At 36.7% G+C, this 65251-nt stretch overlaps 1 protein-coding gene across 3 annotated transcripts; it reads right to left on the minus strand.

Moving 5' to 3' along the window:
- Nucleotides 1–1919: 1919 nt before the first annotated feature.
- On the minus strand, nucleotides 1920–49768 carry SULT1B1 (sulfotransferase family 1B member 1). Of its 3 annotated transcripts, XM_070791559.1 has the most exons (10): nucleotides 49527–49715; nucleotides 47192–47351; nucleotides 46992–47068; nucleotides 32271–32442; nucleotides 31866–31994; nucleotides 25427–25524; nucleotides 16520–16646; nucleotides 15796–15890; nucleotides 11594–11774; nucleotides 1920–7755 (listed from the first exon to the last, which is right to left on the minus strand). In XM_070791559.1, the coding sequence occupies exons 4-10, from the start codon at nucleotides 32416–32418 to the stop codon at nucleotides 7643–7645; spliced, it is 891 nt and encodes a 296-aa protein (XP_070647660.1). In that variant the 5' UTR covers nucleotides 32419–32442; nucleotides 46992–47068; nucleotides 47192–47351; nucleotides 49527–49715; the 3' UTR covers nucleotides 1920–7642. The 3 variants fall into 3 exon arrangements, with proteins under 3 accessions (XP_070647660.1, XP_070647659.1, XP_070647661.1); XM_070791558.1 differs by lacking the exons at nucleotides 46992–47068; nucleotides 47192–47351 and adding an exon at nucleotides 49752–49768 and having other exon boundaries at nucleotides 49527–49652; XM_070791560.1 differs by lacking the exon at nucleotides 47192–47351.
- Nucleotides 49769–65251: the final 15483 nt, after the last annotated feature.

The raw sequence follows: 65251 nt of genomic DNA on the forward strand, positions 1-65251 counted from the left end.
ACCAAGATGACTGTGATGGCATTACATTAAATACTAAATGGCATCCCACTCCAGTACTCTTGCCTGGAAAATTCCATGGATGGAGGAGCCTGGTGGGCTGCAGTCCATGGGGTCTCTAAGAGTCGGACATGACTGAGTGACTTCACTTTCACTTTTCACTTTCACGCCTTGGAGAAGGAAATGGCAACCCACTCCAGTGTTCTTGCCTGGAGAATCCCAGGGATGGGGGAGTCTGGTGGGCTGCCATCTATGGGGTCACACAGAGTCCGACACCACTGAAGCGACTTGGCAGATATGAAGAATATGGAACAAAATCTCTCATGCACTGCTATTGTAGTTATTAATCAGCACAACTAATTTAAAAAAAATTTTGGTGGTATGGCTTAAACCTGTGGATATTACATTTTCTAGCAATTTCATCCTTAGGTTGAACTCAAGGAAAATGCATTGGAAATGTTTATTTATACATACCAAAAATATGACCAAGAGTGTTCATAGCAGAAATATTTGTTAAAAGCCAAACACGAAACTCTTCAAATGCCCATCAACACCAAATAAATGTTTGTATATTTCCACTGCTGCCGCTGCTGCTGCTAAATCACTTCAGTTGTGTCCGACTCTGTGTGACCCCATAGACGGCAGCCCACCACGCTCCCCCATCCCTGGGATTCTCTAGTCAGGAACACTGGAGTGGGTTGCCATTTCCTTCTCCAATGCATGAAAGTGAAAAGTGAAAGGGAACACTATATAGAGATAAAAACATGAACTGATGCAACATGGGTAAATCTCCCAATTATAAGGTTGAGTAAAAAAGAAAGTTAAAGACTCTGTCTGCATCATTCCATTAATCGAAATATCAAAAAACAGAAATCAAATCTTTAATTTTATAAATCAGAATTGTGGTTTTCACTGTGGGAAATACTGATGGAAGAGAGTGCATGGGAGAGGAGAGCTTTTGCACTGATATTATTCTGTGTCTTGGAATATGAATATGGTTACCCAGATATGTTCACTTTGAAGACTTATCTCAATACTTAATGTATCTGTGTGTCTGTTGTACAGAAAAGTTAAACTGCAATGATGGTGGAAAATTCAGATATCAGGATAGATTTTTTTGACCACTCAAATACTATGCCTTGACCAAGAAGCTGCTATGAAAAGCTTTTATTTTTTATCTAGTTGCTATATATTTTTTACTTTTTCCGGTTTACTTCCTAATGAGGCCCAATGTTCTTTAAGCCTAAGAACCCCAAGCATGCCAATAAGAACAATTCAGGCCAAACAATGAGAGTACAGTTTTCACACATACTAATCTTTTAGAAATTTAGATCTTACATAATGGAAGGAATAATTATCCAGGAAATAAGCAAAAATGTTCTCAGTGAAACTGAATCTGCCTCAGTTGTTTAAGTTAGTGAATAGTTCACACATTGAGCAAACTGTACTTGAAAAGTTACCCATTTCTGTTATTTTGAGACACAGTGGACATTCGGCTAAAGGCCCAGTGCTGAGTTGTATAATTCAATTAACTTCCTTCTTCTTTTCAAATTATATTATACCACTGAGTTTAAGTTTGTTTTTTTTTTTAACATTTTCAAGTATGAATTTAATCAGTACAAAAGGAATGTCATTATCTCTCTACCTAGCTATCTAATTTATCTTACTTGAAAAAGAAAGCTAACTAATCTTTATCATATGAAAATATAATAGATAATACAACCATTAAATCTCCTTTGATATTTATGAAGACTGCATAATCTGGGGCCTTGTCCAGTCTATCTTATCAAAATCTCCAGTGAGAACCCTGAGAACTTTCCTTTCTTTACAAATAATTCGAATAAGTTCAGGAATTTTGGTACCTGTACCCCTAGCAGCAGCGGAAGGGAGGAGATACAGAAGATACAAGCTGTGAGGAAATATTTTGTTCTTTCTGCTCGGTCCTTTTCCTCTCATGTTCATTCAAGTTGCACGGGAAGTTTCTCCATAAGATTTACGACAGCTTGTTCTCTTCCTTCCTGAATAGGAAAGAACAGAACAGAGCACAGTCAGACCTTGCCTTATGAATAGGCAGCATTACAAAAACAATTAGTCATTCATTTAGACTGTATGCATTTTACCCATGACATTGCTTTTAATTTTATTATTTGAAATGTATGTTAAGCTAGATGAGCTTGAAAAAAGCTATTTCATCTTTATTTAAACAACAAGCAAGTACCAATTATGACATGGCTTATAAAGGAAAGACATTCACAAATCTAACCTTATAGGTTTGCAGTCAGTGTCCCTTCAACAGCTGGATTCTGAGACTGGATGAAGCGTGGAGCCTTTATATTGTCAGCTTGGGCATCATTATCTAATTATATTTATGAGAATATTTTGAGAGATAGTGAAGTATGTAATATCTGAAGATTATTTTTAAATTTTATGTAGTATCATATAGTGATTAAGAATGACATTTAAGAGTCAAGCAAACATAGCTTTGAATTTTAGTGCAAAGTTTCAGTTTCTTCACCTCAAAATGAGTACATTAATACTTCTGCAAGATTGTCTGACACTTAATAAGTGTACACGCTGCTAAACTTAAAATAGATAACGAACAAGGATCTACTGTATAGTATAAGGAATTCTACTCAGTTTTCTATAATAACCTAAATGGAATAAGAATTTTTAAAAGGAAACATATATATGTATAACTGATTCAATTTGCTGCACACCTGAAACTAATACAACTTTGTGAATCAACTATGTTATTGCTGCTGTTTAGTCACTCAGTCATGTCCAACTCTTTTGTGACTCCCATGGACTGTAGCCTGCTAGATTCCTCTGTTAATGAGATTTCCCAGGCAAGAATACTGGAGTGGGTTGCCATTTCCTTCTCCATAATCAACTATACTTCAATATAAATTTTTTAAAATAAATGATCAATAAAAATTGGAATAAAATATAATTTATGATCCCTAAAAGATTACTAAAGGATTACTGTTGGAGACATCAGTGTGAACTCTGTTTTACTTAATAATGGTACAGATAGCCACCTATAGAAATTTTTATAAATATATGCACATACACAGTATACACACATCAAACTCTTTGTTCTGTTAGCTGAGAGGGCTTAGGATCAATGACAACAGAGAAATAATAAACACATCTAGAACCAAAATCTTGATTTTTATTAATTCTCCAAAAAAGGGAACTAGAATTTCTTAGAGAAATGGCTGATTCTACAACTAAGACACAGAATATACAAGATGAGCCTGGAGCATTTCTCAGTGCCAGACAGTAATAAAAATGCTCAAAATAAGTAAGTAAATAAAAACAACTCTGCAATAATGGGAATATATCAAAAGTATTCAGAAGCCAACTAAAAGAGCTCCCAACAGACAAACTGGAACAATTTGAGCAAGGAAATATAGTATTAGCAACATAACCTAAAGTATAATAGGAGCTCATAATGATTTGAATAAATCATTAAGTAAATAAGTGGTTGAGAATTTAAAAACCCTTCACATAGATTGACTTTAATTTCTGTAGATACTTCACTTTTTAGTAGATAAAGTGTTACTTCCTGCTTATTAAGTGTGAGCTACAGACTGTGATTTATTCCAAAGTGTACAATATAGAAAGGGAGGAAAAAAAAAAAAAAAAGAGTAACTTTGCAGTGGAAAGTACTGATAAACATTACTTCAGTCAGGTGACCAACATTGATAAGTTGTATAGTTACTATACATTCTTGATGTGATGTGGTATGAATGGTAACATTAATAAATCTATGGTCTTTTCCCCAAAAATATTATCTCAGTATAATCATGGGGAAAATATTATATAAATCCCAATAGAGGAACATTCTACAAAATAGCTAATCAGTATTTCTCAAAACTATTAAGGTCATCAAATACAGAGAAACTCTAAGAAGCTTTTCATATCTAAGAGGAATCTAAGAAGACACAACAATTAAATGCAATGTGATGCCCTGAATAGTAGCCTGATAAAGAAAACTAATATTAGAGAATAATCAAGTAAATCTAAGCAATATTTGGATTTTAGTTAATAATATCAATATGTGTTCATTTATTGTGATAAGTATGTCATATTAATGTAAGATATTAATTATAGAGGAAACAATGTGAGGTGTCCAGGTGTGAGGCTGTCTGTACTATTTTAGCAGAAATTCTGTAAATCGAAAAGTGTTTTAAATGAAAAGTTTAAAAAAAGCACAGTTGTTATATTCGGAAAAAAAGAAGAGAGATATAGCTTGTGTTCTTGGATTGGAAGAATTAATATTACAAAGTCCATACTACCGAAAGCAATCTAGAGTTTTAATGCAATCCCTAACAAAATACTCAAAACATTTTTCATAGAAATAGAAGAAATAATCCTAAAATATGTATGGACCCACAAAAAACTGTGAATTGCCAAAGTAACCTTGAGAGAAAAAAAGAACAAACTGAAAATATCATGCTCCCTGATTTCAGGCTACCCTACAAAGTTACAGTGAAAGTCGCTCAGTTGTGTCCCACTCTTCGTGACCCCATGGACTAGTCCATGGAATTCTCCAGGCCAGAATACTGGAATAGGTAGCCTTTTCCTCCTCCAGGGGATCTTCCCAACCCAGGGATGGAACCCAGATCTCCTGCATTGCAGGCAGATTCTTTACCAGTTGAGCCACAAGGAAAGCCCAAGTGTACTGGAGTGAGTAGCCTATTCTTTCTCCAGGGGATCTTCCCGTAGACTCCAGTTCAATCCCTGGGTCAGGAAGATCGCCTGGAGAAGGAACTAGCAACCCACTCCAGTATCCTTGCCTGAAAAATTCCGTGGACAGAGGAGCCTGGTGGGCTGCAGTCCATGGGGTAGCGAAGAGTCTGACATGACTGAGTGACTAACACTTAACTTCACAAAGTTACGTAATTTAAACAGCATGGTACTCACACAGAATCAGGCACATGGTCCAATGAAACAGAATAAAGAGCTCATGAATAAATCCAGGCACTTATGGTCAATTAATATGTGTCAAAGGAAGCAAGAATATACAAGAGAAAAAGTAGTGTCTTCAATAACATATTCTGGGGAAACTGGACAATTATATGTAAAAGAGAAAAAATAGAACATTTTGCAACACCTTATACAAAAATAAAATTAAAATGGATTAAAGACTTAAATGTAAGATCTGAAACCATAAAACTACTAGAAGAAAATACAGGCAGAACCCTGTTTGACAGAACCCATAGAAGTTTTATATATATACTGATATGTTTGGTTCTGTCTCCTAAGGCAAAAGAAAAAAAAAGTAAATGGGACCTAATTAAACTTAAAAAAATTTTGTACAGCAAAGGAAAGCATAGATAAAATGAAAAGACAACCTACTAGGAGGGTGGGAGAAAACATTTCCAAATTATATGACCAATAAGTGATTAATATCCAAAATATACACACAGATACAATTCAATATAAAAAAAAAAAACTGAATCAAAAATGGCAGAAGACCTGAATAGACATTTTTCCAAAAAAGATATATTTATTTCCAAAAGGAAAAAAAAAAATCTCAACAGGTATGTCCTTGGTAATCCAGGGGCAAAGAATCTGCTTTCTAGTACAAGTTACTCAGGTTTGATCCTTGGTCAGAGAACTAATACCCCACGTGCCGGGAGGAAACAAAGCCCATGTACCACAACATGCACAAACAGACTTTCTAGTCTGCATGCTCTCTGTATGCTGTCACAAAAAGCACAGCCAAGCACAGCAATCAAGATTTAAAACCCAGAGCAGCCAAAATTTAAAAAAATAATGAATAAATAAATAATAAAAAGTTTGTTTTTTAAAGTTCAACATTGCTAATCATCAGAGAGAAACAAAAAACACAAGAAGATAGTATCTCACACTTGTCAGAAGGCTATCATTTAAAAGACTAGAAATAATGAGTTTTGATGAGTATGAGGAGAAAAGGGAACCTTAGTACACATTGTTGGTCAGAAAATAATCTGGCACAGACTCTACGGAAAACAGTATAGAGGTTCCTTAAAAAACTAAAGATAGAAGGCCCATGTGATCCAGCAATCCCACTGTTGGGTATAAATCCAAAGAAAATGAAAACGCTAATTTGAAAGATATATGCACCCCAATGGTCGTAGCAGCATTTATAATACATGAGATGTGGATACAACCTGTGTCCTTCCACTGATGAATGTGTAAATAAGATGATGAATGGATAAATATGCACATGGAATAGTACTGAGTCATAGAAAGAATGAAATTCTGACATTTGCAATAATGTAAATACACTTAGAGAGCATTATGCTTAGTGAAATGAGTTAGACAGAGAAAGACACATACTCTATGTTAACCTTCCTGAGTGGAATCTATAAAGTAGAACAAATGACTATAACATAACAGAAACAGATTCAGAGATATAGAGAACAAACTAGTGGTTACCAGGAGAGGGAGGTATGTGTTTAAGCTATACAAACTACGATGTGTAAAATAAATAGACAACAAGGTTGTATTGTACAGTGCAGAGAGACATAGTCTTTATTTTGTAATAGCTTTAAACAGGGTACAGTCTATAAAATAGTTGACTCACAATGCTATACATCCGAAACTAACATAATATTGTAAATCAACTATGTTCAATTAAAAATAAAAGAATGCTAATATATCTCTTAGATATAAGAGATCTCTTGTAATGAGACATCTCTTATAAAAGTTTACCTTAAAACTTATACACATTTACTAGAAGATTTATATTCCAAGGGAAAATCCATCAAAGAGACCAACAGATAGACCTAAGAGTAGAAAAATGGGTAGAAAAGACATTGGATTGGAAAGGTGTAGCGGAGATTCAGCCTAGAGAATCTCTTGTAGGCACCAGATTGTATATGAAATATTGAAACTATTATTAAGGGATCCACATCTATTCAGATACAAGATGAAGAATCTAAGATGCTCCCAAACGTAACCATATCATGGCAATAGGAAATTCTCAGGAATCACAGGAAGCTGTTGAATTCTGCAAGGACTCGCCATAGGAAGTAAGTTCCTGCCCTCAGCTTAGGTGCTCAGAGCAGAGCTCCTATTCCCAGGGAATAGCCATAGGGAGATTAATGGTGATCTTTCATCTTTGGAGACTTGAAAATTACATACTCAGAATTTAGGAATTTGGATAAACAGAAATTAGGATAGAAACAACATTTCCAAAACCTGAACCATACTATCTGAGGCATGAACCGTATAATTCCAAGAGAGGCAAGGCCAGATGAGCTATGACTCAGGGAACAACTTGAAATCCTGAAGACAGACAGTAATGGCACAAAGTGTTCTGGGTCAAATTTTAAGGAAAGGGAAATTGGAGCAGAGGTAGGAAACACAGTATCAGTGTTAAAGCAGCATTTCTTGAGTCATGTTAGTAGGAAGTAGAACTTAATTTTAAACCACAAGGAAAATGCAGGAATAGTTTATTAAAAGGTGACAGTTTGTCTTAGTTTTAGGGACTCTCAGAGTGAGTGATTAACCACATTGAAAAATCAAAGCTTAGAAGCACATTTTTTTTTCCTTTTTAAAACCATTCAATTGCCTAAATTAAATCCTAACTGTCCTTATTTCACCAAACTGCAGATCAGACTTCTTTCTTCAGATTTTCAGTTTAGGTTCCTCAAATCTCTGTACGGAACTGAAGTTCAGTCTCAGACATTTCCTTCTTATAAATGGCATCAAATTTCTCATTTTGGGCCACTGTGAAATAATTCTTCCAGTCACCTGCAATCCCTAAAAATTACAAATAAGAAAACATATGAAAGAATAAAATATTTTCTTTATGAAGGAAAAGCCATTGTATACCAAAAGAAAAGACTGAAAGAGTTTAAAGGAAGCCTTTCTTTGTATTTGGATACTTTAAAATTCATCTCTTTTTTTATTGGTAATTACTGCCATCTGTATATAAATAAACAGCAGGCTTCTCTGGTGACTCAGATGGTAAAGAATCTGCTTGCAATGCAGGAGACCCAGGCTTGATTCCTGGGTCAGGAAGACCCCCTGGAGAAGGGAATGGCTACCCATTCCAGTATTCTTGCCTGGAGAATTCCATGGACAGAGGTGGATTACAGTCCATGGGGTCACAAAGAGTTGGACACAATTGAACAACTAACTCTTTGACATGTTCATAATTAAATAGACCCTGGTTTTAAAGAAACATTATACAAAGGGTTAGTTTTGTTGTCTAAATTTGCAGCTGTACAATAATTTCCTGAAAGAAATTATTTTAGTGTTTCTAATTGTCCCAGATCGTGGGGTTACCACTGGTCACTGAATCGATGATCAGGGAATATTTTACAGTCTTTCATGAGTTGCTTTTGGAAACTGTACAAAGAACTGATCATGAGTATAGTCACACTGTGAAACAGAAAGTTGATAAATATCATTTCCAAGAAATAATAAATGAGGATGTTAGGATATTTGGATGATTCTTGTGTTCCCTGAACTCACTAGATACATCTTATTTTAATTTTAGAGAAGAAGAATAGCATTAAAATCAAACATATAAAATCACTGAACAATTTTTATAGAAGTGAAACTGTTGGGATATAAATTTACATTTAATCTTTTATTCTTGGATGCTTAAAAATATTTATTTGAAAATAAATGTTTAATGTACTGCTGGTGTGTTTGGAGGAAAACATTAATTTTGCAATTTATTTAACATTAAATTGAACTTCCCTGGTGGTCCAGTGGTTAAGAATCTGCCTGCCAATCAAGGGGCCATGGGTTCTGTCCCTGACCCAGGAAGATCCCCCACGCCATGGGGCAACTAAGCCCATGCACCACAACTACTGAGCTCATGCTCTAGAGCCCGTGAGCTGCAGCTACTGAGCTTGGATGCCACCACTGCTGAGCCTACATGCCCTAGAGCCTCTCGTCTGCAACAAGAAGCCACCACAAAGAGAAGCCTGTTCTGTGCAACCAGAGAGTAGCCCCCAGTTGCCAAAACTGGAGAAAGCCCATGTGCAGCAATGAGGACTCAGAGCAACCAAAAATAAGTAAAATTTAAAAATAAATAAATACATCATATTGAACTGCAAGTCTTATTAAACCATGATGGTTTCATGAAGATTTTAAATCATTTTAACAAGAGATGTCCCCATAGACAAAATTGTTTCCCTGGTTATTATACTTTATTCTATTTTCACCAGAAGTTGATAGTTCTTTGGAATGTATGTGAGGATAGTTCATAGTTGGGATAGTACACCTCTAAAGATGTCATTGAAAAGAGGAAGTGTAGATTTAAACAGTAAAGAGATATATAAAGCATTCTAATAATAAATTCTATTTTGAGTATAAATATTCTATACACAAAAACGTTTGCTTCACAAGAGTGAGGAAGTATAAAAATTTTTTGATAAAATAAATTCTGGCCAAATCCCAGGATTTTCTGTTTTGTTGCAGTTTGGGACATAAGCATTAACATTGGACTTTATCATCTCCCTATCGTCATTAATATTGTGTGACTAAACTATGACCTTGATTATCCAGGGTGGAATCCTTCAAAACTGTTCTTAGCCCTTTGTTCATACTTCACTTTTCAGAATTTTCCAATATCCATTCTCTTGTGTTACAATATGAGCTTCTTGAGCATATATGTGTTATTTACATTCTAGAAAATATGATCTGCATATAGTTATTCATGAAGACCTTTTCTTAAATATTAACTAACAAATAAAAGGTATCTTTTAAGTATTATTGAACGCATGAATAAATAAACAAATAGATGTTATATTAGATAAGAACATACTAAACTGCAAGATAATAGGACTTGCTACTTTTGTGTATATAATTTTTGGTCAGAAAAAAATACAGTGTAAGCTTACATATCTTCTATGAAAGTCCTCCCCCAAAGCTTGTGCTTCAGATGTTATTCTTTTCTCCATTTTATCAGTGATGGAACCAGAACTTTGGCAGATTTATTAGTGTATGCAGTGTCAAAGGTTCAGGGAATGGCACAGCCTGGATAAATCCCAGAGCAAACTGACCACAAAAGTTGTGTCCTTCACTACTCCCAGAGGGGTGGAAAGAGTGTCTTTCTTGTGTACTCTCTTCCTTTGAAGTTGTAGAAACCGTGGAATCCAGATACTGAGGTTATTTCTATACCCTAATGAGATATCATCTAATGGCATAAATTTTCATGACTGGGGGAAAGCTCTCTTGGAAGTTACATTCAATGATCTGGTATAATGAAAATTTGCCTTATTTAATTAATAAGGGTTTGGGTGTTTTTTTTTTTTTTTTTCGTCTCTGTTTCTTCCACCAGGAAAACACGTGTGTGTTGTTGTGTGTTGTGTTGTATCAGTCTTTGTTCAAACTTGTAATGCACCATTTACAATGAAAAATTAGCCTTGACCTCTTATACTAGAGCTTACTTTTTAAGTAGTGTTTTGAAAATTTAAAAAAAACATAATTTGAAAACACTAGGTGTACACTAAGGTACAGAGAAATATGTGTTAGAAAATTCTGTAATCATATAATACTTTCAGAGAAGGAAATGGCAACCCACTCCAGTATTCTTGCCTGGAGAATCCCAGGGACGAGGGAGCCTGGTGGGCTGCCGTCTATGGGGTCTCATAGAGTCGGGCACGACTGAGCGACTTCACTTTCACTTTTCACTTTCATGCATTGGAGAAGGAAATGGCAACCCACTCCGGTGTTCTTGCCTGGAGAATCCCAGGGACTGGGGAGCCTGGTGGGCTGCCATCTATGGGGTCACACAGAGTCGGACACGACTGAAGTGACTTAGCATCGAGGGTCTTAATCCACATGTTCATACATACAATATATTTCCAGGTTATGTTTACTTTCAGGCACACCAACTGAAATTTTATCTTTCTCTCCAGTTCAGTAAAGAATATTGAAAAGATAGGGTGACACGACTAGGTGGATAAATTCTCACATTTAAGATAATAACACATTTTTGACCCAAAACACATATGATAACCCACAATTTATAGTACTTGACAATTGAAATAGAGCTGTATTTTGACAGTAAATGTCGTATTTCTCTATTATCTTAAGTTAAATTTAGATTCCATGTTTACCATTAACATAATTCAGATAATATTTTTAGGGAACAAAAACTTCCCACATTCCCTTTCTTTTTGTGAATCCTTCTTAACAAAATAACCGCTGCTTTCTAATGATAATGAGTCTATAGAGAAGATGCTACTGCACTGACTGACATTAATTTATTACTGGGAGGAAGGAGGAGGCCTGTGCCAATTTAAATAAAGATTTAAGTTTTAGGAATAAAAAAATACAGAATGACTCACATCAGAAGTGACAAAACCACCCCCTTTTTGCAGGGTTGTAAAGAAAGGGAGAAAGATTATTAGGTACTCAAGGTGTTCAATAACAGGTCTACATGCATTAGTCCCTTTAATAATTTCCAATCTAACTCAGCGACTTTTATGGTAGGTATTTTTAGTGTCCTTATTTTACAGATGAAAAAATTGAGCCCCAAACTGGCTAAATAACTGGGTAGAGATTACAAAGCTCACCCTCATTTCAGAGCAATTCATAAGAAAGCAGAAAGGAAAAATAAACTGAAGAAAATAATTACCTTTGCGCATAAATGAGGACTTGCTGTGGTCCATCACTTCACTTGGTAGATGTGTATAATTCACTAGAGGGTTGTCCTTCATCATTTCAAATGATGTGTGATAGATTATCTTATCCAAGATCTCATCATCCAGGTTTTTCTCTAGAAATCGAACAACCTTCTTGATCTCTTGCTTTGGATTCTATCAATAGGGTAGAGATACACCCAAGAAAATGGTAAACAATAAATCATTAAAATAGTATGAAAAAAATCATGAAAATGAAAAAAGATCAATAATTTATGTTTAGTAAAGGTAGAGTGGAAATATTTTGTTTATTCTGTCTTATTTTTCATTCAAAGTACAATAATAATAAACTTTAACAATTATTAATAGCATTTAGTAAAACAGATTGTAGCAAAAATTTTCAGCTCAGTTTGCAGTTAAATTTGAAAACTGAATGTTTTAGGGACCCAGTATCTTTATTCCTTCTATCTTTATTTTTCTGTTACTCCTCCAAATTGGTTTCTTGTTTATAATAATAATATTTAATAAAAATAATGTAATAAATTCAGGCAAAACTGAAGATATTTTTAAAATTTATTAACACTGATGAAATCTTACTTGGATGTACATTATTAAAAACAAACCAGTGAAGTTGCAAAGATAGCAAATTATTCATTAGTCATTGAGAATAAGAAGAAAAAAATCTCAGAAATGAATAATTTTTTCAAATTCTAATGGCATTAACTTAATATCTGGAACCTTTTAGGAAGCTAAGCAAATATATATATATAGATATGTCTAGAAAGATTTTGAAGGGATTAACATCTAAGCTTAATTTAGAAAGATGTGTCAGAGTTTATCAAGATGCAGTCTCCTGAGCAGTTGGAGAGTAAATTTCCAGTAAAGAAAATATAACTCCTGGAAACATCAACTCACTGTGTTCAAGTGAAAAAAAAGAAAAGTGGTTGGAGTTGGGGTTGAGTTGTTCATAGGAGTGAGAGAGGCTACGAGGCAGTAAAGATGAATTGAGATAAAATTTAGAGCATCACTGGATGTCCTGTTGAAGGATTTGGATTGTATCTGTTATGTAGTAGGGACACAACTCTTTAATAATGTGTCTTATTCACTCTGTGTGTGTTGAGTGTGTGTGTGTGTGTGTGTGTGTGTATTGAATGTTTTTGCATGTTTATGTTTTGGTAAAGAGTTTCCTATAATGGAAGTTCTGACAATATTTTATGTATCAGGCCTTGACAAGACAACAGTGAGATGGCTACTAATGTGGTGCCAGGGGTTAGCATGACTTAAATGTCAGAAATGATGATAGTGGAGAAAAGACTAAGAGAAAAGTCAGTAGTGAAAACACAGAAAAAACATATGGACAGGCAAACAAATATAGAGCAATTTCTGTTACATATTTATAGTGTTTGAAGAATAATTTGGCCACAGCCAAAGTATCAATGATGATGCTAATTTACAGACAAGTAGAAGTTAAAGCAGAGAGTGCTAGCTTCTACTTCTTTTTCACCTCATTGATTGAGAGTTTGAGAATTGATGCAGACATTCATAAACCTGATGTAAATTACTAGACTTCTCTCTGAATTTTATGCTTGATCTATAGTTATAATTTTGTCATATTATTGTTTTTATATGAAAACCATTTCTGTAACATTGTCTAAAATATAACCATGATAGGAAAAAATGTTGTCTAAAAAGTTTAATGTATAGTAAGTTTGAGTGGGATTCAAAATATCAGGATATTCTTATAGAACTGATTAGGCCAGACCATAAATCAATATGCATAAATTGACCTGAAAAAGGCATTTTCAGTGAATAAGGAGAGAAATATTTGACACAAGAGTGTAATGTGGGGAGCAGCATGATGTCTGACTCAGAATTTGGATACCAGCTCAGCCTAGGAAATGTATTACTTTGTTTATCCTATGGAGAAAAAGAACTACATCCAGAAGTTAAATTTGCTCTCTTCATAAAGTGAATAAGTTTCACTTTGGTCTCCAGAAAGTAAAAATAAAATACTTGGCACAGAAAGACAATTTTCTGTCTTATGAAGAACTTATAACTTAATTCTGATTAATCAAGCACCCAAGGGAGAGCACCACTTTTTAAAAGTGGTTTCATAAAACCACTCTAGTTTTACAGCTGTGTATTGTGTTGCCAGCAAATTGTCATAAAAGGGCAATGGTAATGTTTAGATCACAGATTCTCTATGAGCTACAAGTAAGTGTTATAGAGAGTGGGAGCCTGAGCAGAGTAGAAAAGGACTCTTATTGATAAGATATGAGAAATGCCCTGAGAGTTTCTCAGAAATACATGCAACAAGAGAGATTTTACATAAGGTAAGGTTTCGGTGCTGAGTAGGATAAAAAAAAAAAAAAAAAAGGTGAAAGTGTTTCTCACTCAGTCCTGTCCAACTCTTTGCGACCCCATGGACTGTAACCCACCAGTCTCCTCTGTCCATGAAATTTTCCAGGCAAAAATACTGGGATGGGTTGCCATTCCCTTCTCCAGGAGATCTTCCCTATCTAAGGACTGAACCAGAGTCTCCCGTATTGCAGGCAGGTTCTTTATTGATGTCACTCAAATGTTTGTAAGGAGAAGGAAATGGCAACCCTCTCCAGTACTCTTGCCTGGAAAATTCCATGGATGGAGGAGCCTGGTAGGTTACAGCCATGGTAGGTTACAGTCCACAAAGAGTCAGACATGACTGAGCAACTTCACTTTCTTTCTATAGTTCTTTTTGGAGAAGGAAATGGCAACCTACTCCAGTGTTCTCGCCTGGAGAATCCCGTGGACAGAGGGGCCTGGTGGCCTACAGGCTATGAGGTTGCAGAGAGCCGGACACGACTAAGCAACTAACACACATACACACACACACACACAAATGTTTGCAACCACTACTCATTCATTCATTCAAGCAATCACTTATGCATACAATAAGTGGCCATGAGCACCTATATATATGGTAGGTGTTGTAAGTACTGTGGATGCTGTTACAAGAAAGGTAAATATGCCTTCCATCAAGAATCTGAAATTCCACAAGATATCCTTATTTGCATGTTCAGGCTTTTACAACTAGATAAGCTTGGTTTCCATGTGTGTGTGTGTGTGTGTGTGTGTGCATGTGTGTATTACCTAATGAAATAAAATAGCCTGAGGATAGGCCTGGAACTTTGCAATAGTATTTAGGCTAATACTAGTTCATATGGGAGACTAGAAAAATCTTTATGAATCCCTGAACTAACAGTTAAGAAGAATGTAAAAGAGAGGAGCACACTTAAGATATAATATGTAGGGCATGTGAACCAATGGGATGTTCAGGAGAAAATGGAACCATATTCACTACATGAAAGTCAATGAGGACAATTTACTTTCAAACTTTCAATACTGAATGAACAACCAAACATCATTAACCAAAAGACAGAATAAAAGAAAAGGATTACTTTTTGGAGAGAGAAAGAAGCAAGATGAGTTTAATTTTCAACATGTTAAATTTGAGGGTCGTTTAAATGGCAACCCACTCCAGTACTTTTGCCTGGAAAAATCCCATGGACGGAGGAGCCTGGAAGGCTGTAGTCTATGGGGTCGCTGAGGGTTGGACACAACTGAGCGACTTCACTTTCACTTTCATGCATTGGAGAAGGAAATGGCAACCCACTCCAGTGTTCTTGCCTGGAGACCCCCAGGGATGGGGGAGCCTGGTGGGCTGCCGTCTATGGGGTCACACAGAGTAGGACACAACTGAAGTGACTTAGCAGTAGCAGTTAAGAAAAACAAGGATCTGAAGTCAGGTTAGAAGTTAAAATGGAGTTTTTGGTGGGTAATTAGCACATAGTTTTGGCAACAGTGGGAATAGATATGATCATCAATCTGTAACAAAGAGTTCAACAAAAATGAGGACCAAATGATAGAGATTCACAGGAAAACCATGACAGAATGATAACCCATTAAATGAAGGAGACAAATTTGAAAAGAAAGGTGCTCAAGAGAAACACAATGATTGAAAAGGATAAGAGGATTAAAACATCACTGATTTCACAATTAGATTCATTAAAGATCTTAGCAAGATCTGGGTAAACAGACATGGAAAATAGGCAAAGCAATTATATCATTTGAACTCCATAGATTAATTGGAAAAACTATTAATCCTTTTGCTCCAGGATGTAGTTGAGGAATTTTCTATAATGTATTTCTACTATTTTACCTCTTTCATATCTTCATAGAATAAGAAAAGTATCGGGTATCCTTCCTTTTTCTTCCACCAACTTTTAACATGATTAAACCAGGAACCATAGGCCACTAAAACCAGAGAAATAGCTTATTTCCATAAACATTTATCAAATTGAAGATTTGTTTGTGAAAAATAAGTCAAATATTCCACAAATATTTTGTGGAATTTAGTAATCAAGGAACTGAAACTATAAAGTCTATGTAAACAAGTATATATAATCAGCTACTTATGGATGCACAAATTTCAGATTTTTAAATATATTAATTGCAAAAAAACATTTCAAATGGAAATACATTGTCCTCCAATAGGTTACACTTGGCCACATGCAGAAGAAAACTATTCTTTTATGAAATACTCATATCACTTATGTATCTAACTACTGTAAATGTATGTATAAAAGATTTAACTAATGATTTGGGCAAATAAATTTTTGTTGTGAGTAGGAACTGAGAATGGGTTTTTATTGACTGAAAAGAGATTTGAGAATATTTTCATTAAGCTGATGTTTAATAGCAGGATTATATATTGAATGTCAGCAAATATTAAATGTATTTGATTTAATTTGAAATGATTTTTGAATGTACTTGTTACTGATTTGGAAAAAGAAGTGTTTTGAAAGGGAAATTCATACTTGTAATGGTTAATATTATTAAAAATAATTTTTAGTGACATTAATTTTTAGCTAAGACCATCCTACCATTTCCAGTCAAGAATTTCTCTAGATATTCTCCCCAGGTTCCAGGAAGAGGCTGCAAATTATTCATTAAGTCAAAGTGGTAAAATGAGACAGCAACATCCTTGGCATTTCGAGCCAGATAAATGATCTGTAGGGGGAAGATGAAGAAAATCAAATGCATGATATTTTATTTAAGAAAAAAGTAACATACAGTAGGCATGTAAAACAACAGATCTGAAATCCATGAAATTAAAAACAGTGAAATATTAAGAAAATTAATAGAAATGAAAAAGTTGGTTCTTTTTTTAAAAAACCAGCAAAATTGATAAATATCTAACAAGTGTGACAAAATAGAGAGGACATAAGTTACTGATAATGAAAAGTCTTTGGATGTGCAGGCACAAGAGATATGTGAAAAATCTCTAACTTCCTTTCAATTTTGCTATCAATCTAAAATTCTTTAAAAATAAAATCACTGTAGAAAATAAAATCTGTTAAAGAATAAGGAGGGAGTATTTTTAACAACTTTTCTTTTTTTTTAATTTACTTTTTATTGAAGGATAATTTCTTTACAGAATTTTGCTGTTTTCTGTCAAACCTTAACATGAGATAGCCATAGGTAAGTAAGTGTTAGTCGCTCAGTCATACCCAACTCTTTGAAACCCCATGGACTGCAGCCCACCAGGCTCATCTATCCATGAGATTTTCCAGGCAAGGATACTGGACTGGGTTGCCATTTCCTTGTCCAGAATCAGCCATCAGTTCAGTTCAGTTCAGTCGCTCAGTTGTGTCCAACTCTTTGCGATCCCATGAATTGCAGCACCCCAGGCCTCCCTGTCCGTCACCAGTTCCTGGAGTTCACTCAAACTCACATCCATCGAGTTGGTGATGCCATCCAGCCATCTCATCCTCTGTCGTCCGCTTCTCCTTCTGCCCCCAATCTCTCCCAGCATCAGTCTTTTCCAATGAGTTAACTCTTCACATGAGGTGGCCAAAGTACTGGAGTTTGAGCTTTAGCATCATTCCTTCCAAAGAACACCCAGGATTGATCTCCTTTAGAATGGACTGGTTGGATCTCCTTGCAGTCCAAGGGACTCTCAAGAGTCTTCTCCAACACCACAGTTCAAAAGTATTAATTCTTCGGTGCTCAGCTTTCTTCACAGTCCAACTCTCACATCCATACAGGACTACTGGAAAAACCATAGACTTGACTAGACAGACCTTTGTGGCAAAGTAATGTCTCTGCTTTTCAATATGCTATCTAGGTTGGTCATAACTTTCCTTCAAAGGAGTAAGCATCTTTTAATTTCATGGCTGCAGTCACCATCTGCAGTGATTTTGGAGCCCCCCAAAATAAAGCATGACACTGTTTCGACTGTTTCCCCATCTATTTCCCATGAAGCGATGGGACCAGATGCCATGATCTTAGTTTTTTGAATGCTGAGCTTGAAGCCAACTTTTTCACTCTTCTCTTTCACTTTCTTCAAGAGGCTCTTTAGTTCCTCCTCACTTTCTGCCATAAGGGTGGTGTCATCTGCATATCTGAGGTTATTGATATTTCTCCCGGCAATCTTGATTCCAGCTTGTGTTTCTTCCAGTCCAGCGTTTCTCATGATGTACTCTGCATAGAAGTTAAATAAGCAGGGTGACAATATACACCCTTGACGTACTCCTTTTCCTATTTGGAACCAGTCTGTTATTCCATGTCCAGTTCTAACTGCTGCTTTCTGACCTGCATATAGGGTTCTCAAGAGGCAGATCAGGTGGTCTGGTATTCCCGTCTCTTTCAGAATTTTCCACAGTTTATCATGATCAACACAGTCAAAGGCTTTGGCATAGTCAATAAAGCAGAAATAGATGTTTTCCTGGAACTCTCTTCCTATTTTGATGATCCAGCAGATGTTAGCAATTTGATCTCTGGTTCCTCTACCTTTTCTAAAACCAGCTTGAACATCTGGAGGTTCATGGTTTATGTATTGCTGAAACCTGGCTTGGAGAATTTTGAGCATTTCTTTGCTAGTGTGTGAGATGAGTGCAATTGTGTGGTAGTTTGAGCATTCTTTGGCATTGCCTTTCTTTGGGATTGGGATGAAAACTGACCTTTTCCAGTCCTGTGGCCACTGCTAAGTTTTCCAAATTTTGGTATATTGAGTGCAACACTTTCACAGCATCATCTTTCAGGATTTGAAATAGCTCAAGTGGAATTTCATCACCTCCACCAGCTTTGTTCGTAGTGATGCTTCCTAAGGCCTACTTGACCTCACATTCCAAGATGTCTGGCTCTAGGTGAGTGATCACACCATCGTGATTATCTTGGTGGTGAAGATCTTTTTAGTACAGCCATAGATATACATATATCCCCTCCCTTTTGAACCTCCCTCCATCTCCCTGCCTATCCCACCCCTCCAGGTTGATACATAGCCCCTTTTTGAGTTTCCTGAGCCATACAGCAAATTCCCATTGGCTATCTATTTTATATATGATAATGTAAGTTTCCATGTTACTCTTCCATACATCTCACTGTCTTCTCCCCTCTCCCCATGTCCATAAGTCTATTCTCTATGTTTGTTTCTCCATTGTTGCCTTGTAAATAAATTCTTCAGTACCATTTTTTTAGATTCAGTATATATGTGTTAAAATATGTTATTTATGTTTCTCTTTCTGGCTTACTTCACTCTGTATAATAGGTTCTAGGTTCATCCAACTCATTAGAACTGACTTTTTATAGCTGAGTAATAATATTCCATCATGTATATGTACCACAATTTCTTTATCCATTCATCTGTCGATGGACATCTAGGTTGCTTCCATGTTCTAATTATTGTAAATAGTGCTGGGATACATGGGTCTCTTTCAATTTTGGTTTGCTGAGGGTATATGCCTAGAAGTGGGACTGCTGGGTCATATGGTGGTTTTATTCCCAGTTTTTTAAGGAATCTTCATACCATCTTCCATACTGGTTGTATCAATTTACATTCTCACCAACAGTGCAAGAGTGCTCCCTTTTCTCCACACTCTCTCCAGCATTTATTGTTTGTAGACTTCTTGATGATGGCTTTTCTGACCAGTGTGAATTGATATCTCATTATAGTTTTGATTTGTATGTCTCTAATAATGAGTGATGTTGAGCATCTTCTCATGTGTTTGTTAGCCATCTGTATGTCTTCTTTGGAGAAATTTCTGTTTAGGTCTGTTTCCCACTTTTTGATTGGGTTGTGTGTTTTTCTGGTATTGAGATGTATGAGCTGCTTACATATTTTGGAAATTAATCCTTTGTCAGTTGTTTCATTTGCTATTATTTTCTCCAGCTCTGAGGGTTATCTTTCACCTTGTTTATAGTTTCCTTTGCTGTGCAAAAGCTTTTAAGTTTAATCATGTCCCATTTGTTTACTTTTATGTTTATTTCCATTACTCTAGGAGGTGGGTCATAGAGGATCTGCTTTGATTTACATCATAGAGTGTTCTGCCTATGATTTCCTCTAAGAGTTTTACAGTTTCTGGTCTTACATTTAGGTCTTTAATCCATTTTGAGTTTATCTTTGTGTATGGTGTTAGGAAGTATTCTAATTTCATTCTTTTACATGTAGCTGTCTAGTTTTCCCAGCATGATTTATTGGAGAGCCTGTCTTTGCCCCATGGTATGTTCCTGCCTCCTTTGTCAAAAATAAGGTACCCATAGGTGCATGGTTTTATTGCTGGGCTTTCAACCTTATTCCATTGGTCTATACTTCTGTTTTTGTGCCAGTACCATACTGTCTTGATGAATGTATCTTTGTAATATAATCTGAAGTCAGAAAGATTGATTCCTCCAACTCCATTTTTCTTTCTCAAGACTGCTTTGGCTATTCAGGATCTTTTGTGTTTGCATATGAATTGTGAAATTTTTTATTCTTGTTCTGTCAAAATTTTCATTGGTAATTTGATAGGGATTGTAGATTGCATTTGGTACTATAGTCATTTTCACAATCTTGATTCTTCCTACCCAGGAACAGGGAATATTCTTTCATCTGTTTATGTCATCTTTGATTTCTTTCATTAGTGTCTTATAATTTTCTGTGTACAGTTCTTTTGTCTCCTTAGGTTAGTTTATTCCAAGATATTTAATTCTTTTTGTTGCAATGGTGAATGGGATTGATTCCTTAATTTTTCTTTCTGGTTTTTCATTGTTAGTATATAGAAATGCAAGTGATTTTTGTATCCTGAAACATTGCTAAATTCACTGATTAGCTCTAGTAATTTTCTGATACTATCTTTAGTGTTGTCTATGTACAGTATCGTGTCATCTGCAAAGAGTGAGAGCTTTACTTCTTCTTTTCTGATCTGGATTCCTTTTATTTCTTTTTCTTCTCTGATTGCTGTAGCTAGGACTTCCAGAACTACGTTGAATAATAGTGGCAAAGGCGAACACCCTTGTCTTATTTCTGGTCTTAGGGGGAATGCTTTCAGTTTTTCACCATTGAGAATAATGTTTGCCATAGGCTTATCCTATATGGCCTTTATTTGTTGAGATGGGTTCCTTCTACGCCCATTTTCTGAAGAGTTTTAATCATAAATAGGTGCTGAATTTTGTCAAAGGCTTTTTCTGCATCAATTGAGATTATATTATGATTTTTATCTTTCAACTTGTTAATATGGTGTATCACATTGATTGATTTCATATATAGAAGAATCCTTGCATCCCTGGAATAAACACAATTTGATCATGGTGTATGAGCTTTCTGATGTGTTGCTGAGTTCTGTTTGCTAAAATTTTGTTGAGGATTTTTACATCTATGTTCATTAGTGATATTGGCCTGTAATTTTCTTTTTTTGTGTTGTCTTTGTCTTGATTTGGTATCAGGGTGACAGTGGCCTTGTAGGATGAGTTTGGAAGTGTTCCTTTCTCTGAAATTTTCTGAAAGAATTTTAAAAGGATAGATTTTAAAAGGATAGATTAGCTCTGCTCTAAATGTTTGATAGAATTTTCCTGTGACGCCATCTGGTCCTGAGCTTTTGTTTTTAGGGAATTTTTTTTTTTTGATCACAGCTTCAAATTCAGTGCTTATAATTGGGTTGTTCATAATTTCTGTTTCTTCCTGGTTCAGTCTTGGAAGATTTAACTTTTCTAATAAACTTTCCATTTCTTCCAGGTTATCTATTTTGTTGTCATATTGTTGTTCATAATAGTCCCATAATCCTTTGTATTTCTGCATTGTCTGTTGAAATCTCTCCTTTTTAATTTCTAATTTTGTTGATTTGATTCTTCTCTCTTTTTGTCTTGATGAGTCTGGCTAAAAGGTTTGTCAATTTTGTTTATCTTCTCAAAGAACCAGCTTTTAGTTTTATTAATCTTTACTATTGTTTCATTTTTTTTTTTTTTTCACTTACATCTGCTCTAATCTTTATGATTTCTTTCCTTCTACTAATTTTTGTTGTTGTTGTTGTTCTTCTTCCAGTTGTTTTAGGTGTAAAGTTAGATTGTCTATTTGGTGTTTTTCTTGTTTCTTGAGGTACAATTGTATTGCTATAAACTTCCCTCTTAGAATTGCTTTTGCTGCATCCCATAGGTTTTGAGTTGTTATACTTTGTCATTTGTTTCTAGAAATTTTTTGATTTCTTTAGTAACCTGTTGTTTATTTAGAAACATGTTGTTTAATCTCCAGGTATTTGTGCTTCTTATAGTTTTTTTCTTGTAATTGATATCTAGTCTGATAGCACTGTGGTCAGAGAAGATGCTTGATACAATTTCAATTTTCTTAAATTTACTGAGGTTTGGTTTGTGACCCAAGATGTGGTCTATCCTGGAGAATGCTCCATGTGCACTTGAGAAGAAGGTGTATTCTTCTGCATTTGGATGTAATGTCCTGAAGGTATCAATGAGATCCATCTCATCTAATGTGTTATTTAAGACTTGTGTTTCCTTATTAATTTTCTATTTTGATGATCTGTCTATTGATGTGAGTGGCATGTTAATGTCTCCTACTTTTATTGTATTACTGTCAATTTCTCCTTTTTTGTCTGCTAGTGTTTGTCTTATGTATTGAGGTGCTCCTTTGTTGGCTGTATAGATATTTACAATCATTATGTCTTCCTCTTGAATCGACCCCTTGATCACTTGTCCTTCCTTATCTCTTGCAATCTTCTTTATTTTAAGGTCTATTTCATCTGATATGAGGATTGCTACTCCAGCTGTCTTTTGCTTCCCATTTGCATGGAATATATTTTTCCATCCTTTTACTTTCAGTCTATATGTGTCTCAAAGTCTGAACTGTGTTTCTTATAGACAGCATATATATGGGTCTTGTTTTTGTATGTATTCAGCCAGTCTGTGTCTTTTGTTTAGAGCATTTAATCCATTTACACTTAAAGCAATTATTGATATATATGTTCCTATCGCCATTTTCTTAATTGTTTAGGGTTGATTTTGTAGATCTTTTTTCTTCTCTTGTTTTTCTTGACTGCATAAGTCCCTTTAACATTTGTTATAAAGCTGGTTTGGTGGTACTGAATTCTCTTAACTTTTCCTTGTCTGAAAAGCTTTTTATTTCTCCATCAATTTTGAATGAGATCCTTGCTGGGTACAAGGTTCTCTTGCTGGTTGTAGACTTTTCCCTTTCAGTTCTTTAAATATATCCTGCCATTCCCTTCTGGCCTGAAGAGTTTCTGCTGAAAGATCAGCTGTTAAGTCTTTGGGGTTTCCTTTGTATGTTACCTGTTGCTTTTCCCTTGCTGCTTTTAATATTCTTTGTGTGTGTGTGTATTTGAAACTTCCCTCATAGCTTAGTTGGTAAAACATCTGCCTGCAATGTGGGAGACTTGAGTTCAATTCCTGGGTCAGAAAGTTCCCCTGGGGAAGGAAATGGAAACCCACTCCAGTATTCTTGCCTGGAGAATTACATGGACAGAGGAGCCTGGCAGGCTACAGTTCATGGGATCGTAAGAGTCAGACACAACTTAGCACTATCTTTTTCTTTCTTTGTGTTTAGTCTTTGTTAGTTTGATTAGTATGTGTCTTGGCATGTTTCACCTTGGGTTTATCCTGTTTGAGACTCTTTGTGCCTCTTGAAATTGCTTGACTATTTCCTTTTCCATGTTGGGGAAATTTTCAGCTATAATCTCTTCAAACATTTTCTCATATCCTTTCTTTTACTCTTCTTCTTCTGGGATCCCTATAATTCGAATGTTGGTGTGTTTGATATTGTCCCAGAGGTCTCTGAGACTATCCTCAGTTCTTTTTATTCTTTTTAATTTATTCTGCTCTTCAGAAGTTATTTCTACCATTTTATCTCCAGCTCACTGATTCCTTTTCCACTTCAGATATTCTGCTATTGACTCCTTCTAGAGTATTTTTAATTTCAGTAATTGTGTTGTTTGTATCTTTATTCTTTAATTCCTCTAGCTCTTTGTTAATTGATTCTTGCATTTTCTCCATTTTGTTTTCAAGGTTTTTGATCATCTTTACTATCATTATTCTGAATTCTCTTTCAGATAGTTTGCCTATTTCCTCTTCTTTTTTTTTTTTTTTTTGACTTCTGTGTTTCTAGTTTGTTCCTTCATTTGTGTAGTATTTCTCTGCCTTTTCATTTTTTGTTTTAACTTATTGTGTTTGAGGTCTCCTTTTCCCAGGTGTCAAGGTTTAATTCTTTCTTCCTTTTGGTTTCTGCCCTCCTAAGGTTGGTCCAGTGGTTTGTGTAAGCTTCGTATAGGGTGAGATTTGTGCTGAGTTTTTGTTTGTTCGTTTTTCCTCTAATGGGCAAGGCTGCTGATGACTGGGTTTGTAATGTTGTTTTGTTTGTTGTTTAGATGAGGTGTCCTGCACAGGGTGCTACTGGTGGATGGGTGATGCTGGGTCTTGTTTTCAAGTGGTTTCCTTTGTTTGAGTTTTCACTATTTGATACTCCCTAGTGTTATTTTTCTGGTAGTCTAGGGTCTTGGAGTCAGTGTTCCCACTCTAAAGGCTCAGAACTTGGTCTTTTCTGTTCACTTAGCTTCATTTGAAAATGATCTACTTTAATTAACTTCTCACCACTGTGGCATCAGAGACCAAGCTTGTCCTTCTTCATAGAGGAGACACAAAGTCAGCCTTTCACGAGGTGCTCATTCTAAGCCCTGTGGCCCTGGTGTCAAACCATTTCTCCCAAGTTTAACAACATGGTCGAAAATCTCCATGAAATCAAGAATGCATGGCCAGGAGAGTGGTCAACTGTCAGAAATACTTGAGCTCTGAGCCAAGCACTGCGTTTTACTTGCTGTGCCACCTTGAGCAATCCGCTTGATATTTCTGAGCCTCTTTCCTCCTCCAAGGCAGAACCTGAGAGTGCGGCAGTCAAGGAGCAAGCAGATGCCTTTGTGCGGGTCTCCACGCCTGTGTGCTCTGCCCAGACAGTCTCAGCCTCGGTGCACTGTGAGCTCCCATGGGCGCCTAGACAGCCAGGAATGCGGCTCCTGCTCCCAACAACTTTTCATTACAAAGTTCAACAACTTAGAATTTAACAACTTAGATTCCAACATGTGACAAACTAGTAAATGCCAGATAGATAATCTGAATAGCTTCAAAATATTGGGGTGGGGGTGGGAAGTTTACAATTTAAAAGTTTCCCAAAAGCAAATACCCAGGCTCAGATGTCTCACTGAAGAATTTTACCAAACAAATAAGAATTGACAACTTTATGTTGAGTTTTCAGAGAAGATTAGACTATTGAGGACAGCTGGGAAAGAGTAGTAGCAATATTGTGCTGAGATAAGGATTCTGTTCCTACATAATTTTGGAAATTTTGAATATGCATGTTTAGGCTAAAACATACTGTGTTTTTACAAATTTAAACACTTTCTTACATAGCTCACTTCTTATGGTAACAGGTGAACAAAGCCTTTGAGCAATCACTTTACTATGTGAGTGAGAAAGAGTTAAAAGACATGTTAAAAACTGGCTTGTTGTTTAGAGTATACCTTGCAGTTGTTTTCCCAGAAAGATTTAGGAATGAGATCAATTGGCAGATGTGTTTTCACAACCCGGGGTGATGGATTCTTCTCCAGTTGTTCTAAACCTGAGGAAATTTAGTTTGGTTATATAGGTACTACAGTCTCCAAGGAACCTGCATTTCCTGAATTTCTCAACCAACCTTTTGAAATACTTTTGAGCAGTATATAATGTTGCTAAATTTTGAACAAATCACAAGCCTCATAAATGTGGATTCTAAGAGCCAGTATTTTCTAATGAATAAGGACTTGGGTTCTCTGTTAACCTCTTCGGGCTCAAATCCTAACTTTCTCACTTATTCATCATCAAGCATTTGAAAGTATCCTGGAGTTTCAAGGATTCACTTTCTTCACTTCCAAAATGAGGAGTAATAATACCAACCTTAGCAATTTGGAGTTTCATCATACCTCACACTGACTTATGCTTTGCAACAGCTATTATATTGATAGTATACATGATATATTTGTAGAGCATCAGCTGTTATATCTGCATTTTCATTATCTCCTTTATGAGTCATATATATATATATACACACACACCATGTATATACAAAATGAACCTGTTGCTTCATTCTGTCTCCTAACTTCACCAAAAGATTTCTCAGCCTTTTCTGTCTTGTGATTATTTTGCCATGCAGGGTCCTTTAAAGAATCCTCCTACACACATAAATATGAATGTTGGGAATATGTAATGACATCTCAAGTATGCACATTCAGGTTCCAGAATAAATCTGAGTGCCAGTTTACTCTCCTTCACCTGCTATATCTCACCTACTCCCTCTCTGGTGAGGCTTTACAGACTTGTTCTCCACCCTACCCTCATCTCTCATCAGTTATCTGATTCCCTTGTCCCTTATTACTTTGATTCTATCACTTTTTCATTTAATATTTTTCTATTGTTCTGGAAACTCAACTCATTCTGCACTCATTTTGGTTACTTGTCCCAGAATGATCCTTTAGTTGCAAGCCTTATCATTTCCTTTCTGACTTCAGACAACCACACAGAAAGAACAACACCTTTTCAGTTGATCCTTGTCTAACTGTAGAAGTAATGAGTTCTAGTAGAGGAGAGAATATGAATTCTTCTCTTTACACTGATAGACACATTCACCACCATAATAGTGTCTTCTTATCCCATGTTTCCAGCAGCATTCGAGAGCCAACCCTTGCTTTCGAACCATTCTCACTTGCCTACAGGACACCCTAGTCTGCTGATTCTCTCTTAGTTCACTGAATATTCCTAAGAATTATAAGCCCTGTCTAGTCTTCAATTGTTTTAAATCTCACCTTTCCAATCTTTCATTGTTGTTGATTTTTGGTGGTGGTGATTTTTTTTTAATCCCCAGAGACTACCACCCAGCTCTTTTCTGCATCTAGGCCACCATATCTACTCCTTCATCTTCCTGAAATATGCCTTCTCTAGCTGTGTACAAAGCTTTAGGTCTCCATTCAGAGCTAAGATCCCTAAATATATAGTCTAAAGTCAAATCTCATGTTCCCTTTCATAGAGCCCTACCTCTGGATATGTTAAACTAACAGTATTCATATATCATTAGTTTATTACTTATTTAATGTCACAATATTATTGTAAGCTCATTGGGGACAGGAAATCCAGTTTACTTATTATTTTATATCTAGTCCATAGATCAGTGCATAATTCTTTAGAAATACTCAATAAATATTTGTGCAATGAAAAAATGAATCATTAAAAATAAATTTTGTATTTTAAGAATTGGTACTTCTTTACTTAATTACAGCAAGGATCTAAGAAATTAATCTACCAAATTTTTTTTTTTTAATAAAGTTTTGTTACTTACAGGACCTGGAAATTGTATAGCACACCTGGTGCCACACAGCAAGGTCATTGGTGGAGAAAGAGTGAGTGGGCCCGGAGTTCTGCTTTTATTTTATTCTGGAGTGGGAGGCTTAGGGTTTTAACTGCTCACTCTTTAATGGTGAATTTAAAACATAAAAGCATTCAGCTGTGAAACCGTCTGGACCTGGGCTTTTGTTTGCTGGAAGATTTTTGATTACCGTTTCAATTTCCTTGCTTGTGATGGGTCTGTTAAGATTTTCTATTTCTTCCTGGTCCAGTTTTGGAAAGTTGTACTTTTCTAAGAATTTGTCCATTTCTTCCACGTTGTCCATTTTATTGGCATATAATTGTTGATAGTAGTCTCTTATGATCCTTTGTATTTCTGTGTTGTCTGTTGTGATCTCTCCATTTTCATTTCTAATTTTATTGATTTGTTTTTTCTCCCTTTGTTTCTTGATGAGTCTGGCTAATGGTTTGTCAATTTTATTTATCCTTTCAAAGAACCAGCTTTTGGCTTTGTTGATTTTTGCTATGGTCTCTTTTGTTTCTTTTGCATTTATTTCTGCCCTAATTTTTAAGATTTCTTTCCTTCTACTAACCCTGGGGTTCTTCATTTCTTCCTTTTCTAGTTGCTTTAGGTATAGGGTTAGGTTATTTATTTGAGTTTTTTCTTGTTTCTTTAGGTATGCCTGTATTGCTATGAACTTTCCCCTTAGGACTACCAAAAATTTAGAGAAGAGCTAACACCTATCCTGCTCAAACTCTTCCAAAAAACTGCAGAGGAAGGTAAACTTCCAAACTCATTCTATGAGGCCACCATCACCCTAATACCAAAACCTGACAAAGATCCCACAAAAAAAAGAAAACTACAGGCCAATATCACTGATGAACATAGATGCAAAAATTCTTAACAAAATTCTAGCAATCAGAATCCAACAACACATTAAAAAGATCATACACCATGACCAAGTGGGCTTTATCCCAGGGATGCAAGGATTCTTCAATATCCGCAAATCAATCAATGCTATACACCACATTAACAAATTGAAAAACAAAAACCATATGATTATCTCAATAGATGCAGAGAAAGCCTTTGACAAAATTCAACATCCATTTATGATAAGAACTCTCCAGAAAGCAGGAATAGAAGGAATATACCTCAACATAATAAAAGCTATATATGACAAACCCACAGCAAACATTATCCTCAATGGTGAAAAATTGAAAGCATTTCCTCTAAAGTCAGGAACAAGACAAGGGTGCCCACTTTCACCGTTACTATTCAACATAGTTTTGGAAGTTTTGGCTACAGCAATCAGAGCAGAAAAAGAAATAAAAGGAATCCAAATTGGAAAAGAAGAAGTAAAACTCTCACTGTTTGCAGATGACATGATCCTTTACACAGAAAACCCTAAAGACTCCACCAGAAAATTACTAGAACTAATCAATGAATATAGTAAAGTTGCAGGATATAAAATCAACACACAGAAATCCCTTGCATTCCTATACACTAATAATGAGAAAACTGAAAGAGAAATTAAGGAAACAATTCCATTCACCATTGCAATGGAAAGAATAAAATGCTTAGGAATATATCTACCTAAAGAAACCAAAGACCTGTATATAGAAAACTATAAAACACTGGTGAAAGAGATCAAAGAGGACACTAATAGATGGAGAAATATACCATGTTCATGGATTGGAAGAATCAATATAGTGAAAATGAGTATACTACCCAAAGCAATTTATAGATTCAATGCAATCCCTATCAAGCTACCAACGGTATTCTTCACAGAGCTAGAACAAATAATTTCACAATTTGTATGGAGATACAAAAAACCTCGAATGGCCAAAGCTATCTTGAGAAAGAAGAATGGAACTGGAGGAATCATCCTGCCTGACTTCAGGCTCTATTACAAAGCCACAGTTATCAAGACAGTATGGTACTGGCACAAAGACAGAAATATTGATCAATGGAACAAAATAGAAAGCCCAGAGATAAATCCACGCACATATGGACACCTTATCTTTGACAAAGGAAGCAAGAATATACAATGGATTAAAGACAACCTCTTTAACAAGTGGTGCTGGGAAATCTGGTCAACCACTTGTAAAAGAATGAAACTAGAACACTTTCTAACACCATACACAAAAATAAACTCAAAATGGATTAAAGATCTAAACGTAAGACCAGAAACTATAAAACTCCTAGAGGAGAACATAGGCAAAACACTCTCTGACATACATCACAGCAGGATCCTCTATGACCCACCTCCCAGAATATTGGAAATAAAAGCAAAAATAAACAAATGGGACCTAATTAACCTCAAAAGCTTCTGCACATCAAAGGAAACTATTAGCAAGGTGAAAAGACAGCCTTCAGAATGGGAGAAAATAATAGCAAATGAAGCAACTGACAAACAACTAATCTCAAAAATATACAAGCAACTCCTACAGCTCAACTCCAGAAAAATAAACGACCCAATCAAGAAATGGGCCAAAGAACTAAATAGACATTTCTCCAAAGAAGACATACAGATGGCTAACAAACACATGAAAAGATGCTCAACATCACTCATTATCAGAGAAATGCAAATCAAAACCACTATGAGGTACCATTTCACACCAGTCAGAATGGCTGCAATCCAAAAGTCTACAAATAATAAATGCTGGAGAGGGTGTGGAGAAAAGGGAACCCTCTTACACTCTTGGTGGGAATGCAAACTAGTACAGCCACTATGGAGAACAGTGTGGAGATTCCTTAAAAAACTGGAAATAGAACTGCCTTATGATCCAGCAATCCCACTCCTGGGCATACACACTGAGGAAACCAGAATTTAAAGAGACACGTGTACCCCAATGTTCATCGCAGCACTGTTTATAATAGCCAGGACATGGAAGCAACCTAGATGTCCATCAGCAGATGAATGGATAAGAAAGCTGTGGTACATATACACAATGGAGTATTACTCAGCCATTAAAAAGAATACATTTGAATCAGTTCTAATGAGGTGGATGAAACTGGAGCCTATTATACAGAGTGAAGTAAGCCAGAAGGAAAAACATAAATACAGTATACCAACGCATATATATGGAATTTAGAAAGATGGTAACAATAACCCTGTGTATGAGACAGCAAAAGAGACACTGATGTATAGAACAGTCTTATGGACTCTGTGGGAGAGGGAGAGGGTGGGAAGATTTGGGAGAATGGCATTGAAACATGTAAAATATCATGTAAGAAACGAGATGCCAGTCCAGGTTCAATGCACGATACTGGATGCTTGGGGCTAGTGCACTGGGACGACCCAGAGGGATGGTAGGGGAGGGAAGAGGGAGGAGGGTTCAGGATGGGGAACACATGTATACCTGTGGCGGATTCATTTTGATATTTGGCAAAACTAATACAATTATAAAGTTCAAAAATAAAATTAAATTAAATTAAAAAAATAAATAAAACATAAAAGCAGAAATTTAAACCACAGGAAGAAAAAAACCAAGATTTATTAGCAATCACCTTTTTTAAAATAATTGCCTCTTTGATGCTTCATTGGCAATTAAAGCATATGTCAGGCACTTGGATTATGAAAAAGAAAAATACAAAACCAAACTATTAGGTTTTACACTACAATTGGCCACCAAGAAATTCAGTGATTAAGAAAAAAGAACTTAAGCTGCTTTAGGCAATGCCAGGCTAAATAGGAGAAATTATAAACAGCCTTATAGGGCTGCCAATAAAATATGGAAATGGAGTTGCTCAGTCGTGTCCAACTCTTTGCAACCCCATGGACCAGTCTCTTCCGTCTGTGGGATTTTCCAGGCAAGAATACTGGAGTGGGCTGCCATTTCCTTCTCCAGGTGATCTTCCCAACCAAGGGATAGAACCCAGGTCTCCTGCATTGCAGACAGGGGCTTAACCATCTCAGCCAACAGTGTTTAAAGAATAAAATATAAAATATAGGATACTCATATACTGCCAAATTTATTAATAATGAATTTTTTATTTTAAAAGGCATTGGTACTTATTTAGTTGAAGCTTCCTCAGTGGTTCAGCACTAAAAGAATCCACGTGCAATGCAGGAGATGCAAGAAATGTGGGTTTGACCCCTGGGTCAGGGAGAACCCCCGGAGGAGGTCATGGTAACCCACTCCAGTATTCTTTCCTGGAGAATCCCCTGGACAGAGGAGCTAGTGGGCTACAGTCCATGGGGTCACAAAGAGTCGGACATGCCTGAAGAGACTGAGCATACACACACGTTTATTTAATTACAATAATATTCTAAATTGAAAAATTAGTCGAATAAATTTTATACAACAGAACTCAGTAAAAGGTAAGAAACTTTTTTATCAGTGAGATTTCTAGTCATTTTCCATAACAGAATTCTTTTATCTTTGGTTATTATACCTGGATGTGCATGCGATGGACTAAACTACAGTTTCTCTGTATGCCTTGGTTACTGTTCTACTTGCATGCTTCTATTTCATGTTACCAAATACACTCCATTCTTCTTGAATGGAAATCACAGATACAGTAACTAATGTGATACTAATATGTTGCTATAAAATTATAATTCCTGGGTCATTTAAAATTACCTGAAGTCCTTAGTCCAGGAAGAGCCAGTTCCAACATTGGAACTTTAGCAGTTATAACATCTCGCTTACATTTTTCAACATCCCCATCATGTAGAACCATGTCCACAATTTCACTGATCCAAGTGGTACCTGTGGCAAAAGAACATTTTCTTAACCTTCACCCGAATGTGGGGGAAGGTCCCTGTTGGAAGCCTGCCATCTTAATATACTCTCTTAGAAAATTAATTCTGTAGAATTTCCCCTTCTATGCCCCAAATGTCTATTTTCATATAATCAAAGTAGGGGGATAGACTGACTGTTAGGAATACTAATTTTATTTAGTATATTAACAATTTTGTACAGAAGCTAATTCTCAGGAAACAAAAGTTGAAGTTAGACCTGCATTTGTCAGGTCACAGAACTCACCTGATTTGGGGTAAGTGACTATCATGATGTCATCTGGTCTGCTTTGGAACTGTTCAATCTTTTCCCAGTTGTTTGCGAAAGCGTAAGTGATGGGACAGCCATGGATTAGCTTCAGATTTTTTCTCAGGACATCTTTTGGAGAAGTCATCTTTGTTCCAGATTATACAAATACCTAATGCACAATCAAATCACGGAGAAAAGAGAGAATGAAACTAGAAAGCTGAGTAACTAAAGTTATTAAGACACGGCAATTTGACAGAGTAAAACTGGCCTTTAACACAGAGAGAACAAGAAGTCTAAATACAAAGGGCATTTTTATGGGTGTTCAGCAGTAGATTGCAAGAGCAGCAGCTGGCTTAGTGACAAGCAGATCAAAGGTCTTTAGTGGAATGGAAGCCTGGGAAAGAAATAGGAGTGAACACTTAAAAATCCCATTTTCCAGAAATACGCTAAAAAAATCTGGACCTATCATTCTTCATCATACTCCTGTTGAATCTCATTTTTAAAATTTATTTATTTTTAATTGTAGGATAATTGCTTTACAATATTGTGTTGGTTTCTGCCACATATCAGTATGAATCAGCCATAGGTAAACTTAAGTCCTTTCCCTCTTGGACCTCTCTCCCAACTCCCGCCCCACCCCACCCTTCTAGTTGTCATAGAGCCCTGGTCTGAGTTCCCTGAGTCATACAGGAAAGTCTCATTGGCTATCTATTTCACATATGGTAATGTATATGTTTCTATGCTACTCTTTCCATTCTTCCCACTCTCTCCTTCCCTTCCCTCCCCCCAGTGTTCATAAATCTGTTCTCTATGTCTGCATCTCCATTGCAGCCCTGAAAATTAGTTCATCAGTATCATCTTTCTAGATTCCATATATGCATTCATTAATATGCAGTATTTGTTTTTCTCTTTCTAACTTACTTCATGCTGTATAATAGGCTCTAGGTCCATCCACATCTTTAGCACTGACTCAAATGTGTTCCTCTTTGTGGCTGAGTAATATTCCATTGTATATATGTACCACAGCTTTTTTTTTCTATTAATCCATCAGTGGATATGTAGAGTACTTCCAGGTCCTAGTTACTGTAAATAACGCTGCAATGAACACTGGGGTATACGTTTTTTTCAATTAAAGTTTTCTCAGGATACATGCCCAGTGGTTGGATTGTTGGATCGTATGTTAGTTTTAGTCCTAGTTTTTTAAGGAATCTCCATACTGTTCTTTCATAGTGGTTGTATTAATTTACATTCCCACAAATAGTTCAAGAAGGTTCTCTTTTCTCCACAACCTTACTAGCATTTACTGTTTGCAGATTTTTTTTGATGATGTCCATTCTGACCAGTGTGAGGTGATGTTTCACTGTAGTTTTGATTTGCATTTATGAAGCAAGGTCCAATGCTATAAAGAGCAATATTGCATAGGAACCTGGAATGTCAGGTCCATGAATCAAGGCAAATTGGAAGTGGTCAAACAGGAGATGGCAAGAGTGAACAACAACATTGTAAAAATCAGCGAACTAAAATGGACTGGAATGGATGAATTTAACTCAGATGACCATTATATCTACTATTGCAGGCAGGAATGCCTTAGAAGAAATGGAGTAGCCATCATGGTCAACAAAAGAGTCTGAAATACAGTACTTGGATGCAATCTCAAAAATGACAGAATGATCTCTGTTCATTTACAAGGCAAACCATTCAATATCACAGTAATCTAAGTCTATGCCCCAACCAAAAAGGCTGAAGAAGCTGAAGTTGAACAGTTCTATGAAGATCTACAAGACCTTTTAGAGCTAACACCCCAAAAAAAGTGTCCTTTTCATTATAGAGGATTGGAATGCAAAAGTAAGAAGTCAAGAAACACCTGGAGTAACAGGCAAATTTGGCCTTAGAATACAGAATGAAGCAGGGCAAAGGCTACATAGAGTTTTGCCAAGAGAACACACTTGTCATAGCAAACACCCTCTTCCAACAACACAAGAGAAGATTCTACACATGGACATCAGCAGATGGTCAACATCGAAAACATCTTTGCAGCCAAAGATGGAGAAGCTCTATACCGTTAGCAAAAACAAGCCCAGGAGCTGACTGTGGCTCAGATCATGAACTCCTTATTGCCAAATTCAGACATAAATTGAAGAAAGTAGGGAAAACCACTAGATCATTCAGGTATGACCTAAATCAAATCCCTTATGATTATACAGTGGAAGTGAGAAATAGATTTAAGGGACTAGATCTGATAGATAGAATGCCGATGAACTATGGTCGGAGGTTCATGACATTGCACAGGAGACAGGGATCAAGACCATCCCCATGGAAAAGAAATGCAAAAAAGCAAAATGGCTGTCTGGGGAGGCCTTACAAATAGCTGTGAAAAGAAAAGAAGCAAAAAGCAAAGGGGAAAAGGAAAGATATAAGCATCAGAATGCAGAGTTCCAAAGAATAGCAAGAAGAGATAAGAAAGCCTTCCTCAGCAATCAATGCAACGAAATAGAGGAAAACAACAGAATGGGAAAGACTAGAGATCTCTTCAAGAAAACTAGAGATACCAAGGGAACATTTCATGCAAAGATGGGCTCGATAAAGGACAGAAATGGTATGGACCTAACAGAAGCAGAAGATATTAAGAAGAGGTGGCAGGAATACACAGAAGAACTATACAAAAATGATCTTCACGACCAAGATAATCATGATGGTGTGACCACTCACCTAGATCCAGACATCCTGAAATGTGAAGTCAAGTGGGCCTTAGAAAGCATCACTATGAACAAAGCTAGTGGAGGTGGTGGAATTCCAATGGAGCTATTTCAAATCCTGAAAGATGATAATGTGAAAGTGCTGCACTCAATATGCCAGCACATTTGGAAAACTCAGCAGTGGCCACAGGACTGGGAAAGGTCAGTTTTCATTCCAGTCCCAAAGAAAGGCAATGCCAAAGAATGCTCAAACTACCACACAATTGCACTCATCTCAAAAGCTAGTAAAGTAATGCTCAAAATTCTCCAAGCCAGGCTTCTGCAATACATGAACCGTGAACTTCCAGATGTTCAAGCTGGTTTTAGAAAAGGCAGAGGAACCAGAGATCAAATTGCCAACATCTGCTGGATCATGGAAAAAGCAAGAGAGTTCCAGAAAGCATCTATTTCTGCTTTATTGACTATGCCAAAGCCTTAGACTATGTGGATCACAATTAACTGTGGAAAATTCTGAAAGAGATGAGAATACCAGACCACCTGACCTATATATTGAGAAACCTATATGCAGGTCAGGAAGCAACAGTTAGAACTGGACATGGAAAAACAGACTGGTTCCAAATAGGAAAAGGAGTACATCAAGGCTGTATGTTGTCACCCTGCTTATTTAACTTATAGGCAGAGTACATCATGAGAAACACTGGGCTGGAAGAAGCCCAAGCTGGAATCAAGATTGCTGGGAGAAATATCAATAACCTCAGATATGCTGATGATACCACCCTTATGGCAGAAAGTGAAAAGGAACTAAAAAGCCTCTTGATGAAAGTGAAAGAGGAGAGTGAGAAAGTTGGCTTAAAGCTCAACATTCAGAAAATGAAGATCATGGCATCTGGTCCCATCACTACATGGGAAATAGATGGGGAAACAGTGGGAAAAGTGTCAGACTTTATTTTTTTCGGCTCCAAAATCACTGAAGCTGATGACTGTAGCCATGAAATTAAAAGACGCTTACTCCTTGGAAGAAAAGTTATGACCAACCTGGATAGCATATTCAAAAGCAGAGACATTACCTTGCCAACAAAGTCCATCTAGTCAAGGCTATGGTTTTTCCTGTGGTCATGTATGGATGAGAGTTGAACTGTGATGAAAGCTGAGCACCGAAGAATTGATGCTTTTGATCTTTGGTGTTGGAGAAGACTCTTGCGAGTCCCTTGGACTGCAAGGAGTTCCAACCAGTCCATTCTGAAGGAAATCAGCCATGGGGTTTCTTTGGAAGTAATGATGCTAAAGCTGAAACTCTAGTACTTTGGCCACCTCATGCGAAGAGTTGACTCATTAGAAAAGACTCTGATGCTGGGAGGGATTGGGGGCAGGAGAAGAAGGGGACCACAGAGGATGAGATGGCTGGATGTCATCACCAACTCGATGGACGTGAGTCTGAGTGAACTCCGGGAGTTGGTGATGGACAGGGAGGCCTGGCCTGCTGCGATTCATGGGGTCACAAAGAATCGGAAGCGACTAAGTGACTGAACTGAACTGAACTGAACTGAATAAGTGATGTTGAGCTTATTTTCACGCGTTATTAGCCATCTATATGTCTTCTTTGGAGAAATGTCTGTTCAGGTCTTTTGCTCACTTTTTTATTGGGTTTTTTTTTTTTTTCTGGTATTGATTTCATGAGCTGCTTTTATATTTTGGAAATTATTCCCTTTTCAGTTGTTTCATTTGCTATTATTTTCTCCCATTTTCCCAAGGTATTATTTTTTCCTTGTTTATAGTTTCCTTTGCCATGAAATCTTTTCAGCTTAATTAAGTCTTTCTTGTTTATTTTTGTTTTTATTTCCATTACTCTGGGAGGTGGGTCATAGAGGATATTACTGCGATTTATATTATAGAGTGTCTGCCTATGTTTTCTCTAAGGGTTTATAGTTTCTGGTCTTATATTTATGACTTCAATCCATTTTGAGTTTATCTTTGTGTATGATCTTAGAAAGTGTTCTAATTTCATTCTTTCAAGAGTAGCTGTCCAATTTTTCCAGGATACTTATTAAAGAGACCATCTTTTCCCCATTGCATATTTTTGCCTCCATTTCTTCCAGGTGTCCATTTTATTGGCATATAGTTGCTCGAAATAGTCTCTTATGATCCTTCTTATTTCTATGTTGTCTGTTGTATCTTAGTCTTTTACATTTCTAATTATGTTGATTTGATTCTTCTTTTTTTCTTGATGATTCTGGTTGATGGTCTGTAAACGTTGCTTATATTCTCAAAGTATCAGATCTTAGTTTTACTAATCTTTACTATTGTTTCCTTCATTTATTTCTGCTCCGATCTTTATCATTTCTTTCCTTCTGCTAATTTTGGGGTTTTCTATTCTTCTTTTTCAAGTTATTTCAGGTGTAAAGTTAGGTTGTCTATTCAATGGTTTTCTTGTTTCTTGAGGCAGGATTGTATTGCTATAAACTCCCTCTTAGAACTGCCTTTGGTGCATCCCATAGGTCTTGGGTCTTCATATTTTCATTGTCATTTGTTTCTGGGAATACTTTTATTTCCCTCTTTAATTTCTTCAGTAGCCTGTTCATTATTTATAAATGTATTGTTTAATCTCCATGTTTTTGTGGGGGTTTTTTTTACAGTTTTTCCCATATAATTGATATCTAGTCTCATAGTGTTATGATCAGAAAAATGCTTCATATAATTTCAATTATCTTAAATTTACTGAAGCTTTATTTGTGACCCATGTTGGGGTCTGTCCTGGAGAATGTTCCATGTGAACTTGAGAAGAAAGTGTATTCTGCATTTGGAGGTAATGTCCTGAAGATACCAATTAGCTCCATCTGGCCTAATGTGTCATTTTAGGCTTGTGTTTCCTTATTAATTTTATGGCTTGATAATCTGTCTATTGGTGTAAGTAGGGTGTTAAAGTCCCTTACTATTATTGTGTTGCTGTCAATTTCCTCTTTTATGTCTATTAGTGTTTGCCTTATGTATTGAGGTTCTCCTATGTTGGCATAAATAGTTACAATTGTTATGCCTTCTTCTTGGATTAATCCCTTGATCATAATGAGTGTCCTTCATCTCTTACAATATTCTTTATTTTAAGGTTTATTTTGTCTGATATGAGAATTGCTACTCCAGCTTTCTTTTGATTTCTTTTTGAATGGAATACCTTTTTCCATCCTCTCACTTTCAGTCTGTATGTGTCTCTAGGTGTGAAGTGGATCTATTGTAAACAGTATCTATATGGGTCTTGCTTTTGTATGCATTCAGCCAGTCTTTTTCTTTTGGTTGAAGCATTTTATCCATTTACATTAAAAATAGGTGTTGATATATATGTTCCTACTGGCATTGTCTTAATTGTTGTGAGTTTGATTTTGTAGGTGTTTTCCTACTCTTGTGTTTCCTATCTATAGAAGTCCCTTTAACATTTGTTGTAAAGCTGGCTTGGTGTTGCTAAATTTTCTTAACTTTTACTGTCCGTAAGTTTTTGATTTTTCCATCAATTTTGAATGAGATCCTTGCTGGGTAAAGTAATCTTGGTTGTAGATTTTTTCTTTTCAGTATTTTGAATATATCCTGCCTTTCCGTTCTGGCTTGCAGAGATTCTACTGAAAGATCAGCTGTTAATTGTATGGAGTTTCCCTTGTATGTTACTTGTTGCTTTTCCTTTGCTACAGTTAATATTCTTTCTCTGAATTTAATCTTTATTAGTTTGATTATTATGTGTTTCAGTGTATTTCTCCTTGGGTTTATCCTGTATGGGGCTCTCTGCACTTCTTGGACTTGGTCTATTTCCTTTCCCATGATGTGAAAGTTTTCAATTATCTCTTGAAAAATTGTCTCAGACCCTTTCTTTTTATCTTCTTCTTCTAGGACCTCTATAATTCAAATGTTGATGTGTTTAATATTTTCCCAGAGATCTCTGAGACATCCTCAATTTTTTTCATTCTTATCTCTTTATTCTGCTCTTCAGCTATTATTTCCACCATTCTACCTTCCAGCTTACTTATCCATTCTTTTGTCTCAGTTTTTCTGCTATTGATTCCTTCTAGAGTATTTTTAATTTCAGTAGCTGTGTTGTTCATCTCTGTTTGTTTTTCCTTTATTTCTTCTAGGTCCTTGCTAAATGTGTTAATCAATTCTTTCATTTTCTCCATTCTACTTTTGAGGTTGTGTATCATCTTGTTATAATTACTCTGAATTCTTTTTCAGATTTTTTCTAACTTACTGTGCTTGAGGTCATTTTTTCATAGGCTTTAGGGTCATATTCCTTCTTCCATTTGGTTTCTGCCCTCAGTAGGTAAGTTTGGTCCAGTGGTTTGTGTAAGCTTTGTACTGGGAATGAATTGTGCCTGTGTTCTGGTGGGAGGTGGTGAGGTTTTGCTTTTTTTTCCCCCTCTAATGGGGAGGGCTGTGTGAGGTGGTATATTTTGGAGTGTCTTTGGGAATCCTCTGTACTGATGACTGGGTTTGTAATTTTGTCTTGCTTATTTGGGCAAGGTGTCCTTCACTGGGTGTTGTGGGCAACTGGGTGATGCCAGGTCTTGTATATAGTTGGAGGCCTTCATGACAGTTCTCACTAACTAATACTTCCTGGGATTAGAAGTTCTCTGGCAGTCTAGGGTCCTGGACTCAACACTTTCAGTCCAAAGGCTCAGGCTCGATTTCTGGCCAGGGATCTGAGATTACACAATTTGTAAGTTATGGCATTAAAGATGATTAAAATAGACAAGAACAAAAGAAAAAATAAAACAAGAAACAAAAAATGACCCTTAGACAATGGTAAGTACAAAATCAGACTAATAATTTTTAAACAGTAGAATATACACCCATGCACACACAAACACACAAACGAAACCAAAACAGTCCAAAGAAAGTACAAGAGGGTGACCCAGTAAGCAAAGGAAACCAAAAATGATATAGACCAATTAAAATCAAAGCTAAGTAAAACACAAACTGAAAAACAAAACCAAAGCAGAATGCCAACTAGGAAATAAAGCAAAGAAAACAAACAAAAACTAACAAACATGATGAATAAAAGAAAGAAAAAGAAAAAAATAGAAAAGCAAAGTTAAATCCAAGTATATAAAAAAGTAGGGTGGTACTTCTCAGGTATTGTTAGGGGTAAAACACCTGCCTGCTAATGCAACAGACATAATGAGATGGGGGTTTGATCCCTGGGTTGAGAAGATCCTCTGGAGGAGGGCATGGCAACCCACTCCAGTATTCTTGCCTGGAGAACCCCATGGACAGAGGAGCCTGGTGGGCTACAGTCCATAGTGTCACTAAGAGTCAGACATGACTGAAGCTTCTTAGCACACACACAAATATATTTTATATATATATATATGAAAAATATCAAAAAATAAATTTTAGAAAAAATTTTTAAAAGAAAAAAAAATTCCACAGAACTGCAAAAGGCCAACATAGAGGTAGAAATATATAAAGGAAATGAAAAATTGGATTTAAAAAAAGTTCTCAAAAGCTTAAATAGAGTAATATCAATAATAAAATCAACCACAGGAACAGGGAAGAAAAATCCAGAGCCAATTACAGAACAAATTAAAATATAAGAATAATAATAGACATTTTTCTTGGATAGTCCACCTCTGCCTCCTTAAAATGTCTTCCAATAATGGGTTGGTTGGTCTCTGGACCTGCTATGGGGACAGCTCAGACTAACTTGACCCTACTCCTGCATGTTCCTGGCTCTAATGCTGCATGTTCTTGCCTCCACTGTCCACAGATGCCAGAGCTACTGCATTTTCTTTTGTGGGAACTCTCATTGCCCTTTTATATATTCCATAGACAGAGTCTGCCTAGTTGATCATGTGGATTTAAACTGCAGCTTGTACAGTTATTGGGAAGGTTTTCAATCCTATTCCTTAGCCACACTGCCCCTGGGGTTCAATTGTGGTTTTATTTCCACCTCTGTATGTGGGTCCTCCACAGGAGTTTGCTCCTGAGGCTGCCCTGGAGGTTTTAGGTCTGCTTCAGTGAGGACCAGATGTGGAGGTGTTGCAGCTGCTTGGATCATGGGGACCTTGGCAATGCCGTGTACACAGGGGAGCCAGCAGCCATTGGTGCAGGAAATATGGTGCTATTAGTTTCTTTTTCTAGCCTCTGGCATCTGGCTTCAAAGGATCTCTATATCTGATCTTTCTCTGTTGCTCAGGGCATCAGGCACTTAAAGAGATACCCTCTCTTGGGTCTATTGGTCAGCTGCTGGCTCTTGCATGTGGGGAAAAAGAGGCTACAGTGATGGCTCCACCCTCTGTGTGTGACTCAGCAGTTTTGCCTTACCTCCATGGCTGGTCAGCTTTCCTTCCAAGGTATTTCCCCCTCCACCTCCTCCCTCATATCCCCTCTCACTGTCTCCCTGCAGTGAACAGCAGATCTCACCCTGGGATTGCTCTCCAATCCCTACAGTCCAGCTCCAAGTCACTGCGCATTCCAGGGGACTCAAATCCTGTCCAGGGTAGGTAGGGCTGCGGCAAAGATTGTGTGGTTCTCATTCCTTTCAGACTGTCACAGATGAGCTGCTGCACTCTCCAACAGCCTCAAATGCTTCTCCTGTGTCCCAAACAATTGCCCTGATGTGGGTATCTGATCCCTGCTTCAGGTCCCCCACCCCCCGGGTACATGTCTAGTCCTGATAACTCTCCTTTTTTTCCCCTCCTTCCTTCATCCTACCGTGATTTGTGTGCAACTATATATTCCTTTCCAGTGGTCAAAGGCTCCTGCCCACTCTCAACTGGTGTTCTGCAAGATCTTCTTTGTCTTAAGGTGTATTGCTGATGCATCCATGGAGAGAGAAGTACACCACACCCACCTTCTCCTCCACCATCTTGTTTCTCCTTATTTTTTCTTACAAGAAATGTGTTGTCTTTCTCACCTTGGTTCTTCTGTGTATAATGCATTTGTTTTTTTGTCTGCTTCTAAGATATTCTATAATATCACTGGTTTTGAGCAATTAAATTATGATGGGCCTTCATGTGGTTATTTTCATGGGTTTGTATGTGTGCCTGTGCTTCCTGTTTATTGAACTTCTGTGAATTTGGGGTTTGCATTCAATATTTCTTCAAATACCTTTTTTGAGGGTCTCTTTCTCTTCCTTCTGATACTCCAAGATACATGAATTTGTTTACAGCTCATTGAAGCTCCTTTAATTTAAAAAAAAATTTTTTTTTCTCTTTGTGTTTCAGTTCAGATAATGTCTATGGCTATATTTCTTTATATTCACTAACTTTTTCTTTTGCAATGTGCAATCTGATTTTAATCCCTTCCAATGTTTGTTTTTTGTTTTGTTTTTTTTTTCCCCTCAGACATTATAGTTTTCATCTCTAGAAGATCATTTGGGAAATGATTATACTCTTCCTGTCTCAACTTTTCAGTTCAGTTCAGTTCAGTTCAGTTCAGTCATGTCCAACTCTTTGTGACCCCATGAATCACAGCATGCCAGGCCTCCCTGTCCATCACCAACTCCCAGAATTTACCCACATTCATGCCCATTGAGTCAATGATGCCATCCAACCATCTCATCCTCTGTCATCCCCTTCTACTCCCACCTTCAATCTTTCCCAGCATCAGGGTCTTTTCAAATGAGTCAGCTCTTCTCATCAGGTGGCCAAAGTATTGGAGTTTCAGCTTCAGCATCAGTCCTTCCAATCAACACCCAGGACTGATTTCCTTTAGGATAGACTGGTTGGATCTCCTTGCAGTCCAAGGGACTCTCAAGAATCTTCTCCAACACCACAGTTCAAAAGCATCAATTCTTCAGTGCTCAGTTTTCTTTATGGTTGAACTCTTACATCTATACATGACCACTGGAAAAACCATAGTCTTGACTAGATGGACCTTTTTTGGCCAAGTAATATCTCTGCTTTTTAATATGCTGCCTAAGTTGGTGATAACTTTTCTTCCAAGGAGTAAGTGTCTTTTAATTTCATGGCTGCAATCACCATCTGCAGTGATTTTGGAGCCCAAAAGAATAAAGTCTGTCACTGTTTCCACTTTTTCTCCATCTATTTGCTATGAAGTGATGGGACCAGATGCCATGATCTTAGTTTTCTGAATGTTGAGCTTTAAGCCATCTTTTTCACTCTCCTCTTTCACTTTCATCAAGAGGCTTTTGAGTTCCTCTTCACTTTCTGCCATAAGGGTGGTGTCATCTGCATATCTGAGGTTATTGATATTTCTCCCGGCAATCTTGATTCCAGCTTGTGCTTCCTCCAGCCCAGCGTTCCTCATGAAGTGCTCTGCATATAAGTTAAATAAGCAGGGTGACAATATACAGCCTTGATGTACTCCTTTTCCTATTTGGAACCAGTCTGTTTTTCCATGTCCAGTTCTAACTGTTGCTTCCTGACCTACATACAGGTTTCTCAAGAGGCAGATCAGGTGGTCTAGTATTTCCACATCTTTCAGAATTTTCCACAGTTTATTGTGATCCACACAGTCAAAGGCTTTGGCATAGTCAATAAAGCAGAAAACTTTTAGAGCATATTGAATATTGTTATAATGATTGTTTTAATACATTTGTTTGCTAACTCTAACATCTGTGTTAGTTCTAGATTATTTTCAATTACCTAATTTTTCCTTTCACTATGATTGCCTTCTGCTAATTTGCTTGCCTGATACTTTCTATTGGATTTCTGATGTTGTACCTGGGTTTTCCTCCCTGAGTTGTGGCCCAGTAATTCTCTCAAAGCAGTAAATAGGGGAAATAATAGGGCCCAAGTTGTTTTCTATCCACATTCCTGTTGGTTGTTTCACACAAAGGGGAACATTTAATTTATGATACTCTATTTTTCCTAGAAGCTATGATGATTAATTTTATGTGTCCACTGGACTGGGCCACCAGATGCCCAGACATTTGGTCAAACATTATTCTGAGTGTTTCTGTAAGGATGTTTTGGGATGAGATTAATGTTTAAATGGGCAATACTAAGTAAAGCAGATTGTCCTCCCTAGTGTGGAATGACCTCGTTCTGTGAATTTAAGGCCTGATTAGAACAATAAATCTGAGTAAGAATGAATGCATCCTACCTGATAGCCTTTGAGGTGTAATACATTTTTTTTCCTGCCTTCTGGTTGGAACTAAAACATCAACTTTTCCTGAGTCTGAAGCCTGGCAGCTTTCTAATTAAACTATACCATTAACTCTCATTGTTCTTAGATTTCAGACTCAATTGGAATTAAATCACCAGCTATTCTGGGTCTCCAGCTTGCAAATCATCTTGCATATCTTGGGACGTGTCCACCTCTAAAATCATCTAAGCCAATTACATACGATAAATCTCTTTATGTATGTATTTATATACAATAAAAATTGTCTTGCATATTTTTGAGTGGTAACTATTCTTATCATAATAATCCTGAATTAGAATCTTATTGATCTGCTAACCTATTCAAAACATTTTGAGAGTATATTAGTCAGGATTCTCCAGAGAAATAGAATCAAGTTATCCCAAGCTGGAGACCCAGGACAGTCAATGGTGTAGTTCCCTTCTGAAGGCCTGCAGGCTTGAGACCCAATGAGAACTCATGTTTAAGTGTGAAGATAGGAAAACATGATATCCCAGCTCAAAAACAGTCAGGCAAGAGGAATTCCACCTGACTCCCAGAGCGTCTGCCTTTTTATGTGATTCAGACCTTCAACTGACTGGATAAGGCTTGTCCACACTAAGGAGGGTACTTTGTTTTGTTCCTATAATAATTCAAATGTTAATCTCATCCAGGAAATACACTAACAGGCACACTGATAATAATTTTTGACCAAATATATGGGTTTCCTGTGTGTCAATCATTTTGACACACAAAATTAACCATCACATAGAGCTCATCATTATTTACTTTTTCCACTTCATCTTCACTGAACTTTGGATATGAAACTGTAGCCTGGCTCTTGCTAATGTGTTTCTGATTTTGCAACCCTTCTCTCTGCCCTCAAGGAACATAAGCCTCTCAGAAATAGAAGGAAAGGAAGAATGTAGAAATTTTAAGATCCATTATAATCTACTATTCCATTTATTTCTGCTGCTGATGCTAAGTCGTTTCAGTCATGCCCGACTCTGTGTGACCCCGTAAAAGGCAGCCCACCAGGCTCCCTTGTCCCTGGGATTCTCCAGGCAAGAATACTGGAGTGGGTTGCCATTTCCTCCTCCAATGCATGAAAGTGAAAAGTGAAAGTGAAGTCGCTCAGTCGTGTCCGACTCTTAGCGACACCATGGACTGCAGCTTACCAGGCTCCTGCATCCATGGGATTTTCCAGGCAAGAGTACTGGAGTGCAGTGCCATTGCCTTCTCCTATTTATTTCTGAGAACTTGTCAATCAATAATAATGATAGATAATGTATACAACAAGATGAATAGAGTTTGAATTAACAACATAAATTATGTATCTCAGATAAACTTGTATTGCCTCTAGCAAATAATTATAACTAGACATCAAAGACTGCTGATTGCTGATTGGCAAATTGATACAAATATTTTATCAGGAAAATATTTTGAAAGTAATTTGGTGATTTGAAAATTGTTGAAACTTGTTAAGCTAACAATCTGTGTAATGGGAACCACACAAAAAAATCACTAACATAAAAGCTAGCTGCTATTTAAACTCACATGCTTTTCTATAGAAAAAGAAATGCTTTAGATTAGGAAAAATATATTGCGTAACAGCCTTGTGTTTTAGAGATAACTGCTCCACACCCTGCTAGACCCCATTCTCCAGGCTCTTAAAAAAAGTCTAGAAGAGGGGCTTCCCTGATGGTCCAGTGGTTAAGAATATACAGGCGACACAGGTTCGATCCCTCATCTGAAATATCCCACATGCAGTGGAGCAACTAAGTCCGTGTGCCACAACTACTGAGCCCAAGTGCAGCAGCTATGGAAGCTCCAACTTTCTAGAGCCCGTGCTCCACAAGGGAAGCCACTGCAATGAGAAGCCCGCACACCGCAATGAAAAGCAGCTCCCACTCTCTGCCACTAGAGAAAGCCTGCACACAGCAACCAACAACCAGTGCAGCCAAAATAATAAATAATGTTTAAAAAAGTCTAGAAGAGAGAAATCTGCATGTATTTTTCATTTTAAACTATAAGATATGAATTATATATCATATTTTATGTCTGACAATTGGTGGATATGCCCACAATAATGCATTTTTTAGTTTTCCCAATAAAAGTTATTATTATATAATGCATTTGTCTAAAAATATATGGCATCTTATGCTAGAAATATAGGAAAAATAATTTGAATTTTACATCTTCATTACTGCTCACAGAATAAAAGATTTGGGGACCTGAGGAGACTAGAAAAGAGTATCTAAATGAAAAAGCAGTCTCAGCACAGGACACAAATAGGTTTAGAGCCAGCAAGACACTAAAACAAGGATGCAGGTGAGAGCTATGTGGTCTGGGCATTTTAGAAAATTAAATATTCCATATTAAATTGCTGTCTTCATGATGCTTCTTAATTATCCTATCTGTTTGCATCTGTAATCCCTTGTTAGGTCCAGAAAAAATTCTGGAACATGTCAGCAGCTTCAAGAATGGAACAAATAATGTGGTTGGTCAAAAATTCAACAGAGCAAGAAGTGAAAGGAAGAGGAACTGAGTAGGTAAACGCCATACCGAAAATAAAATAGGTGTTAAATGAATTGAATAAATGAATGAATGAATGATGCGACATGTATTTCCCATACAGAATCTTCTAAGATCTTAGGGATAGTGTTACTTTGGAGTTTGGATATAAGGAATGAGTGAGAGCAGAAATAAACATAGTATATTCAGATATTAGATTTGAGCTTCACATAGTAAATGAAATAGTTTTCCTTGAAACATTTTATTCTATTAATTACTTAGCAAATTAAAATTTCCAGATTATGTAAAGGTAAATATCAATTCCAGGCCTCATTTGAACACTGGCATATTCTGAATCAGTTGAGAAAAATAAATGAGGCTCTCTTTTCTTTTTTTATTTTTGGCTCTGGAATTTAGCATTTAGTAGAAATGTAACTCCACTTACCAACTCTTATTAAACACACAAATTGTCATCGGAAAAGCAAGTAGGTATTGAGGACACAGATTTATTTTCCATATGGTCTGCAACAAATCACACAGACAAATTTGTTTCTCACATAATATGTGCTTAACATTATGTTATACATTTATAACATCATTCCTGGTTCCATTTCATGTCTTAAACTTTTTAGTTTCTTTACTTACTCATTTTAATTTAACTTGTACTGTTGCAAGGAGATACAACCAGTCCATCCTAAAGGAGATCAGTCCTGGGTGTTCATTGGAAGGACTGATGTTGAAGCTCAAACTCCAATACTTTGGCCACTTCATGCGAAGAGCTGACTCATTTGAAAAGACCCTGATGCTGGGAAAGATTGAGGACAGGAGGAGAAGGGGACAACAGAGGATGAGATGGTTGGATGGCATCACCGACTTGATGGACATGGGTTTGGGTGAACTCCAGGAGTTGGTGATGGACAGAGAGGTCTGGCGTGCTGTGGTTCATGGGGTCACAAAGAGTCGGACATGTCTGAGTGACTGAACTGACCTGAACTGATTGTCTTATATTTACATAATTGATTCATAATTGCTATTTAAATATGGTACATATGCAAGCCCCATGCACTATTGTCATCACTTGATAGCTTGTAATACAAATGCAGAATCTGAGGCTCCAATCCAGAACCAGAACTTATATTTTAATAAAATCCCCAAGTAGCTTACATTTAGAAGAAAATTGGGGAAGCATGGTTTTAAACTACTATTAAGGTACTCTCTAACAATATAGAGTGCATATAAATGATTTATAAAAATGAATTGTTTTCCAGAAAATAAATTATATTGAATGTGCTTCATATATATTATCTCCCTGATGATAAATCTTACTTTCATTTTACAGACTGAGATTAGGAAACAGTTGCAGGAAGTCTGCTCAGACTCATAGCAAGTGAGGTGTGTCTCAGAAATAGAGTTCAGTTTTCCCAGCTTTGCTCACTTGGTCATACTGCCTGGGTAGGCCGGACTAGAGTCAAAGGTGTTCCTGATTTATCTCATTTGGTTAAGGGTGTTCACAGTTTGTAGGGGATTTTTTTTGTTTGTTTATTTGACAAAGCAAACTTCCCTCTGACAAAAACTTCAACTCCTCATGCTGCAAAAATGTTGTCAGAGAAGGAGGGCTATGAGTAACAGAAGGATAATGACTACATACTAGTCACATCTGGGAAGTGGGTGTAACCAATTCAAGAACCTTGGAGTAACAGTCTGGGATTAGCATTGCCTCATCATGACCAGTGGATGATGATGAGTTTAGAACTATATGAGAAGATATATTCAGGGGAGAGAGCCCAAAGATATAGGATTGTGCATAGTCTCTTAGTCGTGTCTGATTCTTTGCGATCCCGCAGATCGTAGCCCACCAGACTCCTCTGTCCATGGGATTCTCCAGGCAAGAATTCTGGAATGAGTTGCCAAGCCTTCCTCCAGGGGATCTTCCCAACCCAGGGATTGAACATAGGTCTCCCACATTGCAGGTGGATTCTTTACTATCTGAACCAGCAGGAAGACAAAGAATTCTGGGGTGAGTAGCCTATCCTTTCTCCAGGGGATCTTCCCAACCCAGGAATTGAACTAGAGTCTCCTGTATTGCAGGCAGATCCTTTACCAGCTGAGCTACCACTAACATTATTGAGTAAGATACTTTGGCAGATGGTTGATGAGGGATATTTACTTTAAAAAATCAGTTCCTAGAAGTCTCTTAAATCTTAAAATGACAAAAAATTACAAAAACTTTTAATGTGTTATATAGTACAGTCTACACAATACTACAAATCTACCCAGTTGAGTGATAAGTTAAAAATTAAAATGTCTAAAATTGACTTAAGAAACATTAATAGAAAATCCCATGAACCGAGGAGCCTGGCAGGCTACAGTCTATAGAGTCACAAAGAGTTGGATACGACTGGCACACACAAACACACAATAGAATAAAAGAGGAAAATGGAAACCATTGTCCCTCTTAGGAGAAACAAACTGAATCATATGACACTGAGATTCGTTTAGTGGGAAAAGAATATTTGCTCCATTTGTTTCACTCTAACAAACTGCAGCTCTACTTAGTCTACATCGAACTCCAGCTAATGAAATATATGAATTAAATAACATGTTCGGTATTCTGGAAAGTACCCTAAAGGGTGTGTATGTGCACGTGTGTATATGGGGTGAAGTACAGATGAGAGCAGAAAAATGAGAGCTTGGAGTGGATTCCATTTTCCCTTATGAGCCTACAGTTTGATGAGAAGACCCACAATCCTGGCATGCTTAAGCAGAGTCCCACTGAACCTAGAAAAATGAAAGGGATCACTGAAAGACTAAGAGTCTGTACAATATAAACAACACCGCGTTTCCTGAGGGAAAACTGCAATTAGGCAAAAACGTTCTAACAATAAACATATGTTCAAAACGGAAATTATTCAAGGAGCTCATTGTGCCATGGATGCATGATAAAAACTCAGAGAAAAGAGATTTAAAAAGAAAACTTTACCTCAGGATTTAATCCCTCTTTTCAGTTTTCCTTTTCAGTTGGTGGCGCAGCTGCCAAAAGGAATCCTGGGTCCTGGTGGGAGTCCTGAAGGGAGGGAAAGACCAGCTCAGGGAGGTTCATTCCAGTCTTTGGAATTAAAAAAAAAAAAAAGTTTAAAGATATGGTCTGAATGCTGTAGTCATTGACTTCATGGGCAGTTAAGATATACAAATTTGAACTACATACACAGAGGCAGGGCCGCTGCTTCAACAGCTGGAAAAGGCAGGAAGTCCTGAAAGGAAATGAATCAGGGTGGCAGCCAAGAGTAAGCAAAGTCAGAAATTACCTAGATTTAAAGGTTTACATGGCTTCAAAGAGAGAAAAACAAAGGGAAAGAAGCTGAAGTTTCAGTGGGTGGAATCCTGTTGTTTCTCTACAATTTTTAAAGAATGTCTTGTAATAATTTTGATCATGATAAAAAGTCATTGTGTGTATATTTTCATCTGAAAGAAACATGAGTTTCCAACATTACAGAAAAAACAAAGCTACACAAACATACACTAAAAATACATTTTGGCAGAAGAAATAGAGTGGAGCTGATGGTTTCAGAATACACTTGTTTTCTGTCACTCTAATCATTTCCACAACCTCTTTTTTTTTTTTGGTAAGTCACATATACACAAAGGAGTTTAGTGGCAGAAAAATGTGCTAATGATGCTGATGCTGGAGAGGCAAGGGTCTATCACATCCTTTTCATGCAGAAAAGAGGGCAGCATTTTTAGAGATCTAGATTCTTTTTGTGATATGTCCAAATATTAAATTTTTAAATATTGGCAACTAACTATTAATACATACATGAAACAATATAAGTATTTCTGTATGGCAGGACATGCCAAGGAATGCAACTGGCAAACTTTGGCAACAAGGTGTTAATTTCGGGCAAACCCTACTTCAGATGTGCATAAGTTGCCTGGCAACCACATTATCAATTAAACTGTTAGGGGAAACACTGACTGAAGGCCCCACCCCGGTCAGACACCATAGTAACCATTTGCCTGAGTTATTTTATGACAAGAGGTCCTGATAAGGAACAAGTAACTAACCAGCCACCATCAACAGGAAAAATTTGGGAAAGCTCAAAAGTAAACATCACATGTCCTATCAACCTCCCAGAATCCTTCTTTCTGGAATCCAGCTTGGCTGGGTAATGTGTGCGACACCAGAAGGGACTCTGAGTCAGAAGATTGACCAGTGACAACTTGGCAAGTAATCCCATTACCATAAGACCCAAGACTATAAACCACAGGGCAGAGCAGTTTTCCTGGGTCCCTTACCCTCCTGCTCTCCAGGATTCCCTTCCCAATAAAGTCTCTTGCTTTGTCAGCACTTGTATCTCTTCAGACAACTCATTTCTGATTGTTAGTCAAGAGCCCATTCTCAGCCCCTGGAAGAGGTCCCCGTTCCTATAACAAAACCATCAAACTTCAATTAATATTAATACTAATTGAAAAACAACATAAATCAGAGCTTCTTGAGTTTTAGCATGTTTCAGAACCATTTTGGAGGCCATGACAAAATACAAATTACTGGATCCCAATACCCAGTGTTACTGATAAATTTGGTCTAAGATGGAGCCTTAAAATGTTCTATTAATATTTCAACAAACTCAGAGATATTACTGATGCTATTAGTTTGAGGATCATATTTTGAGAACCATGAATAAAAATTCTCTCTTTTAAAACTTGTATTAATATTCTATATTTCATTCATTCATTCATTTATCTGTCCATTCATTTGTTTATTCATTCAGTCACCAGACCTAAAATGTCCCAGACACTACACTGGGGAAAAAAAAGAAAGACATTGTGTCTGCCTTCCTGATTTACAAATAATTATTGATTGAAGGCATCCTCAATCTATTGATAGCTCAAATTTTACCTTTAAGATTCAGAAATTCTAAATGATTTATCTAAAATCTTACAAATATTAGGTAAAGTATCAGGTTCAGAAAACAACTTGTGACTTCTAAGTCATGTGGGCTTAACAAACAAAAGAGCTAGATTAAGAAAGAAAAGATTCACAGTGCATGTATTCTTTTTTCCCTAAAATTAACCCTGTGTACACTTTAGTCAATCTAAGCAGAAGTGTTCAAGAAGTTTGAGTTCTTCCAATGTCACTACGTGTCTAATAAAATAAATACATAAATAAATTCTATGAAGAGTTAAATAAAAATTGGGTTTTATTTTATTTCAAGTGGGAAAGATAAAATTTTAGAGGCACACGAAATCTTAAAATATTTTTTAAAGTAATATATTTACATTGCAAGATAATTCTAGAAGATACAGAAAATGTGAATTTAAATTTGTTCTAAGAAACAACTGCTATTAATATTTGGGTATTTTAAAATATTCTAAATATTTTTACACAAAATGCCCTACCCAATGGTATTATGCTATACATGCCAGTTTTGAGCTGAATTTTGCTATTAAGAAAAAAATTTCATACTTTGAAAAAAATGTTAGACAGAATTGCTAAATCAAAGTTATGTACTTCATCCAATTTAAACTTTCATGATTGGATTATCAATGCACATTTTATCAACCCTAATGACCAACATCATGCAACTTTCCTTTACACAATAGCCTGATATTTATTAATAAATTTTAGTTTTTTATTATCTATCTTATAAGAAGATAAGTTCTTTGAAGACAAGGAATGTGTACTATGCTTTAAAAAATGCATATGCAAAGTAAATACAAAGAAATGATAAATATGCATGTAATTTTTATAGATTCATTTGTGAGAAAAAGGGCTTCTAAATTTTAGCCATGCATGCTTATGTCCACAGTGAATTTTACTTTTCACTACATGTTAATAAAAATAATATCCTCAATTTTTGAACCTAGTAATACAGAATAAATGTTCTAATTTTTTTAAAGATCAAGTTTAAAAGTGATAGTGAGGAAATGTTGAAACTGGACATTTTACTTTATGATATTTAACTCCAGGCAAAAGTGATGACAGCTTTTCTCAGTTTGTGATGTTTTCCCTAGCTCTCTATTTATATTTTAAGAGCATTTCTTTTTATTTTCCATATTTGCTGTTGTTGTGGTTCAGTGGCTAAATTGTGTTCAACTCTTTGTAACCCCATAGACTGCAACATGTCCGGTTCCTCTGTCCTCCACTATCTTCTGGAGTTTGCTCAAATTCATGTCCACGAAGTTGGTGATGTACCTAACCATCTCATCCTCTGCTACCACCTTCTCCTCTTGCCCTTGGTTTTCCCAGCATCAAGGTTTTTTCCAATGAGTTGGCTCTTTGTATCAGGTGGCCAAAGTATTGGAGCTCCAGCTTGAGGGACAGTTTTTCCAATGAGTATTCAGGATTGATTTCCTTTAGGATTGATTGATTTGATCTCCTTGCTGTCCAAGGGACGCTCAAAAATCTTCTCCAGTACCACAATTAAAAAGCATCAGTTCTTTGCCACTCTACCCTCTTTATGGTCTAATTCTCATATTTGTACATAGCTACTGCGAAAACCATAGCTTTGACTGCATGGATTTTTGTCAGCAAAGATCTACTTTTTAATATGCTGTCTAGGTTTGTCATAATTTTCCTTCCAAAGGAGTTTGCACCTTTTAATTTCATGACAGCAGTCACCATCTGCAGTGATTTTTAGAGCCCAAGAAATTAAGATCTGTCACTGCTTCTACTTCCCCCCTTCTATTTGCTATGAAGTGATAGGATCAACCGTGAAATTTAATGTTCTAATATTTATCTACTTTCTCCAAGTTTCATTTTTCTTATACCAGTGATGTCTGCATACATAATAGTTTTCTACTTACCCTTCTTATGGATGCATGAGTCTAAAGGAAAAGGTAACCTTTTTTTTGAAATTGCTTGTTTGCCTTTAATTTCTGAGAATGGGGCTGTCTTCTTCCTCCTGTGGTAGAAATAATGGTAAGAGTCACTTCCTTGAAATTCTTGGTGTCATCATAGCTCATCTACCTAAGAAAGCAGGGATTAGGTGGAAGATCTCTCTTCGTCCCTCTCTGAAGGCAGATTACACTGACAGGCGTTGCCAGAATGGGTTTTTCCTCACTTCCCTATTCAGAACTGGAGAAATCCTTCATCTGAATATTAATACCCTCATAAACCTCAGTCACCTTTGATGAGGAAAAAGGATGGTAACAGTGAAGGAATATTATTGGATAAAGAAATATTAACAAGAAATACAAAAAATTATTGGCATTGGGAAATAAATATACAAAAGTGAGCTTAAATAGTTTAGACTTCTTTCCTTAGATGTCTTCAAAAGAAAAAAAAAAAAAAAAAACACTCATTTGACATAATTTAAAGTGCCTTTGTGGCAAAACCTGGAGCTTATTCTTCTTCAGAAACCAATTGTCTGTTAAGATCTCAGGGACATTAGGTTTTTTTTTTGTTTTTTTTTTTTACTTCAATATGAATTGTACCACCTAGAATTGTAGAGTGCACAACACTCAAAACTTTACTTGCTAGTCATATAGACTAGCACTGATCTTGACCCTTCGAATGAACTTGGTAGATGTTCTGGTGAATTAGAGGCTTTTAGATTTATGTCAATACTCATAAAGTTATGTAATATATTAAAGGTTTTTAGTCCTAGATATAGGAACTAGATTAATTTTATTTAATCAATTGTGCTTGGTAAATGCCAGCATGTAATTAATCTCACAATTGCTTTCTTCAATCCTTAATTTGACCCAAAATCTGGTAATTACCCTTAAGTGAGAACATAGTAGAGTGATGAGATCATGAAATTCAATGTCTACAAGATAAATTTGAGTTCAAATACAGACTTTCTCACTTGTTGCTTGTTGAGTACAATTATTAAAACCAAAATAAACATTAAATTTTCAACTGACACCAATCAAATATATTCTCTTCTTCCTGAAGAAAGACAGCTTCATTTGTTTAGGCAAGGCAAGGATTTGGGGTTTATGGATATGGACATGCTTTTTTTTTTTTTCTTTCTTCTTACCGTTAATAAAAATGAGTTTTCAGAACAATAGATAGTGAATGTCTCAGCACCTAAGTTATAATCTTGAGTGCTACAGGAGTGCTAACTATCTTTGCTGCCAAAGGGAAAAGTCCTGTTTGACACTGTAGTTTTTGTTTATAATCCTGACTTTATCTTGACCCTGGAGAAGGAAATAATAAAGCCTACTACTTGATATCCAGTTTTCTTCTTCCATTTGTACAAACTCACTCCATCCCCAACACACACACCACACATACACATACACACACGAAGGGTAAACATTGTTCACCATAACATTAGAAGGACTTGAGTGGAAGACCTTTCTCCTCTTATTGCAAGATAGGAAAGGAGCAACTGGAGACACCCATTGGTTCTGTCTTTTCTTTAGTATACACTTGGGAAAGGTGAGTGAGCAGCTACCTCTACTGCCCATACTTTTTCCTGAGGTTTGTATTTCTTGAAAAACAAACAACAAAAACTCTCTTAAGGAAGTGTGTCTTTAGCCCAAGTCCTCATAAGCTGCCTCAGCAAAAAGTAAAAATGATATTTTCTATTAACATATAACTTGTACTTCTATATCCCATCCTTTATCCCATTATTCCTCCCTCCCCGACCTCTGTGGCTTTGGAGATACACACCTCATATCTGAACCTCACCCATTCTCAGCCTGATAAAGTTTGTTGGTTGGGCAGGAGTCCCTATTGGGAATCTTGTTTGGTATAAGTTTTTAAAAATGAATATTTACTTGTTTGTATCTTAGATTAGTTTTGCCTTCTTTTAAATTCTTATTATCTAGATTTTTACTAGAAATTGTTTTTGCATAAATTACTGTTATGTTGTTAATACTTTTGAGAATGTTTACTTTCATAGCTGGATGAGGCAAACATATATCAAAGAGTAACTAGTCTTTTTTTTTTTTGGCTGTGCCATGTGACTTGCAGGATCTTAATTTCTGATCAGAGATTGAAACTGGGCCCCCATCAGTGAAAGCCCAGAATCCTAACCACTGAATTTCCAGGGGAATCCCAACAGAGACTAGTCTAAAATGTTATTTTATGACTATTTGAAATACAAAACAAATTACTGCTTTTACTTTATTTGCATGAAATAAAATGTATTTTTTTCTTTTGCAAGGTATAATAATGATGTTTTCATTTTTCTTTAATAAAATTAAGTTGATATTATACACTGTAGTTCCTGAAATTTCTAAAATTTATATTAACTTGAGATAAGTGACATCTTTAAAGTTATTGCATGTTTTTAAAGAAATAAAAATCTGAGTCTAGGATTAATTTTATGTCATCTGACTATGTGTGCTAGTCACTTAGTTGTGTCAGACTTTTTATGAACCCATGGACTGTAGCCCACCAGACAGTAATTCAGTTGACATTGTTGGCTGAACACACACCCTATGAACATCTCAATGTGCTCATAAAATAATAAAGAACTTTAACCAAAAAATAAATATAAAATGGTGATTCAGACTTCTATAAATATAGGTGGCTCATGCTATTCTTTGCAACATTTTTAACTTCTCCTGAAGAATCGAAAATTTCTGAGACAGGTTGAATATAGTGAGTCTATAGGAGGTAAAAGTGTAGAAAGTATAGAATAATGTATTAGAACTCACACCCCTACTCCACACTCTTTGCCCAAGATGTAATTAATTCTGTTTAGTTTTGTTGTGACCTTATTTTTAAATACCCTTCACTTTCTAGTCTCCACCATTTATAGTCAATTAAGTTAGAGATTTAGAGCTGAAGGTCAGACCTAAAGATACTTTCTAACCTGATCTGAGCCACTTTTCTCTCAGTATAGACTAAGAAATATTTTTTAATTTGTCCACTGTTGATTTTTTAATTAATGAAATGCTGAGTTTGGTCAAGGGTGCTGCTGTTGCTGCTCCTAAGTCGATTCAGTCATGTCCGACTCTGTGCGACCCCATAGACGGCAGCCCACCAGGCTCCCCCGTCCCTGGGATTCTCCAGGCAAGAACACTGGAGTGGGTTGCCATTTCCTTCTCCAATGCGTGAAAGTGAAGTCGCTCAGTCATGTCCGAATCTTAGCGAACCCATGGACTACAGCCTATCAGACTCCTCCATCCATGGGATTTTCCAGGCAAGAGTACTGGAGTGGGGGTGCCATTGCCTTCTCCGTGGTCAAGGGTGAGGTAGAACAGAGCAGAACAGAATTGCCTAGATTCCAGTCCCAGTTCTGTTGGACATTGGGAAAGCCACATATTGTAATACAAATCTCCCTACTTTCTATATGTAAGATTTTGGGGAAATCATTTAATCTCTTCTTTTTGCAGTGGATTTTTCTCTGTCAGTGCATATATATATCCCACTATCTATTACTGCTATATATAATAGTATTCAATTATATATATAATGGAATAATATTTAGCCATAAACAAGAATGAAATTTTACCATTTGAGGCAGCATCAATGTACCTGGAGAGTATTAAGTGAAATAAATCAGACAGGGAAAAACAAATGCTATATTATTTTTCATATGTGGATATAAAGAAAAACAGAAAAAATGAACAAAAATAACAGAAGAGAAACAGAGTTACAGATACAAAGGAGACACAGGCGGCTGCCAGAGTGTAGAGATGGAGAGACGATGAGAGATAAGAAATTGGTGAGGGGGTTTAAGAGGCATAAACTTCCAGTTTCACAATAAATGAGTAACAGGTATAAAATGTACAGTGTGGGGAATATAGTCAATAACTATCTAATATCTTCATATGGTGCATATCATAACTAGACCTATCATGGTGATAATTTTACATCTAGAGAAATACTGACACTATGTTGTCTAGCAAGAATAAACACAAGTTTAGGTCAACTCTACTTAGAAAACAAAGTCATAGAAAAAAGAAATCGGTTCTATGGTTACCAGAAGTGGATGGGGGTGAAGGTGGATTTGGATGAGGCATTTAAATATTACAAATTTCTGCTTATAAGATAAAGAAGTACTTGAGATAAGGTACAATGTGCTAAATATAATTAACACTATGTCATATATAAAATGGAGAAGGCAATGGCACCCCACTCCAGTACTCTTGCCTGGAAAGTCTCATGGATGGAGGAACCAGGTAGGCTGCAGTCCATGGGGTCGCTGAGAGTCGGACATGACTGAGCGACTTCCCTTTCACTTTTCACTTTCATGCATTGGAGAAGGAAATGGCAACCCACTCCAGTGTTCTTGCCTGGAGAATCCCAGGGACGGGGGAGCCTGGTGGGCTGCCATCTATGGGGTCACACAGAGTTGGACACGACCAAAGTGACTTAGCAGCAGCAGCGGCATATATGAAAACTGTTAAAAGTAAATCCTGAGTTCTCATCACAAGGAAAATATTTTTTTCTATTTTTAAAATTGCATCTACATAAAATGACAGATGTTTACTAAATCTACTGTGATAGTCATTTCATGATGTATGTAAGTCAAATAAGTAAGCTGTATGTTTTATACAGTGATAGTTGTCAATTGTATCTCAATAAAATTTGAAGGTAAAAACTCATTGTTAAATAAAGAAAGGAAGAAAGTGAAGGACATTGAAAATTTGGAATGATCACTGCTTTATTTCAGTGATATGCATTGGAAAAGCAAATGTCAGTTATTAGTATTATAAAGCAAATCTGATCGCTTTCTAAATGTAAGATTTTAGGGAAATCATTTAAATTCTTAGTAATGGATTTTCTTTGTTTGTAAAATGCTTATAATTATCAAGAATACCTGTAATGTGAAGAAATGTGAGGGATACTTCACGAAAGTAAGTCAAAACAGGAAATAAAGACGGATTAAAAATTTTTGAAAACTCAGTTTATAGCATCCACTGTGAATTCCTTTATTATTAACTGTCTCCTATGTGCATGTACCATAGTCAAGAAAAACAAAAACAAAATCTAAAAGTAGTTATTATTTATTCTGACTTGAAGACATAAGATACAGGCAGTTTTTTGTCCTCATTGATTAAAAAGGCATGTGTTCTACAAAGAATACATTTTCTTGGTAACACACTTCTGCAATATAAAGGATAATCCTCCTTACCTTTCAGGGGGAGCAAACCTGGGGTTTTGTGCTGGTTTATTACCAGTGATATCTTAAGAACAAAGGCACAAGTTATGGCCCAATAACAAATATACGTCTTTCAGCCAAACAGTATGCTGACATTTTGCATCTTTAAATGCAGATTTTCAATTAATAATTAAATAAATTCTAGATTTTATTAAATCATATACAATAAAGCATATAAATTTGCTCATTAATAGGTTGTGAAATTTCTTTATTTCTCTGAAACACAAGAATAGCTTTTTTATCCCAAAATATTGCTTTCTCTGTATTGGAAGAATACTTTTCCTGTTTGCATATATAATCTAAGTAGATTAAAATAGTTAAACAAATCAAAGACAAGGAAAAATGCAATGGACATAATTATATTATTAAGGTAAATAGGGAACCAGTCTAAATTATTTTTGAAATGTTGTACATAAAATATGTTATTTTAAAATTTGGTGCAAAACAGCACTTTTGAAACGGGTAAGGAATTTGATTCCACAATGGAGAATACCTTGGGAACCTGAGACAAATGTGTCTAATGTGTGGAAAGGTGTAGGTAACTGAAAACAACAGACAAATAACTTTCCTTTGCCCAGGAAAGAAGGAAAAGATTTACCACTTCTGGCATAGAAGGCAGTCTCAATTCTATGGTATGAATATATTCCTTTTCTTTTTGGAACAATCTGAGTATAGATTTTACTTTTTTTTTAACACAATCTCTTTAATCAGCTTACATTCCTGATAAGAGATTAATAGATAGATCATTCAGTCGTTGCTTCCTATATAATTGAATAATATGGGACGATTATTAAAGGATTGCCAGAATGTTAAAGGATGTTATTTTCCCATATTTGCTGTTCTACAATCAATAACTGTAAAGGGTTCCCTGATGGCTCATACGTTAAACAGTATGCCCGCAGTGCGGGAGATGCCAGGTTTGATCCCTGGGTCGGGAAAATCCCCTGGAGAAGGATATGGCAACCCACTCCAATATTCTTGCTTGGAAAATCCCATGGACGGAGGAGCCTGACAGGCTACAGTCCACGGGGTCGCAAAGAGTGGGCCACGACTGAGAGACTTCACTTTCTTTCACTTTCTAACTATTGAGGGAAAATATTCCTTCAGTTAAGGTTATAACAGAAGTCTCAGAAAATTTCTATTTTTTTCATACTTGTCTGTATCACAAGATAGCTCAAAGGGTAAAGAATCTGCCTGCAATGAGGGACACCAGGGCTTGATCCCTGGGGTTGGGAAGATCCCCTGGAGAAGACATGGCAACCCACTCCAGTATTCTTGCCTGGAGAATCCCTATGGACAGAGGAGCCTGGCGGTCTACAGTTCACAGGGTCACAAAGAGTCAGACATGACTGAGAAACTAAGCACTTTAATCTTTTAAGAGAAGGGCATATTTTAGCTCTGTATCACCAGAGTACTCTGATGTGGGTCAGAAGGCAGATGAAGAAAAGAGTCCTGATGGAAAGGTGATTCATTATACCTGGGCATCTTGACAGAAGTGATTTAAATCTGACTTAATATTGTGAACAAATTATGAGGAAACAGAAAAATTCTAAGAAGGCAAAAGAATTAAGTGGCACTTTCAATTTTTTGAAAATTGAGGTATAATTGACATATAACAATACATTATTTTCAGATGTATAGTATAAGGATTCTATATGTAAATGTTGTGAAATGATAACCTTAATAAATCTAGTCAACGTCCATCACCACATGGTTACATTTCTGTTGTTATAAGAACGTCTAAGATCTCTCTAATCAACTTTCAAATATACAACATAGTGTTTTAAGCTATAGATAACAATTTTTTTGTTTTTTATTCTGTGCACTGCAATGGATTCCAGTTTGCAGACAATAGGGTGCCTTGTACATAATTAATTGTATAAAGACAAGGCCTTTAAATAGGAACAAATTTTACTTTCTAAGGAGACAAAAAAATTCTTTAAGCACACCAAGGTTTTCCCATCATCTCATGGAAAACTACTTAACTGAATGTAGACTTACACTTTCCTTTCTCTTTAAAGATATCTTTTCAAGATTTTTACTTTCTAAGACAAAAAGTTCAGAGAAGGCAATGGCAACCCACTCCAGTACTCTTGCCTGGAGAATCCCAGGGACAGGGGAGCCTGGTGGGCTGCTGTCTCTGGGGTCACACAGAGTCGGACATGACTGAAGCAACTTAGCAGCAGCATGACAAAAAGTTACCATAAGTTGTGATTTCAAAGACATTTGATGTTAACAATGAGTGAGAAAATAAGGGCGTTCTGAAATATAAGTCAAAAGTGAACTAACGAGGGCATTTTGAAAATACTTTATAGTTATGAGATTGTAATAGTGAAAATAATGTAAATGTATCATTTAGGGGAATCATATCAACATTCTTAAAAACCTGGGAAACGTGATTTGTTAACTAATTTAAATTTTTTCCAAAGACTTTTGATGGCTTTTGAACTTCTTTGTTAAGACTCATAAAAATACAACATAGGGGGAGGAGACAAGATGGCGGAGGAGTGGGACGGGGAGAACACTTTCTCCCCCACAAATTCATCAAAAGAGCATTTAAACGTCGAGTAAATTCCACAAAACAGCTTCTGAATGCTGGCAGAGGACATCAGGCACCCAGAAAAGCAACCCAACTCTTCGAAAAGAGGCAGGAATAAATATAAAAGACAAAAAAAGAGACAAAAGAGGGAGGGACAGAGTTCCATCCCGGGAAGGGAGTCTTAAAAAGAGAGAAGTTTCCAAACACCAGGAAACCTTCTCACTGCCGAATCTGTGCTGAGCTTTGGAAGCACAGAGGGCAACTTAACAGGGAGAAAAAATAAATAAACAATTAAAACTCGCAGATTGCGAGCCCTACAGTAACTCCCCCAGTGGAGAAGCAGTGCAGAGTCCTGCACACGCCATTGGCAAGCGGGGGCTGGGCAGGGAGGCGCGGCGCGGGCTGCATCGCTTAGAGTAAGAATCTGGCCTGAATACCCTGAGCGATATCTGAGCGAAATAATTTGGGCTAGCAAACCAGACTGTGGGATATCCACCACGTGAAAAGCCAGCCCTAACCTAAGACACCACCAGGGCCGCACACGGAACAAAGGACTGAACAGAGATAGCCGGCTGCAGACCTTCCCCCTCCGGTGACAGGCAGCCAGAGCCGAAAGGGGGCAATTGCAGCCCCAGAGAGACATTATCTACAAAACTGTAAGCAGGCTTCTTTGCTAACTAAAACTTCTTGGGGGTCTGGATGGTCAACATCTGCCTGAGAAGGTGCACCGGTTTTACACCCAGATAACCGAGTGGCAGGGAGGCGATAAGTCGCAGCATTGGCGCTTGACAAACACCTCATCACCTGAGCTGCTCGGGCCTGGGAAGAGCACAAAACACAGGCCCAACTGAGTCTGCACCTCTGAGGACTACCCGAGTGCCTGAACCTGAGCGGCTTGGACCTGGGAGGTGCATGCAACCCAGGGCCGGCCTCGGATTGTTCCCGGCGGAACAACCTAGAGCCCGAGCAGTGTGGGCAGGGAGGCTACACGCGCCGTGAGCAGGGGCAGACCCACTGTGGCTGAGGCACTGCGAGCGCATGCCAGTGTTGTTTGCAGCATCCCTCCCTCCCTCCCCACAGCGCGACTGAACAAGTGAGCCTAAAAAAAAAAAAAAGTGTCCTCCACCGTCCCCTTTGTGTCAGGGCGGAAACCAGACACTGAAGAGACCAGCAAACGGAAGAAGTTATAACAGAGGGAAACGCCTCAGAGATTAAAACCCTGTGGTTACTTCGGACTACATAGGAAGGGGCCTATAGATCTTGAGAAATATAAGTCGGACCAAGGAACTAGCCAAAAATGAACTGAACCCACAATACTCACAACAAAACCAGAGAAAGTCCTAGATATATTTTTACGATCATTCTTTCTTTCTTTTTTTTTTATTTTATTTAAAAAAAAATTTAAGTCCTCTATTGTTCCTTTAATTTTCACTTTTATGACCTATTACTTTGCAAAAAAAAAAAAGACCCTATTTTTTTCTTCTTCAGCAAACTTCATATATATATATTTTATAATTTTTGACCTTTTTTTTTTTTTTTTTTCTTCTTTTCTTTAACATTGTATTTTTGAAATTCCAAACTCTACTCTAGATTTTTAATTTTAGGTTTTTGGTATATGTTATCAATTTTGTACCTATAGGTTTTTTTATAATTTCTGTGACTTTTTTTTTCTCTGTTTCTTTCTCTTCTTCTTTTATATAACATTGTATATCTGAAATTCCAAACTCTACTCTAGATTTTTAGTTTATGCTTTTTGGTATTGATATCAATTTTGTACTTGTATTTTCTTTATAATTTTTGCGACATTGTTTGTTTTTGTTTGTTTGTTTGTTTGTTTTCTCTCTTTATTTTTCTTCTTCCTTTTTTTTAATATTGTATTTTTGAAATTCCAAACTCTACTTTAGATTTTTAATTTTTGCTTTTTGGTATTAGTTATCAATTTTGTACCGGTATTTTCTTTATAATTTTTGTGACCTTGTATGTTTTTCTTTGTTCGTTTTTTCTCCCTTTCTTTTCCTTCTTCTTTTCTTTAACATTGTATTCTTGAAATTCCAAATTCTACTCTAAATTTTTAATTTTTGCTTCTATGTATTTGTTACCAATTTTGTACCTTTAAGAACCCGATCTTCAGGACCCATTTTTCACTAGGGAGCGAGATTACTGGCTTGACTGCTCTCTCTCCCTTTGGACTCTCCTTTTTCTCCACCAGGTCGCCTGTGTCTCCTCCCTAACCCCTCTCTACTCTACCCAACTCTGTGAATTTCTGTGTGTTCCAGATGGTGGAGAACACTTAGGGAACTGATTACTGGCTGGATCTGTCTCCCTCCTTTTCATTCCCCCCTTTTATCCTCCTGGCCACCTCTGTCTCCTTCCTCCTTCTTCTCTTCTCTGTATAACTCCGTGAACATCTCTGAGTGGTCCAGTTGTGGAGTGCACATAAGGAAGTGACTACTGGCTAGCCCACTCTCTCCACTATTGATTCCACCTCATCTCATTTGGGTCACCTCTAACTCCCTCCTCCCTCTTCTCTTCTCCATGTAATGCTGTGAACCTCTCTGAGTGACCCTCACAGTAGAGAAACCTTTCATCTTTAATGTAGATGTTTTATCAATGGTGCTGTATAGAAGGAGAAGTTTTGAAACTACTGTAAAAATAAGACGAATAACTGGAAGCAGGAGGCTTAAGTCCAAACCCTGACTCCAGGGAACTCCTGACTCCAAGGAACATTAATTGACAGGAGCTCATCAAACGCCTCCATACCGACACTGAAACCAAGCACCACACAAGGGCCAACAAGTTCCAGGGCAAGACATACCAAGAAAATTCTCCAGCAACAAAGGAACACAGCCCTGAGCTTCAAGATACAGGCTTCCCAAAGTCACCCCAAAACCATAGACATCTCATAACTCATTACTGGACATTTCATTGCACTCCAGAGAGAAGAAATACAGCTCCACCCACCAGAACACCGACACAAGCTTCCCTAACCAGGAAACCTTGACAAGCCACCTGTACAAACCCACACACAGCGAGGAAACGCCACAATAAAGAGAACTCCACAAACTGCCAGAATACAGAAAGGACACCCCAAACTCAGCAATTTAAACAAGATGAAGAGACAGAGGAATACCCAGCAGATAAAGGAACAGGATAAATGCCCACCAAACCAAACAAAAGAGGAAGAGATAGGGAATCTACCTGATAAAGAATTCCGAATAATGATAGTGAAATTGATCCAAAATCTTGAAATTAAAATGGAATCACAGATAAACAGCCTGGAGACAAGGATTGAGAAGATGCAAGAAAGGTTTAACAAGGACCTAGAAGAAATAAAAAAGAGTCAATATATAATGAATAATGCAATAAATGAAATTAAAAACACTCTGGAGGCAACAAATAGTAGAATAACAGAGGCAGAAGATAGGATTAGTGAATTAGAAGATAGAAAGGTAGAAATAAATGAATCAGAGAGGATAAAAGAAAAACGAATTAAAAGAAATGAGGATAATCTCAGAGACCTCCAGGACAATATTAAATGCTACAACATTCAAATCATAGGGGTTCCAGAAGAAGAAGACAAAAAGAAAGACCATGAGAAAATACTTGAGGAGATAATAGTGGAAAACTTCCCTAAACTGGGGAAGGAAATAATCGCCCAAGTCCAAGAAACCCAGAGAGTCCCAAACAGGATAAACCCAAGGTGAAACACCCCAAGACACATATTAATCAAATTAACAAAGATCAAACACAAAGAACAAATGTTAAAAGCAGCAAGGGAAAAACAACAAATAACACACAAGGGAATTCCCATAAGGATAACAGCTGATCTTTCAATAGAAACTCTTCAAGCCAGGAGGGAATGGCAAGACATACTTAAAATGATGAAAGAAAATAACCTACAGCCCAGATTATTGTACCCAGCAAGGATCTCATTCAAGTATGAAGGAGAAATCAAAAGCTTTTCAGACAAGCAAAAGCTGAGAGAATTCTGCACCACCAAACCAGCTCTCCAACAAATACTAAAGGATATTCTCTAGACAGGAAACACAAAAACGGTGTATAAATTCGAACTCAAAACAATAAAGTAAATGGCAACGGGAT

The sequence above is a fragment of the Bos indicus genome, chromosome 6, assembly GCF_029378745.1.
Source record: "Bos indicus isolate NIAB-ARS_2022 breed Sahiwal x Tharparkar chromosome 6, NIAB-ARS_B.indTharparkar_mat_pri_1.0, whole genome shotgun sequence".
NCBI lineage: Eukaryota > Metazoa > Chordata > Mammalia > Artiodactyla > Bovidae > Bos > Bos indicus.

What these genes read in the sequence shown, in the direction of transcription:
- SULT1B1 (XM_070791558.1), bottom strand. Translation starts at nt 32,418, where the DNA reads ATGACTTCTCCAAAAGATGTCCTGAGAAAAAATCTGAAGCTAATCCAT. An exon ending in GAAATTCTTGACTGGAAATG is followed by an intron (nt 15,891 to 16,519) that starts GTAGGATGGTCT and finishes CTCTGGTTTTAG; the next exon opens with TGGCCTATGGTTCCTGGTTT. An exon ending in TCTATGAAGATATGAAAGAG is followed by an intron (nt 11,775 to 15,795) that starts GTAAAATAGTAG and finishes CCCTATTGATAG; the next exon opens with AATCCAAAGCAAGAGATCAA.